The 72089-nt window shown below is 43.7% G+C and overlaps 1 protein-coding gene across 1 annotated transcript; it reads right to left on the reverse strand.

Annotated features, from left to right (window-relative positions):
- Positions 1-490: 490 nt before the first annotated feature.
- LOC133654365 (adenosine receptor A1-like) lies at positions 491-43627 on the reverse strand. The gene is made up of 3 exons (XM_062054689.1): positions 43172-43627; positions 3682-3961; positions 491-3490 (listed from the first exon to the last, which is right to left on the reverse strand). The coding sequence occupies exons 1-3, from the start codon at positions 43510-43512 to the stop codon at positions 3116-3118; spliced, it is 996 nt and encodes a 331-aa protein (XP_061910673.1). The 5' UTR covers positions 43513-43627; the 3' UTR covers positions 491-3115.
- Between the last annotated feature and the right edge of the window lie 28462 nt (positions 43628-72089).

Below are 72089 nucleotides of genomic sequence, written 5' to 3' on the forward strand. Positions count from 1 at the left end.
TTGTATTTTGAGACGTATTCATTCATTTTATGAGTAAACTTTAGTTGTGCATCTATAATGTGCTTTTAGTCTTTTTGGAATTTTAAGAGTATTTTGATCATGTTAATAAATGTACGGCACAATAAACACTAGGCCGGCAACGATTAATTAACAATGATTATGAAAATACAGTACAGGCCAAAAGTTTGGAAACACCTTCTCCTCATCCAATGCGGTTTCTTTATTTTCATGACTATTTACATTGTAGATTGTCACTGAACGAATCAAAACTATGAATGAACACATGTGGAGTTATGTACTTAACAAAAAAGGTGAAATAACTGAAAACATGTGTTATATTCTAGTTTCTTCAAAATAGCCACCCTTTGCTCTGATTACTGCTTCGCACACTCTTGGCATTCTCTCGATGAGCTTCAAGCACACCTGTGAAGTGAAAACCATTTCAGGTGACTACCTCTTGAAGCTCATCGAGAGAATGCCAAGAGTGTGCGGTGCGGCTAGTATATGAAAATGTGTTTTTTCTTCTAAAATTTTGTGGGCGCGACTTATACACCAGTGCCGCTTATAGTCCGGAAAATGCGATAAGTATTGGGTGTGTTGCTGTTATGTTTTCAGTCCTACTATTTGAAGAAAAAACAAATTATACATCAAGAACAGCAATGTGAGTAGCTGCGTTTCCATTACCCCGAGAAATGCGCAAAGTCTAAATATCGCAATTAGAACCTCGTTATAGAAACAGCCATATTACGAAAAAACTCTCAAATATCTCAAAAATATTTTCAAGCTCCCATAAGGTGTTTTTTTTAGACGTTTCAAAATTGAAGTGTGTCGCAAAACCATGACGGCACTTTTTCCGCATTTACAGAGCACCTAACACCGAACCGTCTCACGGTGTTCCTTCCCGACCCGCATGCTCAGAGAGACCGACATGCCCGAAATCCACAATTCGTCTGTAAATGTTGTCGTTCACAATTCTCTCCCAAAAATCCCTTTTCGTTACCTTCGTTTTCTAACCAGTGGTGGTTAACCAAGCCAAGATGGCTGTTGTACAGCAAGCAGCGCGCAAACTATCTGATTACGAAAAAAGCAGATCCGAGCAAAACATCTAACCATGCAATGAAATAGATCCTATACTTTATAAAAAAAAAAGATTTTTGGCGTGATATCAAGGATTATACGTCGGTCATCTTCCCAGACATATGAACTATTGTGCTCCAGACATCATTCTACACGACAAAACAGATGAAAACTTGGAAAAGCACGGAGGTCTACAACTTTTTTGTGTGTGTCTTGGTCAAGGACAATGGTATCAAGACTCTCCTGGATAAATATGCATCGTTTTTGCTCGGATAAAGTTGTATTTTATGATTGAACTTTGTGTCTACGGCCATGTTTGTTGTTGTTGTTACACACGCCATTTACGAGTAGCATGTTTTCCCCGTCTTTATCAAAATATAACTATAGATGTCAACATTGTCTATGTGCTGAAAGATTTATTCATGATTGTTTATCAAAATATAACTTTAGATGTTAAAATGTTGTATGTGCTGAAAGATTAATGTATGATCGTTTATTAAAATATAACTATAGATGTCACCATTGTGTATATGCTGAAAGATTAATGTATGATCGTTTATTAAAATATAACTATAGATGTCACCATTGTGTATGTGCTGAAAGATTAATTTATGATTGCTCATCAAAATATAACTATAGATGTCAACATTGTGTATGTGCTGAAAGATTAATTTATGATTGTTCATCAAAATATAACTATAGATGTCAACATTGTGTATGTGCTGAAAGATTAATTTATGATTGTTCATCAAAATATAACTCTAGATGTCAACATTGTGTATGTGCTGAAAGATTCATTTATGATTGTTCATCAAAATATAACTATAGATGTATCCCTTGCAGACTGAATTGATCTATATTGATATACAGTATATTGTAGGAACCAGAATATTAATAACAGAAAGAAACAACCCTTTTGTGTGAATGAGTGTGAATGAGTGTAAATGGGGGAGGGAGGTTTTTTGGGTTGGTGCACTAATTATACTGTAAGTGTATCTTGTGTTTTTTATGTTGATTTAATAAAAATAAAAACATTTAAAAATGTAAAAAAAACGATACCGCTAATAAAAAAAACGATACCGATATTTCCGATATTACATTCTAAAACATTTACCGGACATCTCTAATTGTATGTTATACTCTTCTGACACCACCAGATAGCAGTATAAGTGTCCATATGTCGGCATAAGACCCCAATTCAGTAGTGTACACAATTTTGGAAATAAGAGCTAAAAGGTGCTGTCCACGCATGTGGCCACTAAGGCCTTTAGAGGTTAATGGAAACACTTATGAGTCGAAAATGTACTTTGTCGAATTTTTTTAAATGTCGCTTTTATTTTGCAAAAAACTGCAATGGAAACACAACTAGTGGTTGGTAGCTTTATCAATCTGACCCCAGTCACACCTTCTGTGGTGTTTTCCTAATGCCGAGGGATCACATTTTTTGCATCCATGCAGCCAACATTCCATTTTGTCCCTCTCAAAGCATTTGTTTGGCCCTTTGCCCGTCAAACCAATACCACATTCCCCTAAATGTGGCACATTTCAGTTTAGCTGAGAAAACTACAAAGAGTGCTCACTGTCATACTTCATGTGAATCACAAGATCTATGTTTAGTTATTCCAATTCCTGGTAAGCCTCTTTTCCCGAATGACATCAACAACTGGTAGCTGGTAGAGACATCAACAAAAACATTCCCATCGGAGTCAGTGTCTAATTATCTCGTACTCATAGTTTCGAAAGTTCTGGACGGAGTCCCTGGTGGAGGCGCCTCTGCCTTTCATGTGTTCGATTCCCAGCTAGGTTGCGTAGGAAGGGCATCCTTAGACTTAGACAAACTTTAATGATCCTCAAGGGAAATTGTTCAAAACCAAGCCAATACACTCATGTGCTCCACTCCCCGTGGCCAGTTGGCGCCAGGAAACAAGGAACGGAGAGTTCTGGATGAAGTCGATCTACAGTAGAAGCTTTCCAAGGTCCGTCTGTATTTCCTCAGGCTTTGAGGTCACAGAGTAGGGTAGATGTTAGTTGCCAAAGATCACACATCATCATCATCGTCGTTTTCGAGATCGTCGCGCCTGTGTCTCTTCTGACTCACACTTTGAGGAAGCTGACCGTCCGAATCCAGACACAGAACGTACTGTTTCCAAATTTTCCCGAAGGATGTGCGAAATTTCCTAATGCCGAAAGCGTAGACGACGGGGTTGACGGCGGAGTTGCTGTGGGACAGGAGGATGGCCACGTAAATGAGGAACGGCGGCTTGTTACACGCCGGACAAAATAAAGTGATGCAGTTGAGGATGTGAAGGGGAAGCCAGCTGACCGCGAACAGTAGAAGAACGAGGGCCAAGGACTTGGCGAGCTTGAGCTCCTTGCCAAAGTAATGGCTGGGGTCCACATGGCTCACTCTCACCTGCACAAAGACAAAGGACAAGAGAGTACTATAGACTTGTTAGATGCCATTTTGTTCCCGAATCCCGGTCAGAGTTAAGAAAGGAAGGTTAAAAAGCACTTTGAATACTTTCCGGCTGCACTGTATGTTCTGAATGAATGAATGAATCATTCAGTCATCAATGCTAAACCGATTCCCAGAGACGGTCTCACCTTCTTGTTGAGGTGCTTGTGAATCATGTGGAAGATCTCCACGTAGATGAGGAGCATGAGGAGCAGGGGGGGCAGCACCCAGCAGAAGAAGTTGAAGTAGACCATGAAGTCCATGCTGATGACCGTCTCAAACTGGCAGATCACCATCAGGGAGCCATTGTTACCGACATGCCGCAGGTTGTTCCAGCCGAACATCGGCGTGAGGCCCACCAGGATGGACACCAGCCAGCACAGCAACACGGCCGTGCCGGCTCGCCGACGGGTCACCACTCGCTTGTAGCTATGGCGATGGGGGGGGGGAAAGGACAAAGAGTTTACAACCGTACAGTTCATTGTGGTGCCATTTTGACCAGAAGCCTTCTCTAAACTCTGAGGCATTGTAGTCACTGTGAATATCCAAGATGGACGAGCCCGAAATATGTTTGTCAGCAAGCACAATTTTGAATCGGTCCTCACAGATTTTTATTCAAATAAAAAAAATTTAAAAAGTAGAATCACAAACTATTATTGCACAATTTAATAACAATGTTTTTCAACCGTGATTTGAACATTGCCAACGTTGAAGCCTGTCTCACATCTTAAGGAAGACTATTCCAGATTTTAGCAGCATAAAACTGAAACACAGCCTTTAGTCCTGACTCTGGGCACTGGCAGGAGACCACTCCCAGAGGTTCTCAGAGCCCGAGATGGTTCATATGGTTCTAACACGTCAGAGATGTAGTTTGGCACAATCACAATCAGAAGAATCAGAATCAGAAGAGTTTTTATTGCCATTGTTTGAGAACGGGTTCACAAACTAGGAATTTTACTTGGCGCAATCGTGCAACATAAAACACATATAACACAGAATAGAATAACATGAGCTGTACCTGAGCTATCAGATCTTGTTATTGTTCATGTGTCTGATGGCCGAGGGGAAAAAACTGTTCAGGTGGCGGGAGGTGTGGGTCTGGATGGACCGTAGTCTCCTGCCTGAGGGGAGAGGGGAGAATAGTTTGTGTCCAGGGTGAGAAGAGTCAGCTGTGATCCGACCCACATGCCTCCTGGTCTTGGAGGAGAACAGGTCCTGGAGGGGTGGGAGTTTGCAGCCAATCACCTTCTCAGCAGCACGTACCATGCGCTGCAGTCGATGCTTGTCCCGGACTGTGGCGCCGGGGAACCACACGGTGATGGAGGAGGTGAGGATGGACTCGATGATTGCTGAGTAGAACTGCACCAGCATCTTGGTCGGCACCTTCAGTTTTTTCAGCTGCCGCAGGAAGTATATCCTCTGCTGGGCCTTCTTGATGAGGGAGCTGATGGTCGGCTCCCACTTGAGGTCCTGGGTGATGGTGGTGCCCAAGAAACGGATGGAGTCCATAATGGAGACGGGGGTGGGAGAGTCAATCAGGGTAAGGGGGAATGGTGGAGCTTTGACTTTCCTGAAGTCCCAGATCATCTCCACTGTTTTCTGGGCGTTCAGCTCCAGGTTGTTGAGGCTGCACCAGGACGCCAGCCGGTCCACCTCTCTCCTGTAGGCGGACTCGTCGCCATCCGAGATGAGCCTGATGAGAGTAGTGTCATCCGCAAACTTGAGCAGCTTTACCGACTGGTGACTGGAGGTGCAGCAGTTTGTGTACAGGGAGAAGAGCCAGTGGGAAAGTACACAGCCCTGAGGAGTACCAGTGTTTGTGGTTCGACAGTCCGAGACAATCTTCTCCAGCCGCACGTGCTGTCTTCTGTCCGTCAGGAAGTCATTGATCCAACTGCAGAGGGAGTCGGGCACGCTGAGCTGGTAGAGCTTGTCTCGTAGCAGTCCAGGGAGGATGGTGTTGAAGGCAGAGCTGAAGTCCACAAATAGGATCCTGGCGTAGGTCCCTGGGGAGTCCAGATGCTGCAGGATGAAGTGGAGGGCCAGGTTCACTGCATCATCCACAGACCTGTTGACTCTGTAGGCGAACTGCAGTGGGTCCAGGAGGGGGGCGGTGATGTCCTTGAGGTGGGGCAGGACCAAGCGCTCAAAGGACTTCATGACCACAGACGTCAGTGCCACTGGCCTGTAGTCATTAAGTCCTGTGATCCGTGCTTTCTTGGGGACAGGGACGATGGTGGAGGTCTTGAAACAGGACGGAACGCGGCAGAGCTCCAGAGAGGTGTTAAAAATGTCAGTGGTGACAGGAGCCAGCTGATCCGCACAGTGTCTCAAGGTGGAGGGGGAGACACCATCCGGCCCAGGGGCCTTCCGCGTGTTCAGCTTCAAGAACTGCCGGCGTACATCCTCCTCTCGGATGGAGAGGGCCTTTGATGAAGTCCTATGATGTTCTTGGAGTCCTTTAATGTCCTTGGAGTCCTTTAAGTCCTTTAAAGTAGGGCTGGAGTCGGTGGGGGGGGACCAGAGCTTTGATGAGCTGAAGGCCATTCGTGACGACAGTAATGTGTGTTGAGGTCCTGAGCGAGAGTCCGGTCATTCATGGCCTGGGGGGCTTTGGGCTTATAGTTCGTAGGGGCCCTTAATCCTCTCCACACAGCTGCAGAGTCATTGGAGCTGAACTGTTCCTGTAGATGGTTAGAGTACACAGATTTAGCTTTCTCCACTTCCCTGTTGAAGTGGTACTTCGCTTCTCTGTAGGTACTCTGGTCCCCGCTCCTCCACGCAGTGTCCTTTTTCTTGCGCAGCGGTCGTAGCTTGGGTGTGAACCAGGGCTTGTCGTTGTTATAACAAGCCCTGGTGCGCGTTGGAATGATGCGCGCCTCATTGAACTGTATGTATGAGGTCACAGTGTCCGTATACTCGTCCAGATTGTCCGTGGCCGCTCCAATTGCCTCCCAGTCTGTCGTCTCCAAACATGCGCGCAGCTCCTCCACAGCCTGGGCGGTGAAACACTTAATGGTCGTCATAACAGTTTAGCCAGTTTCAGTCTCTGTCTGTATGAAGGGATTAAGTGCACCATCACGTGATCTGATAGTCAGAGAGCAGCGCGCGGGACTGCATGATATGCCTTGCTTATTGTGGTGTAACAGTGATCCAAAGTGTTCTCCTCTCTGGTCGGGCATTTAATAAACTGCCTATACTTGGGTAATTCCTGACTCAGATTTCCCTTGTTAAAGTCACCAAGCACGATAACAAGAGAGTCCAGAAAAGACCGTTCCACATGTAAGATCTGGTCTGCAAGCATGTGCTGAGCGTCATGCACGTCCGCGCTTGGCGGTATGTAGACTGCCACCAGTATAAATGAAACAATCTCACGCGGTGAGTAAAAGGGCTTACAGTAGATGAAAAGATATTCCAGAGCAGGAGAGTAGTGTTGTGATATCACCGTCTGTACACCAGTTGTTGTTGATGAAGAAGCAGACTCCACCGCCTCTTTTTTTGCCAGGGAGCCCCGCGTCTCGGTCTGCGCGGAGAAGATGAAAGCCCTCCAGTTGAACCGCGCTGTCCGGGACACTTGCGCTCAGCCACGTCTCAGTGAAGCACAAAACACAAGATGAGGAAAAGTCCTTGTTTCTTCTCATCAGCAACACTGGCTCATCCATCTTGTTGGCAAGTGAGCGGACGTTGGAGAGAAAGATGCCAGATAAGGGCGTGCGTAAACCCCGTCTGCGTAGACGGACAAGGGCGCCCGCTCGCTTTCCTCTTTGGTGCGGTTTCCCTCTTTTGATCAAATAATGGACCAAATCCGCAGCTGACGCTAAAATGACCGGTAATAAGTCCGTAGGGGTGATGGATCTGATGTTCAGTAGCTCTTCGCGGGTGTAAGAGCACGCGGACACACTATTTACGCACATAAACAAACAAAACAGAGCGCACGAGAGCACAGAGGCAGCCGTCATGGGCGCCATGATGATCAAAGTCATCTTCCATGCGGGAGAAAGAAGCACTGCCTACTGACTTGTGATAGTTTCAATACCAAGACCAGGAAAATACTTGTGCACAAGGAGAACTGTTTTAAAGTGTATTCTCTGAGCGACAGGAAGCCAGTGCAGTGACCTCAGCCCTGAACTAATAAGGTTGTTTTTCCTGGTTCTAGTCAGGACTCGAGCAGCAGCATTCTGGATGTACTGCAGTATCGACTTTTTTTTAATAGTGATTATAAATAGGGCTGTCAACGTTAACGCGATAATAATGTGTTAACTATAAATTTCAATAACGGCACTAATTTATTTAACAGGCGATTAATGCAAACATTTCTTTTTTGACCCTCCTGCCATGCCGTAGTGGGGAATTTGGCTGCAGTTCACTTGCTACTGATAAGCCACAAGCGAGCAGAAATGGACGAAAGAAAGTCTACCTTATGGAAATATCAGGTTCAAAGCCATGGCAAGTTGTTCTCCTGTCAAGAAAGGACTATTTTTCCATGTAAGAAGAGACGTGGGTGGTGCTTCACTTATTTGTTCAGATTACGATTAAAGTGCAGTGATAACATAACATTTAGATTTTTGCTGTGACTGATTTAGTAAGTAAGATGGACGTACTTTAATATATTCCAGATATACCCTCGGACAGCCATCTTTACAATTTAAGATGACACTGGCGGCTTTTAATGAGAGAAAGGCTCCCAGCAACGCGAAGCAAGTGTGACGTCAGGCTCTCTTTTTGTCACGGACATGGGGCGACAAAAACTAAACAGAGTCTCTAAAACACGAGTACAGTCTCCAATAACACCAAAAAAGATGCTAGATTTGTTGCCAATTGTTTTTATTACAGAAAAAGTGACTATAAGGATTGAAGAAAAAAAAATTTGCAACAACAATTTCAAAATAGAACAAAACGATATTATGTAAAAAAATATATATATATATGTTAATACAATACATAATAATAACAGATGTGTTTTGAATGTATATTCACATTGTTTTTGTCATGTCTGTTGATCATGTTTTTGTTTAGTTATGTTCTGCTTGGTTTTTGGACACTTTTTAGTTCCTGCTTTCACTCCCTTGCCTTGTCACCATGACTACTCATTAGTTTCACCTGTCTCACGTTTTGCACTCGCGCACCTGTCACAAATCATGTCTGTATTATTTAAGCCCATTGTTGCCAGGAAGTCAGCCTGGCGACATTAACTCTGATACCTCCATGATTACGCGTCCATGCCATAGTTCTATGATCTTTCCATGCTTTACCAAGTAAGTTTTGTTTCATGTCCTTACGTCTGTTTATGTGTTAATTTTGTTTATAGCCAAGTTTGTGCGCGCTTTTCGTTTGTTCCTTTTGTTAGTGTTTAAATAAATATGTACTCACCTCCAAGCCATGTCCGATCCAGCTTTACTTGCATCTCGGGAAAATAAACAACCCATAGTCCACGTATTCACAGTTTTGCCTTTTTAAAGAATATATGCATCGGAGCAAATCATGCATGCGATGATGTCATATCGACCACTCACCTAACAACGCCCCCACCGCCACAGGTATTTTTTCAATTTAGGGGAAACCCTGACATGACATTATGAACATGCTTTGTCAAAGATGTTTTGTGGTGTTACTCTGTGATATTTCCACCTAAAGAAATGCTAGGGATTTTTCTGGCTGGCTGAAATATTGTGTAAATTATTTTATAACACGTTCTGGTCGAGTCCTCAATTACAGAATGATTAGCAAGCTGAATAATAAAGATTTTATTCATTAATAGAGAAGGTTAAAACATTGTCATGCAGCAATATGAAGCCACCCGCCCTGAAAATGATCTGTCGAGGGTACACTAGATGAGGCAATTCCTGAAAGAATTGCGTGTGACTGCGCCAAAGCTGAAGTTGAACTGAAATCCTGGAATGTTTTTAGAACTGTTGAAGTAAAGCACACTATTCCAAACAGGCTGAATATTTTGACGTTGGAACGGTTGGAATCAGATGAAAAATGTGGGAGTTCTAGAACTTTGAAGAATGTACCATTGATTTCAATAGGAATTTCAAAAAATTTGGGAATTTCGGAAAAAGCGGAAATTTTTCGAAAATGGTATAAAATTTGAATGGTCTGAATAAGTTGAAATGATTGGTATTGGAATTTTTCAAATCGGTGGAGAAATGTTGAAGTAGTAACGTGTTTAATTGAGAAATGGTATTACGAAATTCCTGGAATTTCGGGAAAACTGGGAATTTTTTTGAAAATGGTAAAAAACTTGAATGGTCTGAATGAGTTGAAATTGTTGGTGCCAAATTTGGGAAAACCGGGAATTTTTCCAGTTCAAAAAACAAGTTTGTTTTTTGTCCTAATTAAGAGAAATGTTTTGACAGTGGAACGGTTGAAATACGTTGAAAAATGTAGGAGTAGTCGCCAGAAAAAAGGTGGAAAAGAGACTTTGGAAAACCAGGAATTCTGGAAAATCCTGGAATTTTTTTGAAGTCAGAAAAAAATTGGTTTGAATTTCCAGGTTGGTGGAATGTGTTGAAGGTGGAATGGTTTGAATCGGTTGAAAAATGTGGAAGCTAGAGCGCGCCAAAATCTGGAGAAGAAGAAGAAGAAGAAGTTGAAGAAGTTTAATAAATAGTTGAATTTTGGTGTAGAAAACTATGCTTTGGAGCATTCACACAATGATGAACAATTCTACCAGCTGCGATTATAGCGATTAATTTTGAGTTAAATATGGACGAGTTGCGATTAATCGCGATTAAATATTTTAATCGCCAAATTTTATTGCGAATCAAAATCAACGTTCTTGTAAATTATTGACCTATTTATGGCTACAATTATTCCACATCAATTTTTTTACTTTTGAATTTTTGAGGGAAAATATCGATTTTTTTTTTTGCCATCCAAAAAATTATATATCTTTTTTTTTCAATAAAAGGGAATTAAACATGCACAACATAAACATATAATAACAATTTTATATCAACGGATAGATCGAAAGTTGATCTAGAGATTCAAGCGTTTTAAATTAATAAATATATATATATATGACTTACTTTTGACCTCTTTTATGAGTGGGACCTGCAAGGGTCCAAGCGTCTTATAATGTTGTTGTTTTTTATTTAAAACGGTCAATGCTCAAACAATTATTACGAATCAAAATCCATGTTCTTGTGAATTATTGACATATTAAAGGCTACAATTACTCCACATTAAATGTTTGACTTTTGAGTTTTTGGAGGGAAAACATTGAAATGTTTTTGCCATACAAAAAAAAAAATGTTTTAATAAAAGGGACTTAAACATGCACAACATAAACACTTAATAACAAGTTTATATCAACGGATAGTTCTAAAGTTGATCAAGGGAATCAAGCATTTAAAATCAATAAAAAAATAATATATGACTTACTTTTAACCACTTTTATGAGTGGGACCTACAAGGGTCCAAGGGTCTTATAATGTTGTTGTTTTTATTTAAAACAGTCAATGCTCAAACAATTATTATGAACCAAATCAATGTTGTTGTAAAATATTGACATATTAAAGGCTACAATTACTCCACATCAAATGTTTGACTTTTGAGTTATTGAGGGGAAATGTTGCTTTTTTTTGCTAAAATAAAAAAAGTGGGTTTTATTTGAATAAAAGGAAATAAAACATGAGAAAACATAAATATATAACAACAATTGCATATCAACAGATAATATCGGAAGTTGATCTAAAGGTTTAAGCGTTCAAAGTAAACAAAAAATAATATTTACATTTAACGCTTTTATGAGTAGGACCCTCAAAGGTCCAAGAGTCTTATAATGTTGTGTTATTTGTATTTAAAACAGTCAATGCTCAAACAATTATTATGAATATAAATCAATGTTGTTGTGAAACATTGACATATTTAAGGCTACAATTACTCCACATCAAATATTTGACTTTTGAGTTTTTGGAGGGAAGATATTGCATTTTTTAAATTAATTAATTAATTTATTTATTTATATCGAAGACTTCTATGGGAATGCATCAACAAGGACTCAGATTTCCCTCGCCCGGACGCGGGTCACCGGGGTCCCCCTCTGGAGCCAGGCCCGGAGTTGGGACACAATGGCGAGCGCCTGGTGGCCGGGCCTGTCCAAAGAGGCAACGTGGGTTCCCCCTCCAATGGGCTCACCACTCATGGGTGGGGCCATAGAGGTCGGGTGCATTGTGAGCTGGGCGGCAGCCGAAGGCAGAGCACTTGGCGGTCTGATCCTCGGCTACATAAGCTAGCTCTTGGGACGTGGAACGTCACCTCGCTGGGGGGGAAGGAGCCTAAGCTAGTGCGCGAGGTAAAGAAGTTCCGGCTGGATATAGTCGGACTCACCTCGACGCACAGGAAGGGCTCTGGAACCAGTTTTCTCGAGAGGGGCTGGACTCTCTTCCACACTGGCGTTGCACGCAGTGAGAGGCAACGAGCTGGGGTAGCAAATCTTGTTGCCCCCCGGCTCAAAGCCTGCACAGTGGACGAGAGGGTAGCCTCCCTCCGCCTTCGGGTGGGGGGACGGGTCCTGACTGTTGTTTGTGCTTACGCACCAAACAGCAGTTCAGAGTACCCACCCTTTTTGGATACACTCAAGGGAGTACTGGAAAGTGCTCCCCCGGGTGATTCCCTTGTCCTACTGGATGACTTCAACGCTCATGTTGGCAACGACAGTGAAACCTGGAGAGGCGTGATTGGGAAGAATGGCCACCCGGATCTGAACCCAAGTGGTGTTTTGTTACTGGACTTTTGTGCTCGTCACGGATTGTCCATAACAAACACCATGTTCAAACATAAGGGTGTCCATATGTGCACTTGGCACCAGGACACCCTAGGCCGCAGTTCCATGATCGACTTTGTAGTTGTGTCATCGGATTTTCGTCCTCATGTTTTGGACACTCGGGTGAAGAGAGGGGCGGAGCTTTCTACCGATCACCACCTGGTGGTTAGTTGGCTGCGATGGTGGGGGAGGATGCCGGACAGACCTGGCAGGCCCAAACGCATTGTGAGAGTCTGCTCGGAACGTCTGGCAGGGTCCCCTGTCAGAGAGAGTTTCAATTCCCACCTCCAGAAGAACTTTGAACATGTCACGAGGGAGGTGCTGGACATTGAGGACCATGTTCCGCACCTCGTCGAGGCGGCTGATTGGAGCTGTGGCAACAAGATAGTTGGTGCCTGTCGTAGCGGTAATCCTAGAACCCGTTGGTGGACACCGGCGGTGAGGGATGCCGTCAAGCTGAAGAAGGAGTCCTATCGGGTTCTTTTGGCTCATAGGACTCCGGAGGCAGCGGACAGGTACCGACAGGCCAAGCGGTGTGCAGCTTCAGCGGTCGCAGAGGCAAAAACTCAGACATGGGAGGAGTTCGGGGTAGCCGGGTGGAGCTGTCTTGGTTGACAAGACTCTGCAGCATCGCGTGGACATCGGGGGGCGGTACCTCTGGATTAGCAAACCGGGGTGGTGGTTCCTCTCTTTAAGAAGGGGCACCAGAGGGTGTGTTCCAACTATCGTGGGATCACACTCCTCAGCCTTCCCAGTAAGGTCTATTCAGGTGTACTGGACAGGAGGCTACGCCGGATAGTCGAACCTCGGATTCAGGAGGAACAGTGTGGTTTTCGTCCTGGTCGTGGAACAGTGGACCAGCTCTATACTCTCGGCAGGGTCCTTGAGGGTTCATGGGAGTTTGCCCAACCAGTCTACATGTGCTTTGTGGACTTGGAGAAGGCATTCCATCGTGTCCCTCGGGAAGTCCTGTGGAAAGCGCTCAGAGAGTATGGGGTATCGGACTGTCTGATTGTGGTGGTCTGCTCCCTGTACGATCAGTGTCAGAGCTTGGTCCGCATTGCCGGCAGTAAGTCGGACACGTTTCCAGTGAGGGTTGGACTCCGCCAAGGCTGCCCTTTGTCACCGATTCTGTTCATAACTTTTATGGACAGAATTTCTAGGCGCAGTCAAGGCGTTGAGGGGATCCGGTTTGGTGGCTGCAGGATTAAGTCTCTGCTTTTTGCAGATGATGTGGTCCTGATGGCTTCATCTGGCCAGGATCTTCAGCTCTCACTGGATCGGTTTGCAGCCGAGTGTGAAGCGACTGGGATGAGAATCAGCACCTCCAAGTCCGAGTCCATGGTTCTCGCCCGGAAAAGGGTGGAATGCCATCTCCGGGTTGGAGAGGAGACCCTGACCCAAGTGGAGGAGTTCAAGTACCTAGGAGTCTTGTTCACGAGTGAGGGAAGAGTGGATCGTGAGATCGACAGGCGGATCGGTGCGGCGTCTTCAGTAATGCGGACGCTGTATCAATCGGTCGTGGTGAAGAAGGAGCTGAGCCGGAAGGCAAAGCTCTCAATTTACCAATCGATCTACGTTCCCATCCTCACCTATTGTCATGAGCTTTGGGTTATGACCGAAAGGACAAGATCACGGGTACAAGAGGCCGAAATGAGTTTCCTCCGCCGGGTGGCGGGGCTCTCCCTTAGAGATAGGGTGAGAAGCTCTGTCATCCGGGAGGAACTCAGAATAAAGCCGCTGCTCCTCCACATCGAGAAAAGCCAGATGAGGTAGTTCGGGCATCTGGTCAGGATGCCACCCGAACGCCTCCCTAGGGAGGTGTTTAGGACATGTTGGGAAGACTATGTCTCCCGGCTGGCCTGGGAACGCCTCTGGATCCCCCGGGTCTTATAATGTTGTTTTTTTAAAAAATATACAAAAGTCAAACAATAATGAATCAAAATCAATGTAGTTGTGAATGATTGACCTATTTAAGACTTCAATTACTTCACATTAAATATTTGACATTTGAATTGGGGGTTGGAGATATTGCATTGTTTGTGTTTTTACCATACAAGAAACTTTGACAATTTTGACAAAAAGGACATAAAATATATAAGACTTTATTTTAACTTACTTTAACACTTTTATGAGTGGGACCTCTCTCTCTCTCTCTCTCTCTCTCTCTCTCTCTCTCTCTCTCTCTCTCTCTCTCTCTCTCTCTCTCTCTTTCGGGGGTATAGCTCGGTTGGTAGAGTGGCCGTGCCAGCAACTTGAGGGTTCCAGGTTCGATCCCCGCTTCTGCCGTTCACTTCATACTTCACTTCACTTCACTTCTCTCCACTGCCAGGCTGACAAATGAGGTAATCCACTGAGAGAGCAGCATGAGTCTATTGACCAATCACGCGTTCTTTGTTACAGTCTTGCAGGCCCATTGTCACATGGGCAAATGTTTAATATGATGATGTCATCAAACAAGACCAAGGCCAAAACCTAATTGTGATCATCCATCTATCTGTCTGTCTGTCTATGTGTCCGTTCGTCCATCTAACCGTCCGTCCGTCTGTCCATCCATCCATCCATCCAACCATCCATCCTTCCTTCTATCATCCATCTATCTATCTACAAAACCCAAAAGCAATGAAGTTGGCACGTTGTGTAAATCGTAAATAAAAACTAAATACAATGATTTGCAAATCCTTTTCAACTTATATTCAATGGAATAGACTGCAAAGAAAAAATAGTTGATATTCGAACTGAGAAACATAATTTTTTTGTGTGCAAATAATCATTAACTCAGAATTTAATGGCAGCAACACATTGCATTTTTACCACTGTGTTACATGGCCTTTCCTTTTAACAACACTCAGTAAACATTTGGGAACTGAGGAGACCAATTTTTGAAGCTTTTAAGGTGGAATTCTTTCCCATTCTTGCTTGATGTACAGCTTAAATTGTTCAACAGTCCGGGGTGTCAGTTGTGGTATTTTACGCTTCATATTGCGCCACACATTTTCAATGGGAGACAGGTCTGGACTAACGGCAGACCAGTCTAGTCTTTCACTACGAAGCCATGCTGTTGTAACACATGCAGATTGTGGCTTGGCATTGTGTGGTTAAAATAAGGAGGGGTGTCCATGATAACGTTGCTTGGATGGCAACATATGTTGCTCCAAAAGCTGTATGTACCTTTCAGCATTAATGGTGCCTTCACAGATGTGTAAGTTACCCATGCCTTGGCCACTAAAACACCCCCATACCGTCACAGATACTGGCTTTTGAACTTTGCACCTATAACAATCCGGATGATTCTGTTCCTCTTTGGTCCAGAGGACACGACGTCCACAGTTTCCAAAAACAATTTGAAATGTGGACTCGTCAGACCACAGAACACTTTTCCACTTTGCATCAGTCCATTTTAGATGAGCTCGGGCCTAGCGAAGCCGGCAGCGTTTCTGGGTGTTGTTGATAAATGGCTTTCGCTTTTTTGAAACATGTTGCAGCCATCAAATTCCAAATTAGCTAATATTTGCAAAAAATAACAAAGTTTTCCAGTTTGAACATTAAGTATTTTGCCTTTGCAACCTATTCAATTGAATATAAGTTGAAAAGGATTTGCAAATCATTGTAATCTGTTTTTATTTACGATTTACATAACGTGCCAACTTCACTAGTTTTGTGTTTTGTATCTATTTATCCATCCATCCATCCTTCCATCATCCATCCATCCATCCATCCATCCATAAGACTTATTGATGACAATGTCAGGTACAACAAGCTAATTTTTCAATCCGTGTAAGAGAGAGATGCAGAAACATTTACAAGCCCACAAAAATAACACCTTGGCCCATGTGCGTCCTTGGCCGCATATGTGGGTAGCCCCCTCCCTCTAGGGGAGACCGAAAGCAATGGATGTCGAGTGGGTCTGACATAATATTGTGAAAGTCCAGTCCATAGTGGATCTAACAGAATAGTGAGAGTCCAGTCCATAGTGGGACCAGCAGGAAACCATCCCGAGCGGAGACGGGTCAGCATCGCAGAGATGTCCCCAACCGATGTACAGGCGAGCGGTCCACCCCGGGTCCCGACACTGGACAGCCAGAACTTCATCCATGGCCACCGGACCTGTGTCCCCCCTCCCCTCCACAAGGGAGCGGGGGGGCAGAGGAGAAAAGAAAAGAAACGGCAGATCAATTGGTCTAAAAAGGGGGTCTATTTAAAGGCTAGAGTATACAAATGAGTTTTAAGATGGGACTTAAATGCTTCGACTAAGGTAGCATCTCTAACTGTTACCGGGAGGGCATTCCATAGTACTGGAGCCCGAATAGAAAATGCTCTACAGCCCGTAAACTTTTTTTGGGCTCTGAGAATCACTAATAAGCCGGAATTCTTTGAACGCAGATTTCTTGCCGGAACATATGGTACAATACAATCGGCAAGATAGGATGGAGCTAGACTCTGTAGTATTTTATACGTAAGTAGTAAAACCTTAAAGTCACATCTTAAGTGCACATTAAGCCAGTGCAGGTGAGCCATTATAGGCGTAATATGATCAAACTTTCTTGGTCTTGTCAAAAGTCTAGCAGCCGCATTTTGTACCAACTGTAATCTTTTAATGCTAGACATAGGGAGACACGAAAATAATACGTTACAGTAATCGAGACGAGACGTAACGAACGCATGAATAATGATCTCAGCGTCGCTGGTGGACAAAATGGAACGAATTTTAGCGATATTACGGAGATGTTAGAAGGCCGTTTTAGTAACACTCTTAATGTGTGACTCAAACGAGAGAGTTGGGTCGAAGATAATACCCAGATTATTTACCGAATCGCCTTGTGTAATTGTTTGGTTGTCAAATGTTAAGGTGGTATTATGAAATAAATGTCGGTGTCTAGCAGGACCGATAATCAGCACTTCCGTTTTCTTGGCGTTGAGTTGCAAAAAGTTAGCGGACATCCATTGTTTAATTTCATTAAAGGCCTACTGAAACCCACTACTACCGACCACGCAGTCTGATAGTTTATATAGCAATGATGAAATCTTAACATTGCAACACATGCCAATACGGCCGGGTTAACTTATAAAGTGCAATTTTAAATTTCCAGCTAAACTTCCGGTTGAAAACGTCTTTGGATGATGACGTATGCGCGTGACGTAGCCAGTGAAACAGAAGTATCGGTACCCCATTGAAAACAATACAAAATAGCTCTGTTTTCATCTCATAATTCTACAGTATTCTGGACATCTGCGTTGGTGAATCTTTTGCAATTTGTTTAATGAACAATAGAGACTGCAAAGAAGAAAGTTGTAGGTGGGATCGGTGTATTAGCGGCTGGCTGTAACAACACAACCAGGAGGACTTACTTGGATAGCAGACGCGCTAGCCGACGCTAGCCGCCAACCGCACGGATGATCGGGTGAAGTCCTTCGTCGCGCCGTCGATCGCTGCAACGCAGGTGAGCACGGGTGTTGATGAGCAGATGAGGGCTGGCTGGCATAGGTGGAGCGCTAATGTTTTTATCATAGCTCTGTGAGGTCCGGTTGCTAAGTTAGCTTCAATGGCGTCGTTAGCAACAGTATTGTTAAGCTTTGCCAGGCTGAGAATTATTAACCGTGTAGTTACATGTACATGGTTTAATAGCATTGTTGATCTTCTGTCTATCCTTCCAGTCAGGGATTTATTTATTTTGTTTCTATCTGCATTTGAGCCAGATGCTATCACGTTAGCTCCGTAGCTAAAGAGCTTCGCCGATGTATTGTCGTGGAGATAAAAGTCACTGTGAATGTCCATTTCGCGTTCTCGACTCTCATTTTCAAGAGGATATAGTATCTGAGGTGGTTTAAAATACAAATCCGTGATCCACAATAGAAAAAGGAGAGAGTGTGGAATCCAATGAGCCAGCTTGTACCTAAGTTACGGTTAGAGCGAAAAAAGATATGTCTTGCACTGCATTCTAGTCCGTCACTCTAAAAAATACTCCAGTGATAATTTCAATTTAAAATTAGATGAGTGGGACTGGTCCCCTGTGCTCGCGAGCAACCTGGCCTATGTTGCTTGGGATCGCTTCAAAACAGCATTCCTAAAGATACTACATGACATGGCTCCCGTGAAAACAGTCAGGATCAAAGCCCGCTCTGAACCATGGATGAATCCGGACCTATTAGCTGCCATAAAAGACAGAGACAGAAAATACTCCGAATACCAAAAGTGTAAAACAGAAGTAGATAAACAACCCAATAATAACAACCTCAAATCACTCCTTCCAACTCTCAAAAAGCAATGCAATAAATTAAGAAATAGTCAACCAACCTGACTAAATCCTTAAAAAAAAATTACATTAACGACAAAATAGAGGAAAACACAAATAAGCCACGTGAGCTCTGGAAAATTCTCAACAACTAGCTTCCCGGTTGCAGCCAAAAACTTAAAACCAGACTCACCAACATCAGCATCAAGGAGGGTGACTCCCTCATTACAGACAAAATGGAGCTAGCAAGCAGACTTAACGCCTTTTTCACCAGCATAGCCGCAACTCTTGTCAACAAGCTGTCCCACCACTCTGGTCGCTTTGGTGTAGAACACATTAAAGCAGACCTGGGCATTCTGCGGCCCGCGGGCCGCATCCGGCCCTTTGTACGTCCCTGTCCGGCCCGCGTGAGGCCAATCATAAATTACAAAATAAATTTTAAAAAGTATCTATCTCGAGTGTGCAATACAACAGTGCTGCTTTTGTTTTGAAAAGCGTTATTTGTATGACTTCCGTGTGGACGTATGCTCGTGCGCGCAGCGGCAATCACAAGTTACAAAATACATTTAAAAAAACATCTATGTCGTGCGTGCAATACAACTGTGCTGCTTTTATTTTGAAAAGTGTTATTTATGGGCGGTCCGCCCGGTTATCCCCGAGACGCTAAAAAAAGAAAAGGAGATGACGAATGGCGTGTTTTCATCAAGACATGGACTGCCAAGTAAAGGTAAAGCCGTGTGGATGGATGGATGTTGCTGTGTTTAAAGAATATAGTGTAACGACCTGCTGAAGTTGTTGTCTTCTTGAGTTGCGTAAATGAGGAGTGAGGATATGTGCGTGTGGAAGAAACGAGATAAGTTGAGCTGTGTTACTATAGGTTGCTCAATAAAAGTTTAAAAAGAGCGTCAGACTTGGTGTGCACTTCTTCTGGATGCTACAATTGGTGGCAGAAGTAAAACTTTGCGCATACTGCACTGCTTAATTGTGTGCGCAGCCTGCTACGTCATCGAGAGGTACGTGCCACGTGAGGAGCTCGCCGCAGAGAGAGAAAGGAAGGAGAGAGGCAGTGTCTACAGAGAGAGAGAGAGAGAGAGAGAGAGAGAAAGGAAGGAGAGAGGCAGTGTCTACAGGTGCAGCGCACGCTGCTCGGCATGGGGGAATTCCGCCCTCAATGAAGACTCCCAGGTTTGATGGCAAGGCGAACTGGGAGGCATTTCATCCCACTTCTGACATCAATTGTAGAGTCCAGAAGAAGTGCACACCAAGTCTGACGCTCTTTTTAAACTTTTATTGAGCAAGCTATACTAACACAGCTCAACTTATCTCGTTCTTTCCACACGCACAGCTATCCTCACTCCTCATTTCCGCAACAGCAACGCTTCCTCCTTCTTCGCCAATCACCTTACAGGCGTGCTACGTTCACAACAAAGAGGATGCAGGATAAAGTGACAGAAATTAAATTTTTGCATGGTATTATACATCAGGAAGTGTTGTGTAAGAAAGTGTTAAAAATAAAACCATCAAAAGCCATCTGCTTTTGTATATAGATAAGTTAGGTTAAATGAAAATATTATTTTTTATCTTACGGTATATCAAAAATAATTTAAGCAAAATTTAATTGAAATATTGTCTGTGTGGCCCTCCAGCAGTGCTCGGGTTGCTCATGCGGCCCCCGGTAAAAATTAATTGCACACCCCTGCATTAAAGCCTTCTACAGAAAGCTAGAAGTATCCAACAATGATTTCAAATTAGAAATGGTCACAGCTGATCAATCAATCAATCAATCAATGTTTATTTATATAGCCCTAAATCACAAGTGTCTCAAAGGGCTGTACAAGCCACAACGACATCCTCGGTACAGAGCCCACATACGGGCAAGGAAAACTCACCCCAGTGGGACGTCAATGTGAATGACTATGAGAAACCTTGGAGAGGACCGCATATGTGGGTAACCCCCCCCCCCCTCTAGGGGAGACCGAAAGCAATGGATGTCGAGTGGGTCTGACATAATATTGTGAAAGTCCAACACATCAGCGAGAGTCCAGTCCATAGTGGGGCCAGCAGGAACCATCCCGAGTGGAGACGGGTCAGCAGCGATGAGATGTCCCCATCTGATGAACAGGCTAGCGGTCCACCCCGGGTTTGGAGCAGAGTAGAAAAGAAAAGAAAAGAAACGGCAGATCAACTGGTCTAAACAGGGAGTCTATTTAAAGGCTAGAGTATACAAATGAGTTTTAAGATGAGACTTAAATGCTTCTACTGAGGTAGCATCTCTAACTTTTACCGGGAGGGCATTCCATAGTATTGGAGCCCGAATAGAACACGCTCTATAGCCCGCAGACTTTTTTTGGGCTCTGGGAATCACTAATAAGCCGGAGTTCTTTGAACGCAGATTTCTTGCCGGGACATATGGTACAATACAATCGGCAAGATAGGCAGGAGCTTGACCGTGTAGTATTTTATACGTAAGTAGTAAAACCTTAAAGTCGCATCTTAGGTGCACAGGAAGCCATTGCAAGTGAGCCAGTATAGGCGTAATATGATCAAATTTCTTGTTTTTGTCAAAAGTCTAGCAGCCGCATTTTGTACCATCTGTAATCTTTTAATGCTAGACATAGGGAGGCCCGAAAATAAAACGTTACAGTAATCGAGACGAGATGTAACGAACGCATGGATAATTATCTCAGCATCGCTTGTGGACAAAATGGGACGAATTTTAGCGATATTACGGAGATGAAAGAAGGCCGTTTTAGTAACACTCTTAATGTGCGACTCAAACGAGAGAGTTGGGTCGAAGATAATACCCAGATTCTTTACAGAGTCACCTTGTTTAATTGTTTGGTTGTCAAATGTTAAGGTGGTATTTTTAAATAGATGTCGGTGTTGAGCAGGACCGATAATAAGCATTTCCGTTTTCTTAGCGTTGAGTTGCAAAAAGTTAGCGGACATCCATTGTTTAATTTCATTAAGACACGCCTCCAGCTGACTACAATCCGGCGTGTTGGTCAGCTTTAGGGGCTTGTAGAGTTGGGTGTCATCAGCATAACAGTGAAAGCTAACACCATATTTGCGTATGATGTCACCTAGCGGCAGCATGTAAATACTAAAGAGTGCAGGGCCAAGAACCGAACCCTGGGGAACTCCGCACGTTACCTTAACATAGTCCGAGGTCACTTTGTTATGGGAGACACACTGCATCCTGTCAGTAAGATAAGAGTTAAACCAAGACAAGGCTAAGTCTGTCATCCCATACGCGTTTTGATACGCTCTAATAAAATATTATGATCAACAGTATCGAAAGCGGCGCTAAGATCAAGAAGCAGCAACATAGATGAAGCATCGGAATCCATCGTTAGCAATAGATCATTAGTCATTTTTGCTAATGATGAAGATGAAACCGGATTGAAAAGGTTCACAGAGATTGTTAGACGCTAAGTGTTCATTTAGCTGCTGTGCTACAATTTTTTCGAGGATTTTCGAGATAAACGGAAGGTGGGACACCGGCCGGTAGTTTACCAGGAGATCAGGATCGAGGTTAGGTCTTTTGAGTAGAGGATGAATAACCGCTTTTTTGAATGCTAGGGGAACAGTGCCAGAGGAAAGTGATAAGTTTATAATATTTAATACTGATGGACCTAATAATACAAAAAGCTCCTTGATAAGTTTCCCAGGAATTGGGTCAAGTAAACATGTTGTTTGTTTTGTCCCATTTACACATTTTGACAATTCCTCCAATGTTATTTCATCAAAGAGAGAGAAACTATTTTGGAGGGCAGTGTCCGTCGTATATACAGTCGTATTTGTGTTAATAGAACCCAGTTGTAGCTGAGATGCATTGTCTTTAATCTCTTTTCTAATGACTTCAATTTTCTTATTAAAGAAATTCATAAAGTCATCTGCTGAGTGGGTGGAGCTACTGGGAGAAGTCCCTTGTTGGGTTAGCGATGCTACTGTACTAAACAGAAATTTAGGATCATTTTTGTTGAGGTGGATGAGATTTGAGTAATATTTAGCTTTAGCTGAGGTAAGCATGCGTTTATACGTTATTAAACTATCACACCATGCTTGATGGAAGACCTCAAGCTTAGTCGCACGCCATTTGCGTTCCAGCTTTCTACATGATAATTTCTGGGCTTTAGTTTCTTCTGTAAACCATGGGGTACGCCTTTTAGGGGCCCTTTTTAGCTTTAGCGGTGCTACAATATCAATGGTGTCGCGCAGGGCGTCATTAAAGTTGTTAGTGAGGTTATCAATAGAGCCCACATAATTTGGGAATGGTGCCATTACCGAAGGCAGTAGGTCAGTAAGAGTCGTCGTTGTGGCAGCATTAATGTTGCGGGTGCTATAGTAGTTATTATTATTATTATTAGTTTGTTGACAATGAGTCAGAACTTCGAATTTTATAGGGTAATGGTCGGACATTACTTTAGTGTACGGGAGTATCGTAACTTTAGAGGTGGTGACACCCCTGACAAGCACTAGATCTATCGTATTACCGTTGCGATGCGTGGGTTCATTTATTATTTGTGTAAGACCACAGCTATCAATTATAGTCTGGAGCGCCACGCATGGAGGGTCCGATGGGGTATTCATATGGATATTTAACTCCCCCATTATGATTATATTGTCGGCGTGCGTCACTAGATCGGCAACAAACTCTGAGAATTCACTGATGAAGTCCGAATAGGGCCCAGGGGGGCGGTAGATAACAGCCAGGTGGAGAGGTAGCGGTGTGACAAACCTCAAAGTGAGCACCTCAAACGAGTTATATTTATTATTTAGGTTAGGTGTAAGATTATAGTTTTCATTGTATATTAGTGCGACACCCCCTCCCCTTTTAAGAGGTCTGGCAACATGTGTATTGGTATAGCCAGGAGGAGATGCTTCATTTAGCGCAAAAAAATCGTCTGGTTTGAGCCAGGTCTCGGCGAGACCAACGACGTCAAGTTTGTTGTCTCTAATGACTTCATTAACTAATAGCGTTTTGGAAGATAATGATCTTATGTTTAAAAAGCCCATATTATAGGTAGTGGGCTGTTTTGAGGATTGTTTGTTGAAATTATCCGAAGTAGCAATATTAATAATGTTGCGTTTATTATGCGTATTGCACTTTAAATAGTTTCGACCATATCTAGGAATTGATACGACGGGGATATTCAGATTGTTTGCTTGATGTTGCGATAAACTGAACGCATCATAGTTAGCTACCTCGGTACAATGTATGTCTGCCTCTGACACGGTCACAAAAGAAAAAACATTATGTGAGTTGTGTTTTATTCTAAGAGAATTGCTATGTGTGCAGGGATTATCCAGCCTGACGCCGGCTAGTTCTAGTTTAAATGGCTTCTTACCCGTAGACTCCACGTTTCTTTGGTTAGCTTTTCTCTTTGTTGTTAGCCCAGCTCGGCATCCCCGCTTCTGCTTCCGCTCGCACCGCCTATGTCGTCTCCATTGGCGGTCACCGCTAGCACTTGACTCCGCTGCTACAAAGGCCGCTCGATGTAGCCCACGAAGTATTCCCATGCTAGCGAGGAGGTCCACCGTACATGCATCTTTCAGTCTATAACGACCCGATCCATCCACATCCAGAATTGTCTGTCGGTCATATGTGATCACAGAGTGTTCACGCTTTGAGCCAGCCATGAAATTGACAGAAATGACGGGTGTTTTTTGCCAAATCGCTCTACACTCCCAAGAGCGTTAGCAGAGCCGCTGCATTCTCATGCGATGCGCCGCCATTTCTGATGAGGTGCTTAAAAAATTGAGCGCGCTCCACCCAAACAAGGCCACCGGCCTTGATAATATTCCCTCCAGATTCCTCAGGGACTCTGCCTCCATCATTGCCCCAATCATCACGCACATAACAAACCTCTCAATTTCACAAGGCCAAGTACCAAAAGATTTTAAGATAGCAAGAGTAACTCCCCGCTTTAAAAAAGGAAGCAAATTGGAACCTGGCAACTACCGACCTGTTTCTATTCTCAGTTCCATTTCAAAAGTAATGGAACAAATAGTTTATGAACAGTTCAATAGTTACCTTGCCACTAATAAACTCATGTACAAATTCCAATCCGGCTTCAGAACTAACCACTCCACTGACACATGCCTTCTCTATCTGACCGACCACATCAAACATGAGGTGGACGCGGGCAAATACTGCGGCATGGTCATACTGGACCTTCAGAAGGCCTTTATAATAATAATAATAATACATTTTATTTATAAGGCGCCTTTCTGGGCACTCAAGGACACCGTACAAAATCACAACAATAAAATCAAATTAAATAAAAAAACAACAACAACAACAAAGAGAAAAGAAAAGATGATTACAATGAATAAGCGGTCAGGAATAAGTGTGTTTTGAGTCTTAATTTGAAGAGGGATATTGAATCTAAGTTGCGAAGGTCTGGTGGTAAAGAGTTCCAAAGATGTGGGGCAGAGCGACTGAAAGCTCGGGCACCCATGGTGGACAGTTTAAATAAAGGGACAGTGAGATGGATGGATGAAGAGGATCTTAGGGAACGTGAGGGCGTGGCGACATGGATCAGGTCAGAGAGATATGATGGAGAGAGGTTATGGATGGCTTTGAAAGTGAGGAGAATTATTTTAAAGTGGATGCGATGTTTGATAGGTAGCCAGTGGAGTTGCTGCAGAACAGGGGTGATGTGCTGGATTGAAGGGGTTCTGGTGTTTATCCGGGCTGCAGAGTTCTGAAGAAGCTGAAGTTTGTGAAGTGACTTTGACAGTGTTAACCACGCTATACTGTTGGATAAGCTCAGAGCAATCGGATTTAACAAAACCTCATCGAGCTGGATGCAATCTTACTTCGAGGGGAGGGAACGGGTGGTAGAGGTGAACGGCACCGTGTTGTCCCCCCCTCAGTAAGCTGTGGAGTCCCCCAAGGCAGTATATTAGGGCCTTTACTGTTCCTAATATACATAAATGACTTGTCATCGGCATGCGACTGTGAATTGTTCTTGTTTGCGGATGACTCGGCCTTGCTGGTATCAGACAGGGACAAGTCACAGGTGGAGAAAATCCTCAGTGCTGAGCTCTGTAGAACTTGCACCTGGCTCTCTGACAACAAGCTATCTATACACTTGGGTAAAACGGAATCCATCCTGTTTGGGTCCCACATCAAACTTAAGAAAGTAATAATAATAATAATAATACCTGGGATTTATATAGCGCTTTTCTAAATACCCAAAGTCGCTTTACACGTGTGTGGGAGGGGGGGGGATTAAAACAACTTTATTAGGAAAAGAAACTAAGAAAAGAAAAAAAGAAAAAAAAATAATAAAGAAGCACCAAGGGCAGGGTCAGTTTGGAAAGGCTAATGTGAAGAGGTGAGTTTTTAGGGTGGTTTTGAAGGCAGGGAGGGAGGGGGCTTCTCTGATGTGCCTGGGGAGAGCGTTCCAGAGAGAGGGGGCAGCCACGGAGAAGGCCCTGTCGCCCCAGGTTCGGCGCCTGGTCTTGGGGACCTCCAGGAGGCCAGCATCACTAGACCTGAGGGAACGGGACGGAACGTGTGGCTGGAGGAGGTCAGAGAGGTAGGGTGGAGCCAGGTTATGGAGTGCCTTGTAGGTGGTGAGGAGTATTTTAAAGGGGATTCTGTATTTGACAGGCAGCCAGTGGAGGTCATGAAGGACAGGTGTGATGTGCTCTCTGGAGCGGGTTCCGGTGAGCAGGCGGGCAGCGGAGTTCTGGACATATTGCAGTTTATTGAGGGTTTTGGAAGTGATGCCATAGAGGATGCTGTTGCAATAGTCTAGCCGGGATGAGATGAAGGCGTGGATGAGGGTTTCGGCAGCAGAGGGTGTGAGGGAGGGCCGGAGACGGGCAATGTTTCTGAGGTGGAAGAATGCAGTTTTGGTGATGTGGTTTACATGGGGGAGGAATGAGAGGGTAGGGTCGAAGATTACACCTAGATTGCGGATGTGGGTGGAGGTAGTGACAAGGGAGCCGTCGATGTTTAATGAAAAGTCCTGAGTGGAGCGAGTGAGGGAGTCGGGGCCAATTATAATTATTTCAGATTTGTTGCAGTTGAGTTTTAGAAAGTTTTTTTGCATCCAGGTTTTTATGTCTGTGAGGCAGGTGGTAAGGGTGGAGTGGGTGGCTGGGGTGATGGTCGTGGTGGAAAGGTATAGTTGTGTGTCGTCGGCATAGCAGTGAAATTGAAGGCCGTGGTGGCGGAGGATCTGACCGAGGGGCAGGAGGTAGATGGTGAAGAGTAGGGGGCCAAGTACTGAGCCTTGGGGGACGCCGTGGGTGACTGGGGCAGTGGAGGAGGTGCAGTTGTTGATTGAGATGAATTGCTGACGGTCAGAGAGGTAGGATTTCATCCAGGAGAGGGCAGTGCCGGATAAACCAAGGGAGGAGTGGAGGCGTGATAGGAGGATGGAGTGGTTGATGGTGTCGAAGGCAGCACTGAGGTCGAGGAGAATGAGGATGGAGAGGGAACCAGAGTCGGCGGAGAGGAGGATGTCGTTGGTGACCTTGAGGAGGGCAGTTTCTGTGCTGTGGAGTGAGCGGAAACCGGATTGGAACGTTTCGTATAGGTTATTGTGGAGAAGGTGGGATTTGATTTGGGAGGCAACTGCACGTTCGAGAATTTTAGAGAGGAAGGGGAGGTTGGAGATGGGCCTGTAGTTGTTGGGGAAGTTGGGGTCGAGACCGGATTTCTTGAGGATGGGGGTGATGGCAGCCAGCTTGAGGTCAGGAGGGACAGAGCCAGTGGATAGGGAGGAGTTAATTATAGTGGTGATGAGAGGTGAGAGTGAGGGAAGGCAGGCTATAACTAAAGTGGATGGGATTGGGTCGAGGATGCAGGTGGAGGCTTTCATACCAGAAGTTATGGAGGATAGGTCAGTTGTGGTGATTTCGGAGAAGAAGTTGAGTGGGTGGTTGGAGAGTAAAGGGGGGGCATGATCGGGGGTAGGGGAGGAGGTGGGAGAGGAAGCGGCCAGTTCAGAGTGGATGGTGTTGATTTTTGATTGAAAAAATGATAAAAATTCTTCACATTTGCTGGTGGTGAATGAGGTGGTGGTGGTGTCCATGGGTTTGAGGAGTTGGGTTACGGTAGAGAAGAGTATCTTGGGGTTGTTGCTGCCGGATTGTATGACGGAGGAGTAGTGGGAAGTGCGTGCATTGTTGAGGGCATCTCTGTATTCCTGTTGGTGTAGTGTGTAGATGTCCAGGTGAACAGTGAGACCGGTTTTCTTTGAGAGCCGTTCAAGCTGCCGGCCCTTGGCTTTAAGGTGACGGAGGTGGTCAGTGTACCAGGGGGCAGTGTGGGTGTAGGAGACAGTTTTGGTTTTTATGGGGGCGAGTTGATTGAGACAGGAGGAGAGTGCGCTGTTGTATCTGTTAACCAGTTCAGTGGGGGAGGCGCTCAAAGTGAGGGTATGATCGGAGGTGGTGTCAATCAGTAGGGCGGAAAGAGAGGGGGGGTGGATTGATTTCATGTTCCGGTATGATATGGAGCGTTGCTGCTTGATAAGGGGGGTGGGGATGTCTATGTCCAGGGTGAGGGCCAGGTGGTCTGAGAGGATGTCTGTGAGGTTGAAGCTGGTGAGGTTGCTGATGGAGAGTCCAGTGGTGCAGATTAAGTCCAGGGTGTGTCCTTTTTTGTGGGTGGGGAAGTCAACGTGTTGAGTGATATTAAATGAGTCGAGAATGTCCAGAAATTCAGTGGCAGTTTTACAGGTGGTGGAATCGACATGAATGTTGAAATCTCCCAGTAGGATGACTGAAGGTGAAATGGCACAGAGTTGGGTGAGAAATTCAGAAAGATCGGAAAGGAATGCAGGGTTGGGTTTGGGGGCAGTGACCAGGGGTTTGGGGCCAGGCAGCTTGAATGACTGGTGCTCAAAGGAGGAGGGGGTTGTGATGGTTACAACAGTGGGTTTCAAGTGTTGGCGGTATATTGTAGCTATACCGCCAGCACGACCGTCACGTGGTTTATCCATGTAGGTGTATCCTGGGGGTGTAGCTCTGTTGAGGTGAATGTATTCCAGTGGTTTTTGCCAGGTTTCGGTTATGCTGAAAAAGTCTATGTTGTTGTCAGTTATGAATTCACTGAGTATTGGTCCTTTTTTATTGAGTGAGCGGGTATTGAGCAGAGCAAATTTAAGGGATGGGTGAAGTTGGATGGGTGGGGGTGCTTTGGTTAACGGTTGCAGGTAGGCAGAGCGCACGTGTGGTTTGTTATTGTGATGACGTGTGACGTCACTGGGGGTGGGTCGGTTGCGTGACCAGAGTGATGGGATGCAGTGTTGTTCAGTCCGGGAGTAAATAAACTTTCTGCGGGAGCTTCTATGGATGTATCTGGGTCGGGGAAACAGTCTGTGTGTTTTGATGGCTGCTGTGATGTCTGGAGGTGTGGTGACGTGGTTGCTGAGTTTGAGGAGTTGCAGAGCGGAGTATTTGAGTCGCATGCTGGCAGTGGTGGATGTTAGCCTGGGATCGTTGGCCGACAGCCGCACACTTGTTGGCCAGAGATGGAGAGACAGGCACAACGCGACGATCCACAGCATGACAGAGGAGAGGAGAGAGGAGTTGGTGGAAGGACCCGCGCCGGCTGCGTGTTGTTGCTGCTAGGGCAGGGTAGCTGGAGGCTGGCTAGCTGTTAGCCACCAGCTGCGGAGCGGTGGCTAGTTAGCAGAGAGCTAACCAGACAGTCGGCGGGTAGCCAGGAGGGCTATCCGCGGTGCAATCCGGGATAACAGTCCGGGAAACAGCTCGTAGTGGCAGGTTGTTGCTGGGCGATGCCAGGAGAATCAGTGGAGCCAGCGGGTGAGTGAAACATCTGTCATCTGTCACAAAATACTCCAAGCTGATGCCAGGTGACGAAGTGGGTAAAAGTTGATAAGTAGAAAACTACACACTTAAAAGTTAAACACACTTAGTATATAAAACAAAACAAAACAAACAAAAAAAAACAGATACTCAATGACTTCACTATAAAAGTGGGTGACATTGTTATCACCAAGAAGGATGAGGTCACCTACCTAGGTTACATTCTAGAGGCTAATCTTTCCTGTGATAAAATGGCAACCAAGGTAATCAAAAAGGTCAACCAATGAACGAGATTTGTCTATAGAATCTCCTCTCTGGTCAACAAAAGCACCATGAGGATTCTGGCGGGAACTCTCGTTCAACCCTTTTTCGATTACGCATGCACCTCCTGGTACCCTAGCACCTCCAAAACCCTCAAATCTAAACTCCAAACATCCCAGAACAAGCTAGTCAGATTACTTCTAGACCTCCACCCCAGATCCCACCTCACTCCTACACACTTCTCCAAAGTGGGCTGGCTCAGGGTGGAGGACAGAGTAAAACAACTTGCACTGAGTCTAGTCTATAAAATCCGCTACACCTCCCTGATACCGAAGTACATGTCAAATTACTTCCTTAACTTAAATGACCGCCATAACCACAACACCAGGGGGAGCTCCACTAACCACGTTAAACCCAGATTCCGATCTAACAAAGGTCTTAACTCATTCTCTTTCTATGCCACATCAATGTGAAATGCGCTCCCAACAGGTATAAAAGAAAGGGCATCTCTATCCTCCTTCAAAACCGCAATAAAAGTACACCTCCAGGCAGCTACAACCCTAATCTAACACCCTCCCCGGATTGTTAATAATCAAATGTAAACAATCAAATGCAGATACTTTTTCTTATGCCTTCTGATCTGTCTCTCTCTCTCTCTCTCTCTCTCTCTCTCTCTCTCTCTCTCTCTCTCTCTCTCTCTCTCTCTCTCTCTCTCTCTCTCTCTCTCTCTCTATGTCCAATACCTGCCGTACATATCCTACCAAGTCAGACCTACACTGTTCCAAAATCCATTTCTCTGTTCTCAATTGTTGATGACTGATGATAACAACCAAACCTAACCCCCCCCCCCTCCACACCCCGGATTGTAAATAATGTAAATAATTCAATGTGATTATCTTGTGTGATGGCTGTATTATGATGATAGTATGTATCTGATAGTATGTATCTGATAGTATATATCTGTATCATGAATCAACTTAAACAAGTTGAAAAACTTATTCGGGTGTTACCTTTTAGTGGTCAATTGTACGGAATATGTACTTCACTGTGCAACCTACTAATAAAAGTCTCAATCAATCAATCAAAAAATGTGCCTATGATGTCGCCTAGCGGCAGCATGTTCATTCTGAAGAGTGCAGGGCCAAGAACCGAACCCTGGGGAACTCCACACGTTACCTTAACATAGTCCGATGTCACATTGTTATGGGAGACGCACTGCATCCTGTCAGTAAGATAAGAGTTAAACCAAGACAAGGCTAAGTCTGACATACCAATACGTGTTTTGATACGCTGTAATAAAATATTATGATCGACGGTTTCGAAAGCAGCGCTAAGATCAAGAAGCAGCAACATAGATGATGCATCAGAATCCATCGTTAGCAATAGGTCATTAGTCATTTTTGCAAGGGCTGTCTCCGTAGAGTGATTTGCCCTGAAACCGGATTGAAAAGGTTCACAGAGATTGTTAGACACTAAGTGTTCATTTAGCTGCTGTGCAACAATTTTTTCGAGGATTTTCGAAATAAAGGGAAGTTATACATCTACATGTATAACTGCAGAAAATACCATGCATCTATCCACATGTATAACTGCAGAAAGTACCATGCATCTATCCACATGTATAACTGCAGAAAATACCATGCATCTATCCACATGTATAATTGTAGGAAGTACCATGCATCTATCCACATGTATAACTGCAGAAAGTACCATGCATCTATCCACATGTATAACTGCAGAGAGTACCATGCATCTATCAACATGTATAAGTGCAGAGAGTACCAGGCATTTATCCACATGTATAACTGCAGTGAGTACCATGCATCTATCCACATGTATAACTGCAGAGAGTACCATGCATCTATCCACATGTATAACTGCAGAAAGTACCATGCATCTATCAACATGTATAACTGCAGAGAGTACCATGCATCTATCCACATGTATAACTGCAGAAAGTACCATGCATCTATCCACATGTATAACTGCAGAAAGTACCATGCATCTATCCACGTGTATAACTGCAGAAAGTACCATGCATCTATCCACATGTATAACTGCAGAGAGTATCAGGCATCTATCCACATGTATAACTGCAGAAAGTACCATGCATCTATCCACATATATAACTGCAGAAAGTACCATGCATCTATCCGCATGTATAACTGCAGAAGTACCATGCATCTATCCACGTGTATAACTGCAGAAAGTACCATGCATCTATCAACATGTATAACAACAGAAAGTACCAGGCATCTATCCACATGTATAACTGCAGAAGGTACCATGCATCTATCCACATGTATAACTGCAGAAAGTACCATGTATATATCCAGATGTATAACTGCAGAGAGTACCATGCATCTATGCACATGTATAACTGCAGAAAGTACCATGCATCTATCAACATGTATAACTGCAGAACGTACCAGGCATCTATCCACATGTATAACTGCAGAAAGTACCATGCATCTATCCACATATATAACTGCAGAAGGTACCATGCATATATCAACATGTATAACTGCAGAAAGTACCAGGCATCTAATAACATGTATAACTGCAGAAAGTACCATGCATCTATCAACATCTATAACTGCAGAAAGTACCATGCATCTATTCACATATATAACTGCAGAAGATACCATGCATATATCAACATGTATAACTCATACTTGCCAACCCTCCCGTTTTTAGCGGGAGAATCAGCGCCTCTCCCGACAACCTCCCGGCAGAGATTTTCTCCCGACAAACTCCCGGTATTCAGCCGGAGCTGGAGGCCACGCCCCCTCCAGCTCAATGCGGACCTGAGTGGGGACAGCCGTTCTCACGTCCGCTTTCCCACAATATAAACAGCTTGCCTGCCCAATGACGTCATAACATCTACGGCTTTTAGAGAGTAGAGTGCACAACAAGGAGAGAGAGTTCTTGGTTTCTTATGTGGGTTTATTTTTAGGCAGTTTCATTAACGTCCTCCCAGCGCGGTAACAACACACAACAACAGCAGTCACGTTTAGTCTACCGTAAAGCAGTTCGTCTGCAGTAAACGGCAATGTTGTGACACTCTTAAACAGGACAATACTGCCATCTACTGGATAGCCTGCAGAACACTGAAATTCAAGTATTTTATTTATATGTATAATAAAATAAAAATAAAAATAAAAATAAAATAAAAAATTATATATATATATATATATATATATATATATATATATATATATATATATATATATATATATATATATATATATATATATATATATAGCTAGAATTCACTGAAAGTCAAGTATTTCATACATATATATATATATATATATATATATATATATATACATATATATATATATATATATATATATATGAAATACTTGATTTGGTGAATTCTAGCTGTAAATATACTCTCCTCTTAACCACGCCCTTAGCCACGCCCCAACCACTCCCCCCGCCCCAAACACCCCCCCCCCACCCCCCACCCCACCCCCACCCACCCCCCACCCCCACCCCACCTCCCGATATCGGAGGTCTCAAGGTTGGCAAGTATGGTATAACTGCAGAAAGTACCATGCATCTATCAACATGTATAACTGCAGAAAGTACCAGGCATCTATCAACATGTATAACTGCAGAAAGTACCATGCATCTATCAACATGTATAACTGCAGAAAGTACCATGCATCTATCCACATATATAACTGCAGAAGATACCATGCATATATCAACATGTATAACTGCAGAAAGTACCATGCATCTATCAACATGTATAACTGCAGAACGTACCAGGCATCTACCCACATGTATAACTGCAGAAAGTACCATGCATCTATCCACATATATAACTGCAGAAGGTACCATGCATATATCAACATGCATAACTGCAGAAAGTACCCTGCATCTATCAACATTTATAACTGCAGAGAGTACCATGCATCTATCCACATGTATAACTGCAGAAAGTACCATGCATCTACAACATGTATAACTGCAGAAAGTACCATGCATCTATCCGCATGTATAACTGCAGAACGTGCCATGCATCTATCTACATGTATAACTGCAGAGAGTACCAGGCATCTATCAACATGTATAACTGCAAAAAGTACCATGCATCTATCCACAAATATAACTGCAGAAAGTACCAGGCATCTATCAACATGTATAAATTGTTTTTTTATAACAATAATTCCTCCCCCACTCAAGTAATGGTCCATAATATATGATTTTTTTATTGCAAGATGGTCTCCATCAATCACTGCAGGGTCGCTCTTCCTTTTTCTCTGATCATTTGTCTGCAAATTGCCGGCTTTGTCCCGCATGAAATCCACCTCAAAAGCTTTCTGTCCGATTCCTGACTAACTTTCTTTGTTTTTCCCTCCAGCCAACCATCAAGACATGGGATGGTTATTTTGTTGTTGTTGTTTTTCAATCCCTAACTCCTTTAAGGTTGACATTGACTTGCAAAAGCACTTTCTCTCTTGGCTCTGTTCTACCCTTCAGCTTTACAGATGCCCTCGTTCTATCCATCATGCAGAAATGTATCTCTTAAAGGAACCTTGCTAGGGCCGCTCTGTCAGTTCTTCGACAGCCTATAGACCAGGGGGCCCAAAGTTTTTGACTTGGGGTCAGCATTGGGCTAAAACACTTTGGTCGAGGGCCGAAAACAACTATATATATACACAAAATGAAATAAAAACTAAAAATTGAGAAAGAGTTACACATGATAACAAAGTACATATATTGTACTTTTTACGTGTTAAAGAGAGTTACATACATGATAATAAAGTACATACTGTACTGTTTACTTGTTGAAGTACTCTTTATACCCATAAGAGAGTTACATATATTATAATAAAGTACATATAGTATACCGTTTATGTGTTGAAGTATTTTTTATACCCATAAGTGACTATCAGAAAGTAATTAGTCATTGAGAGTGGAAAGCAGGGCTCTGTCTGACAAGCTGGGTCCAAGGATGCAACATGAAGTAATTACTGCTGTTTTGACTGTGATTTATTTTCCCTTTGAGTAAAAATACAATATATTACATTTAGATGGTTTGTGGTCCCTTTGTGGTCCTTTTGCAGTCCTTTTGTGGTGCTTTTGCGGTCCCTTTGCAATCCCTTTGCGGTCAACAGAAGTAACGGCACCCAGGTTCACACTCTCTCCATACAAGCCAAAACAATTCACAGACAGGTGCAGGTGTTATACATTCAGCAATCAGCCCCACACACACTCCGCCCACACACCCACACACGTAGCCACACCCACTATCCATGGTGACAAGTGAGAAACAAATCCCTGCCTCTACATTCCGGCCCCTAATTATTATAACATAATAATTACAGAACAATAGTAGCAGCACGGAAATATTAAATGTCACATACATCAAATCAAACAAGAACATTAGATTTTCTTTTTTTGCAGTTATAACAATAGTTCATTTTCAATGTCCTTGAACAAGCAGGTTCTTCACGTATATGTTAGTGTCACTAGTCATATTCAAAGTCAAGTCCTGTCAACAATTAGTCCCATCAGATGTCCTCTGCTTCCTGAAGCAGACATCTTAGTAACAGGCCTGTCCAAAAAGCTTGTCCTGGTCTTGATCTTGGCTTGTCGAACAAGTCCTCTTTTATCTTGAACAACCTTGACTTGTCTCCCCATAATCCAAGAGTTGCGAGGTGCAGAGTCATCTACAACAAGCACAGTGTCTCCTGGAACAAAATTGCGCTTGATCCTATTCCATTTTTGGCGCTCCTGAAGCTGCGGTAGGAATTCTTTTGTCCATCTTTTCCAGAACATGTTGGACATATACTGAATTTGTTTCCATCTACGCACAGCATAGTCATCCTTTTGGAAAACACCAGGTGGGAATGATGGCTGACCCTTGAGGATGAGAAGATGGTTGGGAGTTAGAGCCTCTAGGTCATTAGGATCTGTGGATGCTTTTGTTATTGGTCTGCTATTGAGAATAGCTTCGATTTCGCACAGCACAGTGTGGAGGCCGTCTTCATCCAGAGTTTGTTCTCTCAAAGTGGAGTTAAGGACTTTCCTGATTCTGGCTATGACTCCGATCAATGAACATGAAAGATCAGGTCCCTGCAGCAGCTGTGTGTTCAGTGATGTACCTTTGAATGACGCAGCACAATCAAACACCACTCTGATTTTCTTCTTATGCGGATGGTATACACCATGATGTGGAATATACCAGGTTTTGCCATGGTTACATGCCATATCTTCCAAAGGCACTCTTTCAGCATAACCTCAGATAATGATGTTGTGCATGAACATGGTGTAGTTCGCATGGAATAAGACATCCCTTTGGAACCTTCTTTTCAAATTCAAGGCGCGTTGCTCTGCTAACTTGCGTTTGTCAGGCATGCACACATTTCCCTTTTTTAATGACAAACCAATTTTGTAGTGACCATCCACCGGCTCAACAGAACTTTTCACCATTTCCATAAACTGGCCATCTTCTCTTGATGGACCCAGTTGCTCTTCATGACTGCGTTCAGGGAAGTCGAGTTGAAACTGCTGCTTCCACAGTTCATCCAATTTCACCACAGAGATGCGGTTAGCAGTGATGTTAGGTTGTTCCAAGTCTGCTTCACCAAACATTGGCCCGTTGACAGTCCATCCCAACATGGTCTGAACGGCATACGGCCCTCCTCCTTCGCTTGGAATCACCTTTGTTGGCTCAAGAGTTCTTGGTGCATTTAAGCCAATCAACAGTTCAATGTCTGCATCAATTTCAGGTAGGTGTACTCCACGCAAATATGGCTATCTGACCAGATCCTGCTCCCGTGGTATGTTGCTCCTGCACACAGGCATTTTCTTCTGTGTAAATATATCTGGCAAGTCACAGTAGAGATCACTTTCCAGACCGGCTACCTCCAGATCTGACACAATGCAACATCCTACAATCTTTTCTTGGCCCAAAGTGCGTAAGAGAATGTTAGTTCCTCTTCCTGAAACATTCCGCTTGCTCATCAGACTTGATGTACAAAAGGAACCAGCGCTGCCTTGGTCCAGAAAGGCATACGTTTCCACGACTTTTTTTTTTTTAGAGAGCAGAGAGCAGCTTTTATTTGTCCATTCTTAACATGTACAAGACACATAAGAACTGAAATTACATTTTCGGCACAATCCCGCTAAGAGCAGACATACGTTACAGGGAGACAAGACGGGACCGCCGACGGATCAGCCACTTAGGTGACATTGGGAAAGGGAGGAAGAGTAAAAAAAATATCAGTCTGAGGCTGGACCCTCAGGAATGGTCCAGACTGAGTCCGAGGAAAAAAACCTCACATAGCATGGCACACATAAACATGGTACATGTAATCACAACTACTCGCAACAGAGTCATCCAACAGGACCTTGGAGGCCGGCAGCTGCTGTTGAGCGCTACTCAGCCCCCACAACCCCGGAGGAATTAAGCAGTGGTGAAGGCGTTGATTTGGGGAGGGGTGTGTGCGTGCATGTATGCCCAATTAACTTGGGTGAGATGTTGGAATTGTCTTTATGGGCCGAGGCCGGCCCCAAGAGTTCAAGAGTTCAAGAGTCCGACCCAGGTGCTTTTGAAAAAAAGGGAAGGTCAAAAGCGTCCATCTTTGAGGAGTCCTCAGGGGAGTGTTTTCAAACAGCCTGTTCCTCAAGGCCATTCGAGGGAGTCAAATCGTAGATTAAGATGTTGTTTTTTCTTCGAGCAGTCAAAACAATGACATTCCTGCTCTGTATGCTGGCTCTGACAAGTCCAATTTATTCTTTCTCTAACTTCATCAAGATGGAATCCATTTTGCGATTCAAATCAGCAATCGCTCCAGTCTGTGATCCCACAGCACGACCCAATCCTACCATTGCGTTGAACAGCCTGTTGGCCCCTTGAGTGGCTGCCATCGTCTTCCGAATTTGACGATGTACCAGAGCAATGCCCAGCCCAATCAGCAAATGCCCTGCGATCACAGCTCCAAATAGGTAGATGTCTTCCACGTCCTCGATGGAAAGGACTGAGAGGCACATGATTCTCCAAGTATTCCAGGAATCTCTCACGTACCCCGCAGCAATGGTTCCATCAGGGCAGCCAGGCTCCCCCGAACCTCTTTTCCTTGTCGAAAAGACTGTGTCAATTGCGTCGAGAGTCCAGTTGATCAAATTCATTTTGATGTTTAGATTTGAGGACAGCTCAAGAAAAGAGGCTTCAAAAGTTCAGACAAAGACAAGGACACAAGAAAGCAAGCGGGAAGGAGGAGGGCAGGGAAAAATGCGACCACCCTCACCAAGAGGCAAGACAGAATTAGACTTGGTGACCCTTTTTGGACTTGACCTTTACTGGCACGATGGAGAGCTTACAGCCATGGTCACCGGCCCCAGTGAGACCAATACTTTGCACTGTTACCACAGAGCTGCCCACCGCTGTGTTTGTACCTGCTGTAACTGCTAGATCCTTCTCTTGCTCCTTGTTCTTTGGATGAATATGAAGCATGCTAGGGTGTTTAGCTCCACATGTTTTACATGACAGTCGCCTCCTGCAGTCCTTACTTATGTGCCCTATGGACAGAAAGCCAAAGCAAACTCCATGTTCTTTCAAAAAAGTGATCTTGTCATTATGTGCCCTCTCTACCAATAGAGCGCACACCTCCAACGCATGTTCACCCTTGCAGTACAAGCAGGTCCTTTTGTCCAGTGGGGCTCCGACCTTTTTCACATGGGCCTTTCCATTAACTGATGTTACTGTAGTAGCAAAACTTCCTTGGTTTCGTGTGTGACGCTGATAGCCATCTTTGCTGCCATTTTTGATTTGCATTGTCTTTGGAGTATCCTGTATATTTCCAAATATAGGGTCTGCTGCAATTTTAACTTGACGTTCAATAAAACTGACAATGTCAGGGAAAGTAGCTCTTCGAGAGCGGGTCTCTTGAATATCACAAGCTACCGTCCTCCATTGGTTTCTCAGCTTATACGGTAACTTCTTGATCACCATCAGCATGTTCGCAGGCATGTTAAGCTCAGACATGTACTGTATGTCATCCATCGCATTACAACATCCTCTAAGAAGAAGCCATATGCTTGAAGAGATTTGGCATCCTCTGCTTTAACCAAAGGCCATGATAGTGCTTTGTCCAAATAAGCAGAAGCAATCTTTTGCTCATTCCCAAAATGCTCTTCCAATAAAGCCTAGCCCTTTGATATGCTCTGTCTGGAGGCATTCGCTGACAGCTTTGAACAAGCTCATGTGGTTGTCCCCTTGTGTATTGTGCCAGGAAGTGCAATCAGTCTCCAGCGTCACCTGTCCTTTCTTCAACATTGTCCTCAAAAGATCTCATAAAAGGCATGATATTGAAGAGGATTTCCATCAAACACCTGGGTCTCTCTCCTTGGCAAATGAGAGATGTTCTGTTGTCGCACCAGTAGAGCAGAAATTTCATTTTGCCTTGCCATTATGGATAGCAAATTGTTATTGTCATTAATGACTGGCATCTGAACATGTGAATTTGTTGTACATTGAGAAGCTGAAGCATTACTGTTCACATTAGTAGCCACTGGGAGTCCAGGCAGCTTTTGCTGGACTATTTGAGATCCAACATCAAGAGTAACTTTCCTTTCATTCGGCTTTGTTAAATGAGACTTCGATGTACTTTGACTGTCATACACTACATGGCCACCAGGCACAAATGAATCAGTCTCAGCATTAAGAGCAGCATGTGCTCCTTTGGCCATATAAGATTCCATACCATCGGATGTTTTATATCTGGTGCATTTCACACTGCTTCCTGAGACTCTTAGGACCTCCATCCGAGCCTGAGCGGCTGCTATCTCCACTTCAAGCTCAAATCTCTCTTTCCTTTTCCTTATTTCCTCCACTTGCTCATCCAGCTCTTGCTTTTGTTTGAGCAATTTTTGACGAGCAAGAAGAGCAGCCATTTCAGCTTCCGCTTTGACACGTGAAGAGGAAGTAGAGGAGTTTGAAGTTCTTGAAGTCCCAGTTTTTGATCCATGATTTTTGCTTCCAACATTTGAGATGCTGTCCTCTGGCTGAATGTCATCATGTAATACTTCACATACATCCTTCTCCTCCACATTGTCATTTGGTGCATATCCTGAGACTGGTCTCTTAGTCTCAGAAAGCCACTGTGTCATATCCTCAATAAATCCTTTGTTGTATTTATTGATGCTTGCAAACCACCCTTTTTGTTTATCCTTTTCCACCTCAGGTACTATTTCCACCAATGACTCATGCAGGGAAGTTGTTTCCTTAAGTAATTGCATCAAAATGTCCAGTTGAGTTTTCACCTGTGAAACATTTTCATCATTTTCCATGAGCTTCTTTAAAACAATGATGATACATTTCATTTTATTCACTCTTGCTTGGCATTCTTTTTGAAGCTTATCCATTTTGCACACCAAAGCCTTTTCAGTGAGAATTATTTATCTTTTCACAGTTTCATTGAAATCAATTTCATTTGCATTTGAACCAGCTTTTCATCCACTCATCTTGACATCCAGCAATATGTGCACCACAATAGTTCAGAGAGCATATGTCACAATCCACATTTGCATCATGAATCCACATCCAACTTTGCTGCTTTGTTTTGGCACAAATATGACTCCATACATGAATCCACTGTTGCTTCCAAATCCACACTTTATTTCAGGCTTGACCATCAGCAATAAATGCATCAAACCTCCACATCCAACATCACTCCTTTAATGTGCACAAATAAGCGATCCACTTTTCCACAGGTTAATTCAATCCCGAGCAATAATGACATCAAAATGACAGCCACAGCTATCCAATGTGCAGCAGTATCCAGCATCAACTGTGTCCAGGCAAATATACTTCACAGTATGAATGAACTGAGTTTCAAATACCATGGGTTGTGCTGCGCTCCTTCGTTTCATTCAGTTGCTTGAGGGGTTGAGTGGTCCAAAGTGCACGATTCCAGCGAAATATCAGAAGGTCAGTGTCGGATCTCTAGCCTTTTCTGTTGACAATTTTGTGTGACTATCAGAAAGTAATTAGTCATTGAGAGTGGAAAGCAGGGCTCTGTCTGACACGCTGGGTCCAAGGATGCAACCTGAAGTAATTACTGCTGTTTTGAGGGTGATTTATTTTCCCTTTGAGTAAAAATACAATACATTACATTCAGATGGTTTGTGGTCCTTTTGCTGTCCTTTTGCGGTCCTTTTGCGATCCCTTTGCGGCCAACAGAAGTAACGGCACCGGTTCACACTCTCTCCATACAAGCCAAAACAATTCACATACAGGTGCAGGTGTTATATATTCAGCAATCTGCCCCACACACACTCCGCCCACACACCCACACACGTAGCCACACCCACTATCAAAGGTGACAAGTGAGAAACAAATCCCTGCCTCTACAGTTACATATATGATAATAAAGTACATATACTGTCCTGTTTACTTGTTGAAGTACTCTTTAAAAAACTTCAATCGACCCCAAACAACATGTTAGTGATTTAAAATAATATTTTGATATTGACACATGTCACCTGTGCATCTCCTGAGAGTATTCTAGTAATATATGCACAGATGACATGTGCCAATATCAAAGTATTACTTTGAATCAGTTTTTGGCAACCAGGAATACGTTTGTACATCGATTTAATGAATACATCCAAACACTTGATTCGTAATCATTACGTGCATGGACAAATACTTGTTCAGCTTTTAAACAAGAAAGAGGTTTTGGCACAGCCACAACGGATCTACAACAGTCCTTTACAGTTGATATAAAAAAACGGCCAACTCTTTCATTTTTCAGACACAATAAAAGCTTAAATCAAAGCTTAAATCGTATCGTTATAACCACAAATGTAAGTATTTGTCTTATAGCAGGGATGTCAAGTGTTCGGTTTTATCCGGCCCAGGGGATGAGTTTGCTAAGTATAAAAATGAGCCGAAATTTTTTAATGACAGAAAATGCTGTTCTTAATGTGTCCACTAGATGTCGCACTAGCAATTTGTTGTATCTTTGGAGATTATGCTACATATGTAAAAAAACACACACATGATGTTAGTGCACCAGTTGAGGAAAATGAGCAAACTACATAAATAACATCCTGTAATTTGATTTCGATATAATTTTTGTATTTTGATAGATTGCAAATTAACACCAATGAGTTGACTGATGAACATTATCACATAATTTATTCAGAAATAAATAAAATAAAATAAATTGAAAAAATAAATAAATAAAATAAAATAAATAACGACAAATAAAGATAGAATACTATAAACCGCAACATGTAAGTGTAAAAAACAAAACATTATGATTTGTACATTTTCAGAATGTGCTTGTTCTATTCTTAAACAAAGAAAACAATCTGAAGTTGTCTTTATTTTTAAGTTATTGTGCCGTGATTTTACCATTCTGGCCCACTTGGGAGTAGATTTTTCTCCATGTGGCCTCCAATCCAAAATTAGTTTGACAGGTTTTATCCGGCCCGCAGGATGAGTTTGCCAAGTGTAAAAATAAGCCGAAATTTTTGAATGAAAGAAACTACTGTTGTAAATGTGTCCACTAGATGACACAATAGCAATTATTTGTATCTTTGTAGATTATGCTGCATATTTAAAAAAATAAATCAACCACATGATATTACACCAGTCAAGGAAAATGAGCAAACTACATAAATAACATCCTGTAATTTGATTTCGATTTTTTTTTTTATCTTGATAGATTGAAAATTAACACCAATGAGTTGACTGATGAACGTTATCACATCATTTATTCAGAAATAAATAAAATAGGTTGATTGGCAACACTAAATTGGCCCTAAATGGAATGTTGTCTGTCTATCTATGAGGTGATGAGGTGGCGACTTGTCCAGAGTGTGGCCCGCCTGCAGCTGAGATAGGCTCCAGACCCCCCGCGATCCCGAAAGGGACAAGCGGTAGAAAATGGACGGATGGATGAAAAGAAAAAATATAAATGGATAATGGAAATGAAATAAAATAAATAACGACAAATAAAGATCAACCGCAAAAAAACCTAACAACATTATGATTTGTACATTTTCAGAATGTGCTTGTTCTATTTTTAAACAAAGAAAACAATCTGAAGTTGTCTTAATTTTTACGTTTTTGTGCCGTAATTTTACCAGTCCGGCCCACTTGGGAGTAGATTTTTCTCTATGTGGCCCCCGATCTAAAATTAGTTTGACACCCCTGTCTTATACTAATCAGTTGTGGACAGACAAAGCTTTAGCAAGCGTGCGGGAATCCATTTTTATCAAGGGCCCGCCAGAATAAATGCAATGACCCCTATTATTATTTCTGATATACTTCAGAGTTTGAAATAAACAAATAACTCGGATTTTTTTCTGCTATTAATTTGAAACGCTCAAATGTTCAAATTTTAGCAGATACATTACATATATTTGCACACGGTATCGGCTAACGCATCGGTATCACCGATACCAAACTGTCAAAATCAGTGGTATCGCACTAAAAAGCCTACAAAGTTGACAATCCAGATTCACTTTTTGGACTTTTGCGCGCGGTTAAAACTAAAACCACGGAGAGAAAGACGCCGACTGCGATCCAGACACAAGTCCTCCTACCTCATGGGGATCCTCACCCTCAAGTAGCGGTCGATGGCGATGGCCAGCAGGGCGAGGATGGAACTTTGCGTGAGGACCAGCATGATGCAGGCGACCAGCAGGCAGCTGTAGAAGTGCGTCTGGGGTCCGACGCTGATGGTGATGGCGAGGGGGATGACGAGCGCGCCCACCGCAATGTCAGCCAAGGCCAGGGAGACAATGAAGCAGAAGGTGGTGTCCCGCAGCGAGCGGTTGATGCACACGGCCCACACCACCATCACGTTACCGACCACCGACGACACGGCGACGAGCACCTCCATGCATATGTAGAGCCTGAGGGCTTCCGGCGACGGAAACTTCATGATCGGGGCCGCGCACTCGGACGTCAATAAATCAAGAAGAAAAGCTTCCCAGAGAAAAAGTCCCGCTCCGGTCGAGTCGTCTCGCGCCGGGACGTGTGGATACGCGCGCGGGACGCCCGAGTTGGTCCTGCACGCGTGCACACGCGCACGCACGCACGCTCTCGGGAGGCGGCGGGAGGAGAAAGAGAAAGTGGTTCCTCCGGATCCACGATGAGTCACAACACGTTTGAGGTGGCGCAGGTTCGAATTCCTCACAAAACGATCGCTTCTGCGTAAAAATGACTCACGTGAATAATTGCAACATCGCATCTTATCACGTTGTCACGATTATTCAGCAGACGTTTGTGTACGTCTGCGGGTTGTTGTTTTTGGACCGTTGATGTGTGTCTCGTGTCATGTGAGCCAACAACACACTAAAAAACACCGGGTTATTTTGATAACCCAATTTATGAGTTGCGAGTGATGGGTTACATTTTTTGAGTTATTTTTATGAAGAGCAATCCCTTTTTTGAGTTACAAGGGTTTTATTTTAACTCAATTTCTGGGTTTTCAAAACTATGAACTATGTTTGGGTTGTTTTTCAATTAGTAACGCATTTTTGGGTAAAATGCTTTTTTTATTAAAAAGGAACTTTACATATACTGTACTTTTTACGTGTTGAAGTACCCTTTATACCCATAAGAGAGTTACATATATGATAATAAAGTACATATACTGTACTGTTTACTTGTTGAAGTACTCCTTATGCCCATAAGAGAGTTACATGTATGATAATAAAGTACATATACTGTACTGTTTATTTGTTGAAGTACTCTTTATACCCTTAAGAGAGTTACATGTATGTTAATAAAGTATACTGTACTGTTTACTATTTTGATAACCCAATTTATGAGTTGCGAGTGTTAGGTTACATTTTGGAGTTATTTTATTAAGAGCAAAGCATTTTTTGTGTTAAAAGGGTATTATTTTAACTCAATTTCTGGGTTTTCAAAACTATGAACCATTTTTGGGTAAAAGGCTTTTTTTTATTAAAAAGGGAATTTGAAGGGAATTTTATTAAGGATTAATCTCATTGACATTATTTACAATCACACGTCTTATTTACATGAAAATATTTGAGCATGCTGTATAGGACTGACATGACCATACATGGCAATTCTTGTAATAAAAAAAAAACAAAGTCACTCATATCTTGCTTTTGAGTATATTTTAATGGAATAAAAATAATTCTGATCAGTAGTTGTGAAGGAGTAGGACAAACCTGCAGTGAAATGTAAAATTTTTAACCAACTAGTGGGTCAAGGAGCGCTAAATTGCGCAACCCAATAGTTGGTTCTGGAATAACCCAACATTGTAGTTAGCATAACACAGCTTTTGTGTTAAATTCATTTAACCCAATAGTTGGGTTATGAATAAACCAACATAGAGTTAGCACTACTCAACTTTTGGATTAAATAATTCAACCCAATAGTTTGGTGGGAATAAACCAACATTAAGTTATCATAACTTTTTTGGTTAAATAATTAAACGCAAAAGTTGGGTTGAAAAAATTAACCCAAATGTTGAGTTAATATAACTCAAATAAGGGGTTCCTCTTTTTCTGAACCAGCAGTTGGGTTAAAATTGGGTTATTTTTTAACCCAACATTTTTTAGTGTGAAGTCAGGCATCAGCGCTCATGCAGAGTTTTCTTCCCGTCTGGTGGAGCCAGAAAGTTGAAAATGCAGGAAAACAATAATTGTGAAGTCCCTATCCTTTTCTGGGTTATTCTGATTTTGTACATCACAGCAATTTAAACATTGTACCTAATGTGAAGTGAAGTGAATTACATTTATATAGCGCTTTTTCTCAAGTGACTCAAAGCGCTTTACATAGTGAAACCCAATATCTAAGTTACATTCAAACCAGTGTGGGTGGCACTGGGAGCAGGTGGGTAAAGTGTCTTGCCCAAGGACACAACGGCAGTGACTAGGATGGCGGAAGCGGGGATCGAACCTGCCACCCTCAAGTTGCTGGCACGGCCGCTCTACCAACCGAGCTATACCGCCCCCTAATCAAATGGCAATAATAGTCAGAGAAGCAAAACAATTATGCTGTAGCCAAAGATCCTCTATATCAGTGGTTCTCCAACTTTTTTCACAGAGTACCACCTCAGAAAACCCTTGGCTCTCCAAGTACCACCATAATTACTTACACTGAGATACAGTAGCGCAGTAGGCCCAAGTATTCATTAAAAACAAGGCGGAAGTAATTTTTTGGACCACACACAGTTTGAACAGTAGCATGGTGTTTGAATATAGGAAAATAAAACACTATACTTTAATTGAGTGGTTTTTTTTAGTGTACCACTAGATGGAGCCTGCGTACCACAAGTGGTACACGTACCACAGTTTGGGAATCTTTGCTCCAAATGACAGCAGCAATGTGCTATTTTTAAGAACTGCAAAAAAAAAAAAAGTCAAAATCCTCTATGACGCGAATGTTCTGAGGTTTTTAAGGAATTGCTTAAAAAAACAGCCAAATCTTTTCTATATGACAAAAAATATAAAATATTATTTAATTTATTTCAAATAGTATTTGCTGTTTGACTAAAAACGTTGGTCGAAGATCCTCTCTGCTGTGTTGTTTTTTTAAAATGTGCTGCAAAAACACTAGTCAAAGATCCTCTATGTCTTTGACTAGTATACAGGAGCAATCTTCTCTTTTTTCACGTATTTGCGACTAAAACAGTAGTCAAAGATTCTCTATAAATGACAGGAACACTATGCTTTTTGTTTTCTGAATGTGTGCCGCAGAAACACTAATCAAGGATCGTCTATAAATGACAAGAGCACTCTTCTCTTTTTTCACAGATTTGTGGTAAAACACTAGTCAAATATCTTCTATAAATGACAGGAGCACTATATTTTTTGTTTTCTAAAGGTGTGCCGCAGAAACACTAGCCAAAGATCGTCTATAAATGACAGGAGCACTCTTCTCTTTTTTCACGGATTTGCGGCAAAAACAGTAGTCAAAGATCCTCTGTAAATGACAGGAGCACTATACTTTTTGTTTTCTAAAGGTGTGCCGCAGAAACACTAGCCAAATATCCTCTATAAACGACAGGAGCACTCTTCTCTTTTTTCACAGCTTTGCGGCAAAACACTAGTCAAAGATCCTCTATAAATGACTATTGACTATGCTTTTTGATTTCTGAATGTGTGCAGAAACATTAGCCAAAGATCGTCTATAAATGACAGAAGCACTCTTCTCTTTTTTCACAGATTTGCGGCAAAAACACTAGTCAAAGATCCGCCATAAATGACAGGAGTACTATGCTTTTTGTTTTCTAAAGATGTGCCGCAGAAACACTAGTCGAAGATCCTCTATAATTAACAGGAGCACTCTTCTCTTTTTTCACAGATTTGTGGTAAAACACTAGTCAAAGATCCACAAGACAAGAACACTATACTTCTTTTTTTCTAAATGTATGCTGCAGAAAGACTAGCCAAAGATCGTCTATACATGACAGGAGTACTCTGCGGTGTTATTTTATTAAACATTTTATTAAGATGTTCAACAAAACACTAGTCAAAGATTCTCTATATGACAGGAGTACTCTGCTGTGTTATTGTATAAAATATTTTTTAAGACGTTCCACAAAAACACTTGTCAAAGATCCTCTATAAAAACATATTTCATTAAATATTTTATTAAGATATTGCACAAAACCACTAGTCATAGATCCCCTATAAATAACAGGAATACTCTGCTGTGTTATTGTATTAAATATTTGTTAAGACGTTCCACAAAAACACTAGTCAAAGATCCTCTATAAATAACATATTTCATTAAATATTTTATTAAGACATTCCACAAAAACACTAGTCAAAGATATTCTATATATGACTGGAGTTATTGTGTTATTGTATTAAATATATTTTTAAGACGTTCCACAAAAACACTCATCAAAGATCCTCTACATATGACAAGAGTGCTCTGCTGTTATTTTAATAAATGTTTTATTACGATGTTCCACAAAAACACTAGTCAAAGATCCTCTATTCATGACAGGAGTATTCTGCTGTTTTATTGTAGTAAATATTTTATTAAGATGCTCCACAAAAACACTAGTCAAAGATCCTCTATTAATGACAGGAGTACTCTGCTGTATTATTGTAGTAAATATTTTATTAAGATATTGGAAAAAAACACTAGTCAAAGATCCTCTATATATGACAGGAGTAATCTGCTGTGTTATTGTAGTAAATATTTTATTAAGATGCTCCACAAAAACACTAGTCAAAGATCCTCTATTAATGACAGGAGTACTCTGCTGTAGACTTAGCCTTGTCTTGGTTTAACTCTTATCTTACTGACAGGATGCAGTGTGTCTCCCATAACAATGTGACCTCGGACTATGTTAAGGTAACGTGCGGAGTTCCCCAGGGTTCGGTTCTTGGCCCTGCACTCTTTAGTATTTACATGCTGCCGCTAGGTGACATCATATGCAAATACGGTGTTAGCTTTCACTGTTATGCTGATGACACCCAACTCTACATGCCCCTAAAGCTGACCAACACGCCGGATTGTAGTCAGCTGGAGGCGTGTCTTGATGAAATTAAACAATGGATGTCCGCTAACTTTTTGCAACTCAACGCTAAGAAAACGGAAATGCTGATTATCGGTCCTGCTCAACACCGACATCTATTTAATAATACCACCTTAACATTTGACAACCAAACAGTTACACAAGGCGACTCGGTAAAGAATCTAGGTATTATCTTCGACCCAACTCCCTCGTTTGAGTCACACATTAAGAGTGTTACTAAAACGGCCTTCTTTCATCTCCGTAATATCGCAAAAATTCGTTCCATTTTGTCCAGAAGCGATGCTGAGATCATTATCCATGCGTTCGTTACATCTCGTCTCGATTACTGTAACGTTTTGTTTTCGGGCCTCCCTATGTCTAGCATTAAAAGATTACAGATGGTACAAAATGCGGCTGCTAGACTTTTGACAAAACAAGAAAGTTTGATCATATTACGCCTATACTGGCTCACCTGCACTGGCTTCCTGTGCACCTAAGATGCGACTTTAAGGTTTTACTACTTACGTATAAAATACTACACGGTCAAGCTCCTGCCTATCTTGACGATTGTATTGTACCATATGTCCCGGCAAGAAATCTGCGTTCAAAGAACTCCGGCTTATTAGTGATTCCCAGAGCCCAAAAAAAGTCTGCGGGCTACAGAGCATTTTCTATTGGTCCTCCAATACTATGGAATGCCCTCCCGGTAAAAGTTAGAGATGCTACCTCAGTAGAAGCATTTAAGTCTCATCTTAAAACTCATGTGTATACTCTAGCCTTTAAATAGACTCCCTTTTTAGACCAGTTGATCTGCCGTTTCTTTTCTTTTCTTTTCTACTCTGCTCCCAACCCGGGGTGGACCGCTAGCCTGTCCATCAGATGGGGACATCTCTACGCTGCTGACCCGTCTCCACTCGGGATGGTTCCTGCTGGCCCCACTATGGACTGGACTTTCGCTGATGTGTTGGACTTTCACAATATTATGTCAGACCCACTCGACATCCATTGCTTTCGGTCTCCCCTAGAGGGGGGGGGGGGTTACCCACATATGCGGTCCTCTCCAAGGTTTCTCATAGTCATTCACATTGACGTCCCACTGGGGTGAGTTTTCCTTGCCCGTATGTGGGCTCTGTACCGAGGATGTCGTTGTGGCTTGTACAGCCCTTTGAGACACTTGTGATTTAGGGCTATATAAATAAACATTGATTGATTGATTGATTGATATTATTGTAGTAAATATTTTATTAAGATATTGGACAAAAACACTAGTCAAAGATCCTCTATATATGACAGGAGTACTCTGCTGTGTTATTGTAGTAAATATTTTATTAAGATGTTCCACAAAAACACTAGTCAAAAATCCTCTATATATGACAGTGGTACTCTGCTGTGTTATTGTAGTAAATATTCTATTAAGATGTTCCACAAAAACACTAGTCAAAGACCCTCTATATATGACAGGATACTCTGCTGAGTTGTTTTTTTTTAAATATTTTATTAAGATATTGGACCAAAACAGTAGTCAATGATCCTCTACATATGACAGGAGTACTCTGCCGTGTTATTTCATTAAATAGTTTATTAAGACGCTCCACAAAGACACTGGTCAAAGATTGAAGCATGAAGACATGCCCTCGTGCACAAAGTGAAGTGAGGTGTAGAAGAACTTGAGAACCTCAAGCCCATGTAAAGACTTTAGTGATGTCACACTCGAGTTGTATTCCCAAACACTAAAACAGGAGATTAAAATCCAGCACATGAACGAGAAGATTGATGAGTGTTCTCCTTCTCCTCACCTTGAGTGAAATGAAGGAGATGATTCATGTATGTCTCCGTGCTCCATCATCTGTCAGGAGCTCATCCCTCCCAGCCATATTTCATATCTGCAAAAACCACGTGCCCTTCCCCCACACCGATGACATCATCAGTACAGTAAAAAATGGCGGGAACAGTATCTCACAGAAGCGAGTACACCCCTCACAGTTCCCTTTTGGACGGAGGATTGTCTGTCCATCGTGTGTCTGTGCTTCTCCTTGACATTTGTGCGTCACTGTGCCAGTCTGCACGCACTTTCAACATGTGCTAAATATAGACGCAAAACAGCGGCCGCAGAATGGTTTTAGTCTTGCTAAATCACATTGCACGTGCTATTTGATTACATATGCATCACCTCCTCCCAGTATTGTGTGTGTTCTGATAATAATCAAATATTCTGCATTTACCCTATTTTACCCAATTTTTTCCCCACACTTTGTTCCCTGCGGCTTATAAAAGGGTGCGGCTAATTAATGGATTTGTCTTTGCTAACGGCCATGTTGTTTTGTATTCAACACTGAAAAGGTGTGTTATTGTTTGTGCTATGGCGCCAACTTTTGGACGAGTTCGCTCACTGCAGGTGCTGCGGGTTGAAAATGCACTTCCTGTTTTGTTCTTTCAACCGGAAGTATAACTGTCCGTAGTGTTTTTGCTCGAAAGGACTGTTCATTTATCACTCCAAGCAACATTTGTAAGTTTTACAATATAACTAAAACAATTCTTACTTACTAAACCATCCAATGTGTGATGTCTGTAGGAGTGTTTTCATGCATATTTGTATGTGCTATCTTAATGTAATCAAGCTAGTGCCGTTACCATTAGCTAATATGCTAAAACGTGTACGAGTGCCTGTGTTAGTATTATTAACTTACAATGGCATTATTTTTGTATTGTTTCACAAATTCCTCAGTAAATTCACCAAAACGTCACTGTGGAGTTATTGAGTCTGTTTAGCTGTTTGGAGAGCTAGCTTCCACAGCTAGTATGTCCATGATGATGACTTCTGTTTTGTTTGATCAGCCGTTTTACTGCCGTGTTACAGACATCGTTTGGAAAACATTTAGATACGAAGCTGGTTTAATCCGTCTTTAAACAAGGCAAAAATACATAGAAGCGTAGCTAACATAAAGCTTTTAGCATAACCTGAACAACGTGGGTAGTAAGGTAAAGTCAAACATAAACAGTTGCAACCCACGAACAAAAATTCTGGAAGGACAGGCAGGGTGAGACGGGTATTAAAAGGGGCGTGATTAGTGGCGGCAGCAGCGTGATTAGTGGCGGCAGCAGGTGGGGACACTAATCATTAAACAGAAACTGGTGCGTGTGATCAGCGCACCTTGCAACCAGAACTTAAAAAAAGGAAGGAGTGCTGAAACATATTCATGCGTTTGTTACGTCTTGTCTTGATTATTGTAAAGTATTATTTTCGGGTCTCCCTAAGTCTAGCATTAAAAGATTACAGTTGGTTGAAAATGCGGCAGCTAGATTTATGACACGGACAAGAAAGTAGGATCATATTACGCCTATATTGGCCCACCTGCATTGGCTACTAGTACACTTAAGCCAAAGATCTTCTATAAATGACAGGAGCACTCTGCTCTTTCTTCACAGGTTTACCACAAAAACAGTAGTCAAAGATCTACGAAAGTAGTACAAAGCTGTTTTTTTTCTAAAGATGTGCTGCAAAAACACCAGTCAAAGATCCTCTAAATGTGTCAAAAGTCCTCTGCTGTTTTTAGAGATCCATCCATCCATCCATCTTCTTCCGCTTATCCGAGGTCGGGTCGCGGGGGCAGCAGCCTAAGCAGGGAAGCCCAGACTTCCCTCTCCCCAGCCGCTTCGTCCAGCTCTTCTCGGGGGATCCCGAGGCGTTCCCAGGCCAGCCGGGAGACATAGTCTTCCCAACGTGTCCTGGGTCTTCCCCGTGGCCTCATACCGGTCGGACGTGCCCTAAACACCTCCCTAGGGAGGCGTCCGGGTGGCATCCTGACCAGATGCCCGAACCACCTCATCTGGCTCCTCTCGATGTGGAGGAGCAGCGGCTTTACTTTGAGCTCCCCCCGGATGGCAGAGCTTCTCACCCTATCTCTAAGGGAGAGCCCCGCCACCCGGCGGAGGAAACTCATTTCGGCCGCTTGTTCCCGTGATCTTGTCCTTTTGGTCATAACCCAAAGCTCATGACCATAGGTGAGGATGGGAACGTAGATCGACCGGTAAATTGAGAGCTTTGCCTTCCGGCTCAGCTCCTTCTTCACCACAACGGATCGATACAGCATCCGCATTACTGAAGACGCCGCACCGATCTGCCTGTCGATCTCACGATCCACTCTTCCCTCACTCGTAAACAAGACTCCGAGGTACTTGAACTCCTCCACTTGGGACAGGGTCTCCTCCGCAACCCGGAGATGTCACTCCACCCTTTTCCCTTTTTAGAGATGTGCTTGACAAAGATCCTTCATACGTGACAAGAGCACACTGCAGTTTTTGTTGTTGTTGTTTTTTTTTAAAGACGTGCTGCAAAAACAGTATAGTCAAAGATCCTATATATGACAGGCGAACAAAAATTCCGCAAGGACTGACATGGTGAGACGGGTATAAAAAGGGGCGTGATTAGTGGCGGCAGCAGTTTGGGACACTAATGTGCTGAAACGTGCAACATGTGCATCTCGTCTCGATTACTGTAACATATTATTTTCGGGGCTCCCAATGTCGAGAAGTAAAAGATTACAGTTGTTCAACATTTCTGCTGCTAGACTTTTGACTAGGACAAGAAAGTTGGATCATATTACGCCTATATTGGCCCACCTGCACTGGCTACTAGTACATTTAAGCCAAAGATCTTCTATAAATGACAGGAGCACTCTGCTCTTTTGTTCACATGTTTACCACAAAAACAGTAGTCAAAGATCCTCTATATATGAAAGGAGCACAAGGCTGTTTTTTTCTAAAGATGTGCTGCAAAAACACCAGTCAAAGATCTTCTAAATGTGTCAAGAGCCCTCTACTGTTTTTAGAGATGCGCTGCAGAAAACACTTGACAAAGATTCTTCATACGTGACAGGAGCACTCTGCAGTTTTTTTTTTGTTTTTTTTTTAAAGACGTGTAGCAAAAACAGTATAGTCAAAGATCCTCTATATATGACAGGCGAATAAAAATTCCGCAAGGACTGGCAGGGTGAGACGAGTATAAAAAAGGGGTGTGATTAGTGGCGGCAGCAGGTGGGGACACTAATGTGCTGAAACATACAACATGTACATCTTGTCTTGATTACTGTAACGTATTATTTTCGGGGCTCCCCATTTCGAGAAGTAAAAGATTACAGTTAGTTCAAAATGCTGCTGCTAGACTTTTGACTAGGACAAGAAAGCTGGATCATATTACGCCTACCGTATTTCCTTGAATTAGCGCACCGGCTGTAATTAATTTAAAACCTCTTCTCACTCCGGCGCTTACCAAAAGCATGCGGTAAATTTAGGCATGCGCTTATAAATTTGAGTGTGATGTAAGCATAATCATGACATCGCTTAATGCTGCAATGAATCATCCCGGGAGTTCTTTTTGTTTGGGTCTGAAAAGGCAATTATAACGTGACACTCTTTATTTTTACAAGGGGTCATTCAACAATTACGTACGCATTTTTCTCCAGGATTTTGACCCCAACAACCGTATGCAAAATTTACTATACAAATGATGGTACTTAATTGTGCGCATTTACCCAGGATTTTGCCCCCCAACCCCACCTCCCTTTGCATACGTAATTGTTGAATGGCTCCCAAGTGCCTGCGTTATAACACAGCGGTACAATGTATACCGGTATAATCAATTGTGATATATTATGCTGGATGTTGCACACAGGACTCGGGACATATGTTATGTAGATCTATGCATATATTTTTGTTAAACTATGTCACCAACATTAAAAAATTTTTATTGTTTTGTAAGTAGCGTGCATACATTAGCATTTCTAAAAATAAGTTTACATGCGATTGGTTTTGGCAGCATGTCGTCTGCGCTAATGTGCCGGTGTATAAATGCCAGTATACACACAATAACGATATGTCACAGCCTTTATGAAATATGTCATTGAAAGTCTTAGTCGTTGCCCCCTAAACTTTGTTCATCTAGTACAAATACGTTTATCTAATACAGGAATAAAAGTCCATACAATACATCGTGATTGGCGATAAAACACAAACTCAACAGCCTCGTTTTATTGGCTACAGCCATACACCGGTGTTTGGGTAATCACGGCACCGGGATAGTCTCTGATTGGTCAATCAATCACAGCACCGCTGCTTAGCTCCTCCTCCTCTAATGTTACACACTGTATTCCTTTATCGTGCGGTGAAAGAGATATTGTATGTTCAAGAATTATCGGGAATTAACTGAGCTACCCTTGGCATACTGTATGTAAAAACGCATGAAAAACAAATTGAAAATAAAACATGCTACTTTAATTCTTAACTACAATTGTAACAACAAACATTATCAATCAATGTAAACAACATCCGTGAGGCCAGAGAGAAAATATCATTTGAACTTGAACAAACTGAAAATGTTCTTGTCAGCATTACTGACAGATGCTTCCCCCACTGCACCTTGATGGACATCTACTACTTGTACTACATCCTGTGGAGATCCATCAGTTATTAAGACCTCATCATCTTCAGCGTCGTCCATTTCTCCGTCACCTTGTCCGACATGTACGTCCAAAACTACAGCACCGTCGTTTGAAATAATTTCGTCTGTGTCCGCTTCCTCATCACTCTCATCAGTTTCTACGGCTATGTCTTGGTCTTCATCTGTGTCATCTTGTCTCAGGGGCTGATTGAGGAGGCCGTGTATATCACCCTGATTCTCTACCAGTGCCTTGCTCTTCTCTGACAACTCTTCGCAAGCGTCATGTGCAATGCCCCCTGCTTTCAGCACTCCTATTTCACCATCCTGTGATCCATCTGGGCTTGTTATCCCGCAAACCCGGAAAGATTTCTGGATCATTTCTTGACCAAGCCCTTGCCAAGCAGCTTTCACCCACTTAACCATCAGGACTTTTGTTGGTGGTTTCATGTTACCCCCCTTAGTGTATTATTTTGGTCCGTCACTCATCCATTCCTCATACATAGCTCTGTACGCTGTCTTGAAAGGCTTGTTCCATGAAACATCGGGTGCCTGGATGAGTCCTGCAGATGAAAACATGAATCTAATGAGAATTTGTCACCATGGTATCAAACAACAAATCAATAATATTTAAATATTTTGGTTCATTAAATTGTATATATAATACAGTGAAATGTGAGTGTTTGAATTAAATCATATTTCCTGTGCAACCACCAGGAATGACAGCCATTTTTGTGCTCATGGTCCTGAGCACAGCCTTTGTGGAGTCCTGGATGTGGCATCTGAACGTATCCCACACCAATAGACGTGGGCGGAACGCAATCTGTCCCCATACATCACGAAGCCATTGGTGCGTCAGGTTTTCATTCATCCACCCATTTTTAGACATTGCCACTACAACACCGCTTATTTTGTCCGCTTCTCTATCCCTTCGCACTCCCCTGAAGACAATGAACAGCTTCAGCTTTTGTCCATTGGCCTTTGCTGATAAACACACGGTCACGCGTAACTTCTCATGGCCTGTGGATTTGATTGGGATGCTTTTGGTACCAGTCAGATCCACCGTCGTATCTCCCGGGAGAGCCAGCCAAATTGGCGTCTCGTCCATTGTGCCAATCATGTCGAGTGTGAAGCTGTTCTTGATAAGCAGAGATTGGACATACAAAATAAAGTCCATCAATTTTGGAATTACTTTTTCCGGAATAGCTTGACTAACAGTCGTTCTCTTTCTCAGAGTAAGCCGTGTCTGACAAAGAAGCCTTGGAGCCATCCCCTACTCCCAACAAAAGTTTCTGCTGCCGCATTGTCACGGATACTGGCGTCATTTCTCCATAAATCCATTGCTTCCACTTGAACCATTTTCCTTGTTACTCTTAGTCTCTCACGGCGCTGCTTCACAATCCATTCTAGCAGATTATGCTCCATTGTCTCGCTTACCACTTGTCGGCCTGCGCCTTTCAACCTTTTCCTCTCACTACCAGCACTTCCCAATTCGTATTCCGCCATCAGCTTACCTTCCATACTACACCAATCTCTTATTCTGCGAGCATCTACTCCAAACTTTTGAGCAATTCCCTCCTTAGTCTTCTTTTTAGCATATGCAATAGCTTGGACCTTAAATCCTACTGAATAGCTCTTTATCTTCTTCCCTTTATGTGATTTTAAATTATTGAAATTAGCCTCCTCCATTTTGAAAATGATGCCTTGAAAGGTGACGTGTCACTCGTGACGTGTCACTCGTTTTGTACTGTATACCTCCATCCATCCATCCATCTTCTTCCGCTTATCCGAGGTCGGGTCGCGGGGGCAGCAGCCTAAGCAGGGAAGCCCAGACTTCCCTCTCCCCAGCCACTTCGTCCAGCTCCTCCCGGGGGATCCCGAGGCGTTCCCAGGCCAGCCGGGAAAGATAGCCTTCCCAACGTGTCCTGGGTCTTCCCCGTGGCCTCCTACCGGTCGGACGTGCCCGAAACACCTCCCTAGGGAGGCGCTGCTCCTCTCGATGTAGAGGAGCAGCGGCTTTACTTTAAGCTCCCCCCGGATGACCGAGCCTCTCACCCTATCTCTAAGGGAGAGCCCCGTCACCCGGCGGAGGAAACTCATTTCGGCCGATTGTACCTGTGATCTTGTCCTTTCGGTCATGACCCAAAGCTCATGACCATAGGTGAGGATGGGAACGTAGATCGACCGGTAAATCGAGAGCTTTGCCTTCCGGCTCAGCTCCTTCTTCACCACAACGAATCGATACAGCGTCCGCATTACTGAATAATGTATTGTAATAATGACGATCCGCCTGTCGATCTCACTATCCACTCTTCCCTCACTCGTGAACAAGACTCCGAGGTACTTGAACTCCTCCACTTGGGGCAAGATCAAGTGAGTGCCATCTCCTCCCCAACCCGGAGATGGCACTCCACCCTTTTCCGGGCGAGAACCATGGACTCGCACTCGGAGGTGCTGATTCCCATCCCAGTCGCTTCACACTCGGCTGCGAACCGATCCAGTGAGAGCTGAAGATCTTGGCCAGATGAAGCCATCAGGACCACATCATCTGCAAATAGCAGAGACCTAATCCTGCAGCCACCAAACCAGATACCCTCAACGCCCTGACTGCGCCTAGAAATTCTGTCCATAAAGGTTATGAACAAAATCGGTGACAAAGGGCAGCCTTGGCGGAGTCCAACCCTCACTGGGAACGGGTCCGACTTACTGCCGGCAATGCGGACCAAGCTCTGACACTGATTATACAGGGAGCGAACCGCCACAATCAGACAGTCCGATACCCCATACTCTCTGAGCACTCCCCACAGGACTTCCCGGGGTACACGATCGAATGCCTTCTCCAAGTCCACAAAGCACATGTAGACTGGATGGGCAAACTCCCATGCACCCTCAAGGACCCTGCCGAGAGTATAGAGCTGGTCCACTGTTCCACGACCAGGACGAAAACCACACTGTTCCTCCTGAATCCGAGGTTCGACTAGCCGGCGTAGCCTCCTCTCCAGTACACCTGAATAGACCTTACCGGGAAGGCTGAGGAGTGTGATCCCACGATAGTTGGAACACACCCTCCGGTTCCCCTTCTTAAAGAGAGGAACCACCACCCCGGTCTGCCAATCCAGAGGTACCGCCCCCGATGTCCATGCGATGTTGCAGAGTCTTGTCAACCAAGACAGCCCCACAACATCCAGAGCCTTAAGGAACTCCGGGCGGATCTCATCCACCCCCGGGACCTTGCCACAGAGGAGCTTTTTAACTACCTCGGCAACCTCAGCCCCAGAAATAGGAGAGCCCACCACAGATTCCCCAGGCCCTGCTTCCTCATAGGAAGACGTGCTGGTAGGATTGAGGAGGTCTTCGAAGTATTCCCTCCACCGATCCACAACATCCACAGTCGAGGTCAGCAGAACACCACCCCCACCATATACGGTGTTGATAGTGCACTGCTTCCCCTTCCTGAGGCGGCGGATGGTGGTCCAGAATCGCTTCGAAGCCGTCCGGAAGTCGTTTTCCATGGCTTCCCCGAACTCCTCCCATGTCCGAGTTTTTGCCTCCTCGACCGCTGAAGCCGCACACCGCTTGGCCTGTCGTTATCTGTCTGCTGCCTCTAGAGTCCTATGAGCCAAAAGAGCCCGATAGGACTCTTTCTTCAGCTTGACGGCATCCCTTACCGCTGGTGTCCGCTAGGATTACCGCCACGACAGGCACCAACCATCTTGCGGCCACAGCTCAAATCGGCCGCCCCGACAATAGAGGTACGGAACATCGTCCAATCGGACTCACTGTCCAGTGCTTCCCTCGTGACATGTTCAAAGTGCTTCTGGAGGTGGGAATTGTAACTCTCTCTGACAGGAGACTCTGCCAGGCGTTCCCAGCAAACCCTCACAATGCGTTTGGGCCTGCCAGGTCTGTCTGGCATCCTCCCCCACCATCACAGCCAACTTACCACCAGGTGGTGATCGGTAGAAAGCTCCGCCCCTCTCATCACCCAAGTGTCCAAAACATGAGACCGCAAATCCGATGACACAACTACAAAGTCGATCATGGAACTGCGGCCTAGGGTGTCCTGGTGCCAAGTGCACATATGGACACCCTTATGTTTGAACATGGTGTTTGTTATTGACAATCTGTGACGAGCACCAAAGTCCAATAACAAAACACCACTCGGGTTCAGATCCGGGCGGCCATTCTTCCCAATCACGCCTCTCCAGGTTTCACTGTCCTTGCCAACATGAGCGTTGAAGTCCCCCAGTAGAACGAGGGAATCACCCGGGGGAGCACTCTCCAGTACTCCCTCGAGTGAATCCAAAAAAGGTGGGTACTCTGAGCTGCCGTTTGGCGCGTAAGCGCAAACAACAGTCAGGACCCGTCCCTCCACCCGAAGGCGGAGGCAAGCTACCCTCTCATCCACTGGTTTCAACTCCAACATGCAGGCTTTGAGCCGGGGGGCAACAAGAATTGCCACCCCAGGCCGTTGCCTCTCACTGCCGGCAACGCCAGAGTGGAAGAGAGTCTAGCCCCTCTCAAGAGAACTGGTTCCAGAGCCCTTGCTGTGCGTCGAAGTGAGTCCGACTATATCTAGCCGGAACTTCTCCACCTCACGCACTAGCTCAGGCTCCTTCCCCCCCAGCGATGTGACATTCCACGTCCCAAGAGCTAGCTTATGTAGCCGAGGTTTGGACCGCCAAGTGCCCTGCCTTCGGCTGCCGCCCAGCTCACACTGCACCCGACCTCTATGGCCCCTGCTATGGGTGGTGAGCCAATTGGAGGGGGACCCACGTTGCCTCTCCGGGCTGTGCCCGGCCGGGCCCCATGGGGACAGGCCCGGCCACCAGGCACTCGCCATCGTGCCCCACCTCCGGGCCTGGCTCCAGAGGGGGGCCCCGGTGACCCGCATCCAGGCGAGGGAAATCTGGGTTCTTTGTTCGTGTTCTTCATAGAGGTCTTTGAGCTGCTCTTCATCTGATCCCTCACCTAGGACCAGTTTGCCTTGGGAGACCCTACCAGGGGGCATAGAAGCCCCCGGACAAGATAGCTCCTAGGATCATTGGGACACGCAAACTCCTCTACCACGTTAAGGTGCAAAAAATACGCTGAACGAACATTTGCAATACCGCGAACTGCCGGGTAACGCTAAAAACGTAGTAGGTACATGACTTACCCGGCGGTAATTCTAGGCATGCGCTAATTATTTTGCGAAACGAGTTTGACCCTGCGGTAAATCGAGCCATGCGCATACTATATACCCGGCGGCAATTCAAGGAAATACGGTATATTGGCCACCCGCACTGGCTGCTAGTACACTTAAGCAAAGATATATTCTATAAATGACAGGAGCACTCTGCTCTTTATTCACATGTTTACCACAAAAACAGTAGTCAAAGATCCTCTATATATGAAAGGAGCACAAAGCTGTTTTTTTCTAAAGATGTGCTGCAACAACAGCAGTCAAAGATCCTCTAAATGTGTCTGTTTTTAGAGATGTGCTGCGGAAAACACTTGACAAAGATCCTTCATCCATGACATGAGCATGGTTTTTTTTAAAGACGTGCTGTAAAAACAGTCTAGTCAAAGATCCTTTATATATGACAGGCAAACAAAAATTCTGCAAGTACTGGCAGAGTGAGACGGTTATAAAAAGGGGCGTGATTAGTGGCGGCAGCAGGTAGGGACACTAATCAATAAACAGAAACTGGTGTCTGTGTAATCAGCGCACCTAGCAAGCAAAGGAAGGAGTGCTGAAACATACAACGTGTACGTCTCGTCTCGATTATTGTAACCTATTATTTTCGGGGCTCCCTATGTCCAGAAGTAAAAGATTAAATTTTTTTGAAAATGCTGCTGCTAGACTTTTGACTAGGACAAGAAAGATGTCCTAGTCAATGTCAATCATGTATTGATTGACATTTGAAATAACTTATTAGTTGTTTTTTGGATAAATGGACATGTGTGTCTGCAGTTTTTAAAATGGCCTCAAGGGCTTCTCGGGTCAAGTCTGACATGATGCAGACATTCCCAGAACTGAAATAGATTGAAGCCGGGAAGTATTTGTCCCAGTGACCCACTTTAGTCGACTGTAGTCCACATCCAGCTGGGAACGGTGCGATGTTGGAGGGCAAAGACCGGCTCCGATTTCTCGCAGTTTGTCTTGGACTTAGACTTAGACAAACTTTAATGATCCACAAGGGAAATTGTTCCCAAGGGAAATTGGGAAAATCTTGCAGCAGGAAGTTGTTCAAAGATCCTTTTTTAATGTCTGTAAATATTACATGACAGACAGGAATCTGCATCAAGGATGGAAACTAATTTTTATAATATGACAAGGCACGTCCCGATACCACTTTTTCCACTTCCAATGCGAAGTATTGGCCGATATCGATATTGAGCCGATACGATATAAGCAGGAATCAAACATACTTGTATTATTTTGTAGTGTGGGATGTTAGAAAAGGCTTGGTCAAGTGAAATAGGTCAACCAGAGAACAGCGGCAGGGATGGAAAACACTAAGCTATTTATTATTAAACATCTGGAATGGACTTTTGCTGTTTTAAAAGGGTCATATTATGATTTTTTTTTTTTCCCATACTTAAAACACTTCTTTGTGGTTTACGTCAGTGTTTATTAACCATAGGGCCGGGACTCGTTGTCGGGCCGTGAGCGTGTTTCTCAGCTGTATGGGCCGCTGCAGCATTCAGTTGTAATACACCTTTCTACCACTTGTGGTAGTACTGACAATCTCAAACAAGTGGAGGAAGTCTGGAGCTAACGTCATAGAGAAGTTTCTTTAGGGCAACAAATATGACTAAAGTGGTGAAGCTGTATTCTCATTTGCACTTTAATTTCATTGTTACAGTTATGTTAAGAAACGTACATAAAAAATGTTTAACTTAATTTTTATGTTTTTTTTATAAGGAACAAACATACATAGACTTGATTAAACTATATGGTATTTGAACTAAAAACAAACAAAAACAAAGTATAATTGCATTTTGTTTAAAATAAATAAAATAATAAAACAAACTTAATAATGACAATAGATAATCATAACAAAACATGCGTGTGGGAGCATACATATTGTCTACCTTTCCAGTAGGCTGCTTATTGTAAGAAACTTATACTATCATTATTTATTATTAATTTAGTTAGAATGTATTTATTATAGCATATATATATATATATATATTATATATATATATATATATATATATATATATATATATATTTATATATATATATATATATATATATATATATATATATATATATATATATATATATATATATATATATATATATATATATATATATATATATATATATATATATATATATATACACATATATATGTATATGTATATATATGCATGGTATATAGTAGTATGAGAAAAAGACAAATGGACCCAAAATGCCTGTTTCGTGGTCTCTCACTCACTTTCGAAACAGGCACATGTTGGGATGAACCTGTAATCCATTTGTATTTTTCTTCTCATACTACTATATATTTATATACGTATATATATATATATATATATATATATATATATATATATATATATATATATATATATATATATATATATATATATATATATATATGTATATATATATATATATATATATATATATATATATATATATATATATATATATATATATATATATATATATATACACATACTGTACATGTATACATAAATATATATACATATATACACAGTTACACACACACATATACTGATATATGTGTGTGTGTGTGTGTGTATATATATATATATATATATGTATATATATATATATATATATATATATATATATATATATATATATATATATATATATATATATATATATATATATATATATATATACAAACCCCGTTTGAGTTGGGAAATTGTGTTAGATGTAAATATAATGTTTGGGACACTCGGGTGAAGAGAGGGGCGGAGCTTTCTACCGATCACCACCTGGTGGTGAGTTGGCTGCGATGGTGGGGGAGGATGCCGAACAGACCTGGCAGGCCCAAACGCATTGTGAGGGTTTGCTGGGAACGCCTGACAGAGTCTCCTGTCAGAGAGAGTTACAATTCCCACCTCCGGAAGGGGAAGCAGTGCACTATCAACACCGTGTATGGTGAGGATGGTGTTCTGCTGACCTCGACTGCGGATGTTGTGGATCGGTGGAGGGAATACTTCGAAGACCTCCTCAATCCCAACAACACGTCTTCCTATGAGGAAGCAGTGCCAGGGGAATCTGTGGTGGGCTCTCCTATTTCTGGGGCTGAGGTTGCTGAGGTAGTTAAAAAGCTCCTCGGTGGCAAGGCCCTGGGGGTGGATGAGATCCGCTCGGAGTTCTTTAAGGCTCTGGATGCTGTGGGGCCGTCTTGGTTGACAAGACTCTGCAGCATCGCGTGGACATCGGGGGGGCGGTACCTCTGGATTGGCAGACCGGGGTGGCGGTTCCTCTCTTTAAGAAGGGGAACCGGAGGGTGTGTTCTAACTATCGTGGGATCACACTCCTCAGCCTTCCCGGTAAGGTCTATTCGGGTGTACTGGAGAGGAGGCTACGCCGAATAGTCGAACCTCGGATTCAGGAGGAACAGTGTGGTTTTCATCCTGGTCGTGGAACTGTGGACCAGCTCTATACTCTCGGCAGGGTCCTTGAGGGCGCATGGGAGTTTGCCCCACCAGTCTACATGTGCTTTGTGGACTTGGAGAAGGCATTCAACCGTGTCCCTCTGGAAGTCCTGTGGGGAGTGCTCAGAGAGTATGGGGTATCGGACTGTCTGATTGTGGCGGTCCGCTCCCTGTATGATCAGTGTCAGAGCTTGATCCGCATTGCCGGCAGTAAGTCGGACAATATAATCATAATGGGGGACTTTAATATCCATATGAATACCCCATCGGACCCTCAGTGCGTGGCGCTCCAAACCATAATTGATAGCTGTGGTCTTACACAAATAATACATGAACCCACGCATCGCAACGGTAATACAATAGATCTAGTGCTTGTCAGGGGTGTCACCACCTCCAAAGTTATGATACTTCCATGTACTAAAGTAATGTCCGATCATTACCTTATAAAATTTGAAGTTTTGACTCATTGTCAACAAGCTAATAACAATAATAACTGCTATAGCGGCCGCAACATTAATGCTGCCACAACGATGACTCTTGCTGACCTACTGCCTTCGGTAATGGCACCATTCCCAAATTATGTCGGCTCTATTGATAACCTCACTAACAACTTTGACGATGCCTTGCGCGAAATTATTGATAGTATAGCACCGCTAAAGCAAAAAAGGGCCCCTAAAAGGCGCACCCCTGTCAAGACTAGGTCTCTGGCGTGGTTTGCTCTCCCGTGGTGCAAATGAATTGGACCATACGTGGCGTGCAGGTGAGGACATGTTTAATCTTTTAACTCAAACAAAAAGGTATAAACAAAAAGCGCTCACCGCAGAGGAAAAAACTTGACTATGACAAAACAAAAGGCGCGCACAATGGCGGAGAACTATGAACATTAAACAAAAACTTACGTGACAAGGAACTGTGAACATGGCATGAATGTGATGTCGCCAGGACGAACAACAGAAACAGAAATGCCTATATAGTGACATGATAAGTGAAAACAGGTGCGTGACTAACTGTGAACAGGTGCGTGACATGACAATGTGAAAACGTGAGACAGGTGTGTGTGAGTCCAAACGTGGAACAGATGAAACTAATGAGTAACCATGGAAACAAAACAAAACCAGGAAGTGAAACCAGGAACTAAAAAGTGTCCAAAAACCAAGCAAAACAAAAACAAGATCAACACAGACATGACAGAGTCCCCCCCTTACGGACAGATCCCAGATGTCCAAAAACAAAACACAAAACAGGATCAAGAGTCATGGGAGGGCGGGAGGGGAACATGGCGGTGGGTCGCCAGGCCAAGTGGCCCCGAATCCACCGAGGCAGGATCAGGTGGCGGCGACGCGTAGACCGCCGCTGTACCTGACGAGGTGGGCGACCCGGGAATGGCCATATCCATGGCCGATGAGGAGGTGGGCGCACTTGGCGTGGCGGACGACCAGGCAGTGGCCACCTTCGTGGCAGACGAGGAGGCAGGCGTGTCGTCATCATGGCAGGCGGCGAAGCTTGGCGTGGCGCGTCAGGCGGCGAAGCTTGGCGTGGCGGGTCTTTGTCTTGGCATGGGTGGTCTTGGCCTTGGCGGTCTTGGTCTTGGCAGCGTGGGTCATGGTCTTGGTCTTGGCGTGGTTGGTCTTGGCGTGGTTGGTCTTGGCGTGGTTGGTCTTGGCGTGGCGGTGCTTGGACTTGGTCTTGGTCTTGGTCACTTGGCGGGTCTTGGTCTTGGTCACTTGGCGGGTCTTGGTCTTGGTCACTTGGCGGGTCTTGGTCTTGGTCACTTGGCGGTTCTTGGTCACTTGGCGGTTCTTGGTCTTGGTCACTTGGCGGGTCTTGGTCTTGGCTTTGGTCTTGGCGTGGGGCAGCCACGGGCGGCACTTGGCGGCGTGGGGCTGCGACGGGCTGCGACGGGCGGCACTTGGCGGCGTGGGGCAGCCACGGGCGGCACTTGGCGGCGTGGGGCTGCGACGGGCGGCACTTGGCGGCGTGAAGCTGCGACTGGCGGCACTTGGCGGCGTGAAGCTGCGACTGGCGGCACTTGGCGTCGTGAAGCTGCGACTGGCGGCACTTGGCGTCGTGAAGCTGCGACTGGCGGCACTTGGCGTCGTGAAGCTGCGACTGGCGGCGCTTGGCGTCGTGAAGCTGCGACTGGCGGCGCTTGGCGTCGTGAAGCTGCGACTGGCGGCGCTTGGCGTCGTGAAGCTGCGACTGGCGGCGCTTGGCGTCGTGAAGCTGCGACTGGCGGCGCTTGGCATGGAGCAGGTACTGGCGGCGCTTGGCGTGGAGCAGGTACTGGCGGCGCTTGGCGTGGAGCAGGTACTGGCGGCGCTTGGCGTGGAGCAGGTACTGGTGGCGCTTGGCGTGGAGCAGGTACTGGTGGCGCTTGGCGTGGAGCAGGTACTGGTGGCGCTTGGCGTGGAGCTGGGCGTGGAGCAGGTGGATCTTGGCATGGTCGAAAAACTGGTGGTGGGGGTCGTGCTGGTGGCTGTGGCTTGGCAGGTCGAAAGACAGGTGGTGGGGGTCGTGCTGGTGGCTGTGGCTTGGCGTGACGAAGCTGACCCGCCCCACCTGAACAATTCCCAGCCCTAGCCCCCCCCTCAAGGAGCGGATCCCAGACGCGCTCCCCGCGGTCTGGAACCGTCTTTTGGGGTGGGTGGAGGGAGGTTGGGAGGAGGGTAGAATCCTCCCCTCCAAACTGTCCAAAAAGTCTCTCTTTTTCTACCTGGGAATTTATGAGTGAGAAATGTTTTTCTTGTGACGTGGGCGTGACTTGAGTCCTGGGGGGCGGGTGATCCAAAGAAAAGGAATTCAGGAAAAAAAATCTTGGTCTATGATGTCATCCTGGCTAAGCCGGGCAGGCTGTGGCCCATTTCCGCCCGGAGGGGGAGGAGCTTGCAGGAGCGCAGCGTGCTGTCCGCTCACCTTCCCTGACGTCCTCGGTCTGGAGTGCCGCTTCCGGGACAGAGATGACGTGCCAACGTCCCCGGGCCAAAGGGAGCTGATCGGCACCAGTTTGCCGGTCGGACCCCACATGAGATCCCTGCGCTCCATGGGGGAATGGCGGAGTGTCTCGGCTTCCATGGCGCGCAGGACCTCCCACGTTCCTTTGTCCAATCTTGCGGGAGAGCTCTTATGCTGGCGACATCTGTCAAGACTAGGTCTCTGGCGTGGTTTGCTCTCCCGTGGTGCAAATGAATTGGACCATACGTGGTGTGCAGGTGAGGACATGTTTAATCTTTTAACTCAAACAAAAAGGTATAAACAAAAAGCGCTCACCGCAGAGGAAAAAACTTGACTATGACAAAACAAAAGGCGCGCACAATGGCGGAGAACTATGAACATTAAACAAAAACTTACGTGACAAGGAACTGTGAACATGGCATGAATGTGATGTCGCCAGGACGAACAACAGAAACAGAAAAGCCTGTATATAGTGACATGATAAGTGAAAACAGGTGCGTGACTAACTGTGAACAGGTGCGTGACATGACAATGTGAAAACGTGAGACAGGTGTGTGTGAGTCCAAACTTGGAACAGATGAAACTAATGAGTAACCATGGAAACAAAACAAAACCAGGAAGTGAAACCAGGAACTAAAAAGTGTCCAAAAACCAAGCAAAACAAAAACAAGATCAACACAGACATGACAACCCCATGGTTTACAGAAGAAATTAGAGCTCATAAATTATCATGTAGAAAACTGGAACGCAAATGGCGCGCGACTAAACTTGAGGTTTTCCATCAAGCATGGAGTGATAGTTTAATAACTTATAAACGCATGCTTACCTTAGCTAAAACTAAATACTACTCAAATCTCATTCGCCTCAACAAAAACGATCCTAAATTTCTGTTTAGTACAGTAGCATCGCTAACCCAACAAGGGACTCCTCCCAGTAGCTCCACCCACTCGGCAGATGATTTTATGAATTTCTTTAATAAGAAAATTGAACTCATTAGAAAGGAGATTAAAGACAACGCATCCCAGCTACAACTGGGTTCTATTAACACAAATACGACTGTATATACGACGGACACTGCCCTCCAAAATAGTCTCTCTATTTTTGATGAAATAACATTAGAGGAATTATTACAGCGTGTAAGTGGGATAAAACAAACAACATGTTTACTTGACCCACTTCCTGGGAAACTTATCAAGGAACTGTTTGTATTATTAGGTCCATCAGTGTAAATATTATAAACTTATCACTTTCCTCCGGCACTGTTCCCCTAGCATTCAAAAAAGCGGTTATTGTCCAAAAGACCTAACCTCGATCCTGACCTCATGGTAAACTACCGACCGGTCTCCCACCTTCCGTTTATTTCCAAAATTCTCGAAAAAATTGTTGCACAGCAGCTAAATGAACACTTAGTGACTAACAATCTATGTGAACCTTTTCAATCCGGTTTCAGGGCAAATCACTCTACGGAGACAGCCCTCGCAAAAATGACTAATGATCTATTGCTAACGATGGATTCTGATGCGTCATCTATGTTGCTGCTTCTTGATCTTAGCGCCGCTTTCGATACCGTCGATCATAATAATATTCTATTAGAGCGTATCAAAACACGTATTGGTATGTCAGACTTTGCCTTGTCTTGGTTTAACTCTTATCTTACTGACAGGATGCAGTGCGTCTCCCATAACAATGTGACCTCGGACTATGTCAAGGTAACGTGCGGAGTTCCCCAGGGTTCGGTTCTTGGCCCTGCACTCTTTAGTATTTACATGCTGCCGCTGGGTGACATCATACGCAAGTACGGTGTTAGCTTTCACTGTTATGCTGATGACACTCAACTCTACATGCCCCTAAAGCTGACCAACACACCGGATTGTAGTCAGCTGGAGGCGTGTCTTAATGAAATTAAACAATGGATGTCCGCTAACTTTTTGCAACTCAACGCTAAGAAAACGGAAATGCTGATTATCGGTCCTGCTAGACACCAACATCTATTTAATAATACCACCTTAACATTTGACAACCAAACAATTACACAAGGCGACTTGGTAAAGAATCTGGGTATTATCTTCGACCCAACTCTCTCGTTTGAGTCACACATTAAGAGTGTTACTAAAACGGCCTTCTTTCATCTCCGTAATATCGCTAAAATTCGTTCCATCTTGTCCACTAGCGACGCTGAGATCATTATTCATGCGTTCGTTACGTCTCGTCTCGATTATTGTAACGTATTATTTTCGGGTCTCCCTATGTCTAGCATTAAAAGATTACAGTTGGTACAAAATGCGGCTGCAAGGCTTTTGACAAAAACAAGAAAGTTTGATCATATTACGCCTATACTGGCTCACCTGCACTGGCTTCCTGTGCACTTAAGATGCGACTTTAAGGTTTTACTACTTACGTATAAAATACTACACGGTTTAGCTCCAGCCTATCTCGCCGATTGTATTGTACCATATGTCCCGACAAGAAATCTGCGTTCAAAGAACTCCGGCTTATTAGTGATTCCCAGAGCCAAAAAAAAGTCTGCGGGCTATAGAGCGTTTTCTATTCAGGCTCCAGTACTCTGGAATGCCCTCCCGGTAAAAGTTAGAGATGCTACCTCAGTAGAAGCATTTAAGTCCCATCTTAAAACTCATTTGTATAATCTAGCCTTTAAATAGACCCCTTTTTTTTAGACCAGTTGATCTGCCGTTTCTTTTCTTCTCTCCTCTTCTCCACTGTCCCTTGCGAGGGGGAGTTGCATAGGTCCGGTGGCCATGGATGAAGTGCTGGCTGTCCAGAGTCGGGACCCCGGGTGGACCACTAGCCTGTGCATCGGTTGGGGACATCTCTGCACTGCTGACCCGTCTCCGCTCGGGATGGTTTCCTGTTGGCCCCGCTGTGGACTGGACTCCCGCTGATGTGTTGGATCCACTGTGGACTGGACTTTCACAATGTTATGTCAGACCCACTCGACATCCATTGCTTTCGGTCTCCCCTAGAGGGGGGGGGGGGGGGGTTACCCACATATGCGGTCCTCTCCAAGGTTTCTCATAGTCATTCACCGACGTCCCACTGGGGTGAGTTTTTCCTTGCCCGTATGTGGGCTCTGTACCGAGGATGTCGTTGTGGCTTGTACAGCCCTTTGAGACACTTGTGATTTAGGGCTATATAAATAAACATTGAACATTGAGGGTTGGACTCCGCCAAGGCTGCCCTTTGTCACCAATTCTGTTCATAATTTTTATGGACGGAATTTCTAGGCGCAGTCAAGGCGTTGAGGGGATCTGGTTTGGTGGCTGCAGGATTAGGTCTCTGCTTTTTGCAGATGATGTGGTTCCTATGGCTTCATCTGGCCAGGATCTTCAGCTCTCACTGGATCGGTTCGCAGCTGAGTGTGAAGCGACTGGGATGAGAATCAGCACCTCCAAGTCCGAGTCCATGGTTCTCGCCCGGAAAAGGGTGGAGTGCCATCTCCGGGTTGCAGAGGAGACCCTGCCCTAAGTGGAGGAGTTCAAGTACCTCGGAGTTTTGTTCACGAGTGAGGGAAGAGTGGATCGTGAGATCGACAGGCGGATCGGTGCAGCATCTTCAGTAATGCAGACGCTGTATCGATCCTTTGTGGTGAAGAAGGAGCTGAGCCGGAAGGCAAATCTCTCAATTTACCGGTTGATCTACGTTCCCATCCTCACCTATGGCCATGAGCTTTGGGTTATGACCGAAAGAATAAGATCACGGGTACAAGCGGCCGAATGAGTTTCCTCCGCCGGGTTGCGGGGCTCTCCCTTAGAGATAGGGTGAGAAGCTCTGCCATCCGGGGGGAGCTCAAAGTAAAGCCGCTGCTCCTCCACATCGAGAGGAGCCAGATGAGGTGGTTCGGGCATCTGGTCAGGATGCCACCCGAACGCCTCCCTAGGGAGGTGTTTCGGGCACGTCCGACCGGTAGAAGGCCTCGGGGAAGACCCAGGACACGTTGGGAAGACTATGTCTCCCGGCTGGCCTGGTAATGCCTCGGGATCCCCCGGGAGGAGCTGGACGAAGTGGCTGGGGAGAGGGAAGTCTGGGCTTCCCTGCTTAAGCTGCTGCCCCCGCGACCCGACCTCGGATAAGCGGAAGAAGATGGATGGATGGATGGATGGTAAATATAAACAGAATACAATGATTTGCAAATCCTTTTCAACCCATATTCAATTGAATGCACTACAAAGACAAGATAGTTGATGTTCAAACTCATAAACTTTTTTTTTTTTTTGCAAATAATAATTAACTTAGAATTTCATGGCTGCAACACGTGCCAAAGTAGTTGTGAAAGGGCATGTTCACCACTGTGTTACATGGCCTTTCCTTTTAACAACACTCAGTAAACATTTGGGAACTGAGGAGACAGTTTTTAAGCTTCTCAGGTGGAATTCTTTCCCATTCTTGCTTGATGTACAGCTTAAGTTGTTCAACAGTCCGGGGTCTCCGTTGTGGTATTTTAGGCTTCATAATGCGCCACACATTTTCAATGGGAGTCAGGTCTGGACTACAGGCAGGCCATTCTAGTATCCGCACTCTTTTACTATGAAGCCACGTTGATGTAACACGTGGCTTGGCATTGTCTTGCTGAAATAAGCTGGGGCGTCCATGGTAACGTTGATTGGATGGCAACATATGTTGCTCCAAAACCTGTATGTACCTTTCAGCATTAATGGCGCCTTCACAGATGTGTAAGATACCCATGTCTTGGGCACTAATACACCCCCATACCATCACAGATGCTGGCTTTTCAACTTTGCGCCTAGAACAGGGGTCACCAACGCGGTGCCCGCGGGCACCAGGTAGCCCGTAAGGACCAGATGAGTAGCCAGCTGGCCTGTTCTAAAAATAGCTCAAATAGCAGCACTTACCAGTGAGCTGCCTCTATTTTTTAAATTGTATTTATTTACTAGCAAGCTGGTCTCGCTTTGCCCGACATTTTTAATTCTAAGAGAGACAAAACTCAAATAGAATTTGAAAATCCAAGAAAATATTTTAAAGACTTGGTCTTCACTTGTTTAAATAAATTAATTATTTTTTTTACTTTGCTTCTGATAACTTTCAGAAAGACAATTTTAGAGAAAAAATACAACCTTAAAAAGGATTTTTAAACACATATACCTTTTTACCTTTTAAATTCCTTCCTCTTCTTTCCTGACAATTTAAATCAATGTTCAAGTAAATTTATTTTTTTTATTGTAAAGAATAATAAATACATTTTAATTTAATTCTTCATTTTAGCTTCTGTTTTTTCGACGAAGAATATTTGTGAAATATTTCTTCAAATTTATTATGATTAAAATTCCAAAAAATTATTCTGGCAAATCTAGAAAATCTGTAGAATCAAATTTAAATCTTATTTCAAAGTCTTTTGAATTTCTTTTAAATTTTTTGTTCTGGAAAATCTAGAAGAAATAATGATTTGTCTTTGTTAGAAATATAGCTCGGTCCAATTTGTTATAGATTCTAAAAAAGTGCAGATTGGATTTTAACCTATTTAAAACATGTCATCAAAATTCTAAAATTAATCTTAATCAGGAAAAATTACTAATGATGTTCCATAAATTATTTTTTTTTTTTAGCTAGTTTTTCTCTTCTTTTTTTCGGTTGAATTTTGAATTTTAAAGAGTCGAAATTGAAGATAAACTATGTTTCAAAATTTAATTGTCATTTTTTTCGTGTTTTCTCCTCTTTTAAACCGTTCAATTAAGTGTAAATATCATTGATTATTAATAATAACAGAGTTAAAGGTAAATTGAGCAAATTGGCTATTTCTGGCAATTTATTGAAGTGTGTATCAAACTGGTAGCCCTTCGCATTAATCACTACCCAAGAAGTAGCTCTTGCTTTCAAAAAGGTTGGTGACCCCTGGCCTAGAACAATCCGGATAGTTATTTTCCTCTTTGGTCCGGAGGACACGACGTCCACAGTTTACAAAAACAATTTGAAATGTGGATTCGTCAGACCACAGAACACTTTTCCACTTTGTATCAGT

The sequence above is a fragment of the Entelurus aequoreus genome, linkage group LG01 (genome assembly GCF_033978785.1).
Source record: "Entelurus aequoreus isolate RoL-2023_Sb linkage group LG01, RoL_Eaeq_v1.1, whole genome shotgun sequence".
Taxonomy (NCBI): domain Eukaryota; kingdom Metazoa; phylum Chordata; class Actinopteri; order Syngnathiformes; family Syngnathidae; genus Entelurus; species Entelurus aequoreus.

Bases quoted from the DNA above. Each gene is read 5' to 3' on its own strand.
- LOC133654365 (XM_062054689.1), bottom strand. From the start codon at position 43,512: ATGAAGTTTCCGTCGCCGGAAGCCCTCAGGCTCTACATATGCATGGAG. The intron at 3,962-43,171 runs GTAGGAGGACTT...CCATCGCCATAG, and splicing joins AGGGTGAGGATCCCCATGAG to CTACAAGCGAGTGGTGACCC. The intron at 3,491-3,681 runs GTGAGACCGTCT...GTCTTTGTGCAG, and splicing joins ACAAGCACCTCAACAAGAAG to GTGAGAGTGAGCCATGTGGA.